The 72089-nt window shown below is 45.0% G+C and overlaps 1 protein-coding gene across 2 annotated transcripts; it reads left to right on the top strand.

The window, feature by feature from the left end:
• Nucleotides 1–3721: 3721 nt before the first annotated feature.
• Ercc4 (ERCC excision repair 4, endonuclease catalytic subunit) lies at nt 3722–38786 on the top strand. 2 transcript variants are annotated; one of them, XM_052759552.1, is made up of 12 exons: nt 5475–5588; nt 14595–14788; nt 15435–15630; nt 16486–16693; nt 18647–18827; nt 19769–19897; nt 20694–20804; nt 23173–23770; nt 25788–25880; nt 26369–26545; nt 31754–31866; nt 34792–38786. In XM_052759552.1, the coding sequence occupies exons 3-12, from the start codon at nt 15590–15592 to the stop codon at nt 35523–35525; spliced, it is 2385 nt and encodes a 794-aa protein (XP_052615512.1). In that variant the 5' UTR covers nt 5475–5588; nt 14595–14788; nt 15435–15589; the 3' UTR covers nt 35526–38786. The 2 variants fall into 2 exon arrangements, with proteins under 2 accessions (XP_052615511.1, XP_052615512.1); XM_052759551.1 differs by lacking the exons at nt 14595–14788; nt 26369–26545 and adding an exon at nt 3722–3987 and having other exon boundaries at nt 5408–5588.
• Nucleotides 38787–72089: the final 33303 nt, after the last annotated feature.

A 72089-nucleotide genomic window follows, 5' to 3' on the forward strand; every position in this document is an offset into this window, starting at 1 on the left:
CCATTTTTGCTTTACAATTTATTCTTTCTTCAGCATATATTAGATATTGGCCCCTTTCCACATTCAGATTTTAATAGCCCTCTAACAGTCTGGATGAAAATCTTTCAAGTACTCTCTTATGATTGGACAATTAAGAACCACAGTTCGGCTGTAGGAAAAGAGCCTGTCCTGATAGATCACAAAGAAGATGCCGAGGCGGCAATACTGGCCACTATGTGTGTATGCTACCCGGAGGACAGCCTAGCTCTTCAAAGAAAGATGTCGCGGAAGAGTAGAGCCAGCCTCCATAGCTACAGATTTTGTATCCAGAGATTTATCAACTATGTCATCAAGCTAGGTTTTGGAGTGTCACAGACCAAAGCCATCATGACGCTGGTCTCTGGGATTCCAATGGGCCCACCCCGGCTTCCTCTGCAGAAAGCCACCCAGGAGTTTACTGCTAACGCTGAGGCCAAGCTGAAGAGCCTGGACTTCCTTTCTTTCCCTGGTTTAAAGGGGGGAACTTAGGAGCCTTAGCTAGTGCCTGTTAAGTCGGAGTGTGTCTACTGAGACTCTCGCCCATCTTCAATCGTACCATCCTTTTCTCAGGGACTTTTTGAGCTAAGCTTTCTTTTAACAAGCGGAATCCCACACCAATAAAGAAATATTTAAAAAAAAAAAAAAAAAAAAAAAAGAACCACAGTTCACATAATGATATGATCAATAGGCTCCTTCATACACTAGTTCCCCAGAAGAATATAAGGCAGAGATTTTGCCTGCTTTGTTCCCTGATAAGACCCTACTGCTTGGTACAGGACCTGCCACATTGTATGCCCATTAACATTCTTTGGAAGAGTAAATACTAACACATTTATGCATCTATATGGCTATTGTGTGTATACATGTGTGGACTCACACATGTGTTCATGTATATGTATTGTGTGCACACGTGTGGAAGGAAACCAGAGGTTAACCTTGAGTATCAATCCTCAGTAACCATCCACCTTGGTTGTATTTTCTAATTACATGCTATAGCACACTTGTGGAGGTCCGAGAACAACTTTCAGGAGTCAGTTCTCCTTCCGGCAGTGAATCCCTGAGACCAAACTCAAGTAGTCAGGCTTAGTGACAGACGTCTTGACAACTACCTCGTGTTGGAGACAGGCTGTCTCAGTGGCCTGGATGACAAGCCCCAGGACCTGCCTGTCACTGTCTCCCAGCAATAGGATCCTCCAGTTCTTCACATTGATTTTAGGACCACACATAGGGACCCATTCTTCCACAGAAAGCACTTTTCCTACTAGCTATCCTCAGTCACTCTATAGATATGCTTGAACAATTGCTTCCTTATATATTCCTATCTATAGTTTAAAAAAAATTGTTATGTACAGTGTTCTGCCTGCATGTATCCCTGCACACCGGAAGAGGGCACCAGATTTCATTACAGATGGTTGTGAGCCACCATGTGGTTGCTGGGAATTGAACTCAGGACCTCTGGAAGAGCAGTAAGTGCTCTTAACCTCCAAGTCAACTCTCCAGCACCCTATCCATGCTGTTTGCTGGTTTATTTTGATAAACTAGGAACCTCATCTTTAAAGTTCAGTGTAGTCAAAATAAGAAACTCTTGTGTGTTCATTTCCCAGTATTGCTGTGATAGATTACAGAAGTTAAAGTAACATAAATGCAGTTTCTCCCAGCTCTAGGCACCTGATGTGCAAAATGGGTTGTGAGAGGTGGCTGTAATATTTCTTGAGGTTTCAGCGGAGAAACCATGTGTTCTCCAGCTTCTAAAGGCTGCGTTCCTTGTCCTTCACACCTCATTCTGACCTCAGTTTCCCCTTTATATCTCCTTTGAAGCTAATTCTCCTGCCTCCCCTTTGCCCTTAAACACCTTGATGGCTATATTGGGCACAGCTGGATAATTTGACATCATTTCTCCATCTCAAGAGTTTAGCTTAATCATATCTACAAAGTCCCCTTTGCCGTGAAAAATAACATAAAAGGTTCCAGGAATTCAACGCAGGCATCTTTTGGGTTGCATTATTCTGCCTGCCACAGTATGGGAGAAATTGGGTGTAAATATCGGCATTATCACCCACGCACCCATCTACCTCTGAATGTGTGTTGAATCCCTACTTACTATATTCTGAACAAAAGCTAAGAAATACATCACCTGGCTCTGTGGCCTTGCCTGGTTATATAACCTACTTGCAGAACTACAGGAATTACTGCATGGCTCACAGGAAATGCTGCATGTAAAGTGTCTGCAGGCACCCCTTCCACTTGAGAATTCGGGAATATGTGACTAAATGTAAGGAAAACACTGGAGGAAGAGAAACATCCTCTTAGAGGCTGCTGACGTGAAGGGACTGGTAGACATTTTGGAAGGCAATGTAATAAAGGTAATGAAAACTCAGATAAATGCTTCCTTTTATCCCATTAATCATCCACTTCCAGGAATGTACCTCGAGGGTCTGGTTGAACTTCTCTACAATGCAGCTAGTGAAACGCTATATATTTAATGCTTGTGGAGAGGAGTGGGAGCCCACCGAATGTTCTCAAATAATAATTAGATAAACAAACATATGCATCCACATTACAGAAAACTCCACCACATAAAGGGCTTTAAAAGATTATTACATCAGAGATTTGTGAAATATTAATTGTCACATTAATTAATGACAGATTCGGGGGTCTACCACTGAGCTATATCCCAGCACTCTATACTTTGTGTTGGAGGGTCCACATCTGTAACTCGGGCTGACTTTGAATTTGCTTCAGCATCTGGAATAGCGAGGATTACAGCCTCTGCCACCTGTATAATCCAAAACTCAGGTTTCAAATCCGGGTAATTTATTATTTCATATAGATAAAAATGTGTGTGTGTGTGTGTGTGTGTGTGTGCGTGCGCGCTTGCGCTTCATGATGTTAACCGAGGTCATTCCTGGGTAATGGAACAGTCGTATTTTGGCCTCACTTGTATTTCTTATGGACTAACAATAAAGGGGGGTGGGGGATTTTGAGAGACATCCTCCTAGATTTGCTTACCTAGCAGTTCTAGGCAGTTACAAACACGACCCAAGATGTCCCTCTAGTGGAAGGCGGAACGCGGCTGCAGCTGGCACCTGATTGTGACTTTGAGAAACAGCATATTCAAGATTTTTGCAAACAAGAAGCAGAAATGCGCACCCAGAATCAGCACCTCTTTCCCAGCGTGCGGTTTAGTCTCTACTTTTGTAATTATCTCCTTCAAAAATTTTGAATAAGCACAGTACTTTATGCATTTCTGCTTCTTGTTTGCTAACATTCTGAGCTGTCGATATTGGAGGGTTATGATAAATAGACTTCTCTGTTGGCATTTTGTTAGTTTATGTTCTGGGTCTAGAGAACCAAAACTCGAAGCCACCCGGTTACCGCCTGAACGGGACACCTTCCTGCGCACTAAGGCCTTCAAGGCTTTCAGCGCCTGTCGGCTAAGTTCGGCTGCCTCCAGCCCTCTGGCTCGGCTTCATTCGGGACACATTTGTCCCCGCCTCGATTCTTCGTCGGCTACAATTGGTTGGCTCTTCTCTTGGACTCGGCTCCCTTCGGCTACGTCCGGCCTACTCTCGTCTCAAACTGTTGCAGCGTTCTTTGTCCGGCGATCCTCCGGCCTCGGCGTTCATCCGCGGCGTTCGGCCAGCGCTCGGCTCGGCTCGGCTCGGCTCGGCTCGGCTCGGCTCGGCTCGGCTCGGCTCGGCTCGGCTCGGCTCGGCTCGGCTCTTTCCGTCCTCATCTGGCCGCGGCCCCGGAAGAGCTCCTATGGAGCGGGGCTTCCTGGCCGTACACAAGGCAATGGCGCCGCTGTTGGAGTATGAGAGGCAGCTGGTGCTGGAACTGCTCGACAGCGACGGGCTGGTGGTGTGCGCCCGCGGGCTAGGCGCCGACCGGCTCCTCTACCATTTTCTGCGGCTGCACTGTCACCCGGCCTGCCTGGTGCTGGTGCTCAACACGCAGCCGGCCGAGGAGGTGCGACTGCGAGATGGGTGGACCCGAGGGCGAGGGGACATCTGGGCCGCTACCCGCGCGGCGTGGGCGCGAAGCTGTGCGTTTGCAGGGGCCCCGAGCCAGCGCAGGTCTCAAACGGCACACGAAAGGGAATGAATGGAGGTCCCGGAGGGAGATTCAGGGCACCCACATAGTTCTAGGGCGCTGCGAAGGAGGGAAGGGAACCCCAGAAAGTCCAAGTGGCTGCCACGACTTGGGAGGGCATTGAGAGCCGGTCCTTGAAGGAGACCCAGGGCTCTGACACTGCGAGAGGACCCTGCAAAGGAGGGAACGCGTCCCCGGGAAGTCTTGGCTTTCTCGCTTGACAGGGAGGGCACTGAATAGAGCTCTTTGGGAGAGATACAGGGCCCACAGCTTGAGGACACTAAGAATGCGGCTCCCACACACTCTCTGACAGTGAAAAAGAGAGGAGACTAGGGTACACGTTGAGGTAGGGGAGTGGAATGGATTGCGCTGCAAAGGCGGGAAGCTGTCAGAATAATGCAGAATAAAGCTGTAGGAATAATGTGTGAGCTTGGAAGTAAAGTATTAAGGGTATCTCCGGGGACAGAAGAGTGGGGTCCCTAAAAGGACAATGGAAAGTAGACCTTAATGCTGCACAAAAGAAGGACTAGGGAAATAACGTTAGGAAGAGAAGAGACTGGAAGCTAAGGGTATTGGGAGACGTTAATCCAGGTTAGGGAGAATAGGTAGGTGATCCTGAGGACAGTGGAATGCGGCACACCTTGCTGGGAAATGTTAAGAGATGGGAACTTAGCCTAGCATGATAAATCTGGTGATCCTCTAGATAGAGTGGCCAAGAAGAAAGTGTCAGCTGAGAAGAGGCGCTGTTGGACTCCCTGGGTATCGCCAGTGCTTGGCATGGGACTTCATGCAATGCAAGATGCCCAGGAAAGTGGCATTGAACTGAGAGCCTATCAACCATGGGACCTGTGGAAATTCTGAAATCTCTCTAGGATGTGTCAATACTGCTGTAACTAATAATGCAGCACTAACAGTCTCAAGCATTGTCTGCAGAGAGGAATCCCCTACCTCACAGAGTATGTTGGCTGAAAAACCTGGCTTTAGTGGCAAGTAGTTTCTAGGTAGTAGAACACCTTTAACCCAAGTTTTTAAAAGGTTCTGTTTGGGGTTTGGTGTTGAATGCAAATAATGACTGAAACACAATTATTTTGTAGTGTGAACTCCAAAGCACAACTAAACTAATCTTAGTTAAAGTAACCCAATAGGCGGATGGGTATAAAGGAATAACTTAGTTTGTATATTCACTGTGATGGTCCCGAATCTGAGAATGGAGACGTCATTTGAAATCTCTGCAGCCTATTTTAAAAGTGTCCTGCCCTGTATTAAACAGCTCACTAATGAGTTTAATCTTATTTAGGAATACTTTATCAATCAGTTGAAGATAGAAGGAGTTGAACACCTCCCTCGACGCGTGACAAATGAAATCACAAGTAACAGTCGTTATGAAGTGTACACACAAGGTGGTATTATATTCGCAACAAGTCGAATACTTGTGGTTGATTTCTTGACTGACAGAATACCTTCAGATTTAATAACTGGTAAGAATTTGAAATCTTCCTTATATACAAAGTGAGCATTTCTATTTGTGTCTATCTCCTCTGCTAAATGCTAAACTGGTTCTTATTATTCAGCATTGTAGTTAAACTGTTGGCATAATACCTGACACATTGTAGATATTCAGTCAATATTTATGACATAAATAAGTATGGCTACATGTCACTTAATGGTCACAGGTTCTCAGGCTGTATGATTTAGTTATTGTATGAAGACCTTAGAGCTTACATACAAGAACCTGCATGGATGATGGCCTAGAGAGGTGGGTCAGAGGTTAAGGTTGCACACTGCTCTTGCAGAAGACAGTAGCTCAGTTCCCAGCACCCTTATCAGTGGCTCACAACTGACCCATAACTCCAGCTCCAGGGGATCTGAGAGTACTGCACTCAACATGCACACTCCCCCCTCTCCCATCATACATGCACAAACATTCATGCATAATTTTTAAATAAAAATAAATTTTTAAAATTCCTAAATGTTACAACTCAGTTAGATGTTGACCTCTCGATGCAATCAAGAGACATAGTAAACATGAGCTTTTGGGCCTGATGCTGCCATTGACACAGCACAGTGTTTTATGGCTGATTTGTTTATATAACTAGAAGGGGACCTCCAAAATAAGGAAGAAAAGCACAGTATAGTAAACTAACCAGACGATCACTTGCTATATTACTGAGTTTTATGTATACTGCACATAACTGCGCATGCTATATGCTTATGTGACTAGTGGCACAGTGGTGTGTTTGTTATAGATGTTCTTACTTATTATGTTTAGGGATGTTTTGCCTGTACCACATGCATGTCTGGTACCTGCAGAGGTCAGAAGAGATTATTAGATTCCTGGAACTGGAGTTACAGATGGTTGTGAGCCACCATGTGGGTTCTGGGAATGAAACCTGGATCCTCTGGAAGAATAAGTGCTCTTAACCACTGAGCCCTCTCCAGCCACAGTCTTTGTATCGGCATACAAACCCATAAAGAGTCATGATCTGACAGAGGTGTACCTACTGAAACGTGGGTATTTGTCAGCTCTGTTTTAACTTTTAGTTGAAGCATCACTATTCATTGTGTGACTTTGTGTAAGATGTGGCCCCTTGTTTCCGAATCTTACTTTCACTAATATTGTAGTTGACAAGCATTTGCCTTTTGGGAATAGCCAGACTTGGTGTGTTTATCAATACTCTTCATAGATCTCTAAATGAATTTGCTCTCCTTCCTTTTCTGATGATTTAAATTAAACTACATAGTTATTAATGCTTTTGAGGGGAAGGGTAGGAGATCATTTTGGCTAGGAGTGGTATAGAAGCAATAAATTTCATTATTTTGAAATTGTCTCTTCAGAAACTGCTGCTTCCCTAAAGCTAATCTCAGAGCCCCGCCACTCTGCCATTAATCTACCCCGTGCCTCTCTACCCAGAGCACTCAGACACTACATTGCACTTGCCTGTTTATGTCTGGCTCACCTGTAAGATAAACTTTACCCCAGGAAGCATTTGTTCACCTGGCTGAATAGCCAGTTCAGGTTGCTAACACACGCTGGCTGGCTGATGTTGCCTTGTGTATGCACCGTGCTCAACAATGTCGGGAGGGCAGAAAACTGAGATTCACAAGCACACTTCCTACTGTATCCACCCGATCTTCCTGAATTTAGAAGCACCCCGAGGAACTTGGGGATGAGTGAGTAAAGGGCTGGTGAGGTTCCCGGAGCTACGGAAGGAGGTTTTGTCATTCTTTTCTAGCGTTTTCACTGTCTTAGACAGTGGCTTGAGCCTTGCAGCCAGACACACCTGACTTTGAGTGCCAATACCCACTCACAAACAAGGCCCTTAATTTTCCTGAACTTCATTTTTCTCATTTCTATTTTTTTTCAGATTTTTTTTATTGAAAATAGATTCTTCTCTCATACAATACATCCCAAATCCCAACCACAGTTTCCCCTCCCTCTACTCCTTCCAGCTCCCCCCACCTCCCCTCTCCCCCCAGACCCACTCCCCCTCCATTTCCTCTTCAGAAAAGAGCAGGCCTCTAAGAGATGACAGCCAAACATGACAAAACAAGGTATGTTGTGGTAGCGCCTGCACTACCGCCACCCATTCACCATGTCCAAGTGAGGGGCTATGGATTAAAAAATGCCGAATGCCGTTTATTGAAGGAGGGAGGAAACCTTAAATACAGGCTTACAGCACAATGGAGGATCCCCCGAGGGCAGAAGTTCGCTACCCAATGTTCTACATTCTTGCATCTAAGCTGTTTACACCAAATGCAGGATACACAAACAAAAAACCTCCAGTGAGCGTTCAGGAAGAAGGAAACCAGGAAACTGGCAGGGAATCAGCATAGGGAGGACATCTGGTCAAGGTCGGCAAGCAGGCAACAGTTTATTCAATAAAGGCCAGGGCCATACAGGTCCTCCCTTTTTACTAAAACATGAGCTTCTGACTTAGGTTGCATGGGACGTCAGCAGGTCACCTTACCCATCATGGAGACACCTGCCCAGGCCACACAAGTGCTCTGTCTTAGGTTGATGACCGCCCCCCAGGCATTACCCATCTCTGAATACTTATTATCATACAGACTCAACCACGTGAGCTGTAGAGTTAACTGCTGTCAAAGATCTCAAAGTGGCGCTGGGCTTGCAATCTGTGCAACACTGAAAAGACCAACCAACAGAAGTCCTAACCCACCCATAGCCAGGAGGCTAAAGGCAACTGAGCCATTCCCTTACTTAACGAGCCTTACTGCAAATTGGAGTCCTCGTAAGATGGTATCCCAAAGGCAAGTGGAACTTGAGTTTTTAAATTTATAACTATCAAAGCCAATCGAAATGTATATAACTATTGAATTAAATTTATCATGCCCAATAGAATGAAAGATTAACTAACTGTGGTAGCTACTTTTGCTGCCAGGGTCTCCATTGTGCTAGCTGTAGTAACTAATTATGGAAATAGCAATCCCAGAAACAGTAGCAGCGGTGGCCACCACCGCTATAACGGCAACAGCGATGTCAGATCCTCTTCTGGAGTGTGTGAGCATCATCTGTGTCTAACTGCCACGGTCCACTGGCATGGACACAGCTCCAGGAACACGAACCACCAAGGCCCATTTTTCTTGATCCCAGCACGACTTAGGCTGGCAGCTCTGCAAAAGAACAACTAAGAACCATAAAGAAAAACAGACAGCAAATAAGGAGCAGAACTAATGGTCTCATAATGGCTACATTCAGGCTCACAAATTTTAAGGTATCTTCAAAGGAGGCTAGATGAATTTCAGGAGGCCAATAAAAGTTGCACAGAGCCACTCCTGAAAAGGTAGGTACTACATCAGCTTGAAGAGGATTGTGAAAATCAAAAGGCTTAGCTGGCATGCTATTGTTAACAAATGAAGGTCAGTGACCTTCAGAGTTATCCTTAATCTCCAAGGTGTCTGGGTGACACATTCTCAAACATACTTGAAAGAGCAGTTACCATACATTACCTTCTGAAGAATCCAACCGCATGGCTACAGTTCCTAGGCTTACGTTAATGCTTGCCAAGGCTGGCCGTATTGGGCTCTCAATCCCCATTGGCATCAGAAGGGGAGAGTTTTTCATGAAGAACCAATAGGTCTCTGCCATGTTGAGCTTCAGCAGTAGCCACAGGGCACACAGCACTTAGGAACCCAAAGAGGAACCTCATTGTCCTGCGAAAAGACACAAACAGATCCCTGGGCCCACACCAACACCGGATCAGGTCCCCTCCAAGTGCCAGTAGAAAGATCCTTCCATCGCACCAGAGGACGATTTGCAACAGGAGCCCTCCAGTGCTTATTTGCATCGGATACTCCAGCAGAATAAGACAATAAGACAAGGCAATAGCCCTCACATCAAGGCTGGACAAGGCAACCCAAGAGTACAAAAAGAGTCCCAAGAGCAGGCAAAAGAGTCAGAGATGCACCCACTCCCACTGTTAGGAGTTGCACAAAAACACCAAGCTATCAGCCATAACATACACACAGAGGACCTGGTGCAGACCCACGCAGGCCCGTGTTTGCAGCTTCAGTGTCTGTGAGCCCATGTGAGCCCTGCTCAGTTGATTCAGTGAGCCATGTTCTCCTGTGTCCTCCGTCCCCTCTGGCTCCTATGGTCTTTCCTCCCTCTTCTCTGTGGGATTCCCCAGTCTCTAGGAGGGGGACCCTATGGAGACCTCCAATTTAGATTCTCCCCATAATGCTGTGGTCTGCATCTGCTCCCACCTGCTGCCAGAGGAAGCCTCTCTGATGGCAACTGGACAAGGCGATCTATGAGTTTAGTAGAATATCATTAGGAATCATTTCACTGATTTTATTTATTTATTTTTTTAAAACCATTGGTGTTTGGTTCTACTGCAAGTCTCTGGACTATCCAGTCTCCAGTTTCCAGCCATCTAAGCAGGATAGGTCTCAAGTTAAACCAGACATTGATGGCCACTCCCACAAGTTCTGCACCACCATTGCCTCAGCACATCTTGCATGCAGGACAGATTTAGGTCAAGGTTTTTGGTCCTGGATTGGTGTCCAGGTTTCTCCTTCCATAGCCTGCAAAGTACCTTCTCAGGTCAAAGAGACTAGAATATAGGAGTGAAGGATCCATGCAGACACCAGCTTGACCTCTCTACGTTCAGTGGGCTGAGTGGAAGTTGTCCTCAGCAATGAGACCCTGCTGTCAGTTTTCAGAGGGTTTTCTTCTGTCCTAGCAGCCATCTGAGTAATTCTTTTGTTGTCATTTTTTTTTTTTTTGAGACAGGACTTCTCTATGTAACAGCTCTGAATGCCCTAGAACTTGCTCTGTGGACCACACTGGCCTCAAACTCACAAAGATCCACCTCCCTCCATCTTCCTGGCATTAAAGACGTGTGCCGCCACCACTTGGCTCAGTCTGGGTTGTTTAGGGATCTCCACAGGACATCTTCAGCCAATATCTCAACTGAATGTAATCCAGTCCCACCACTGGAAGCCTTGCCTGTCTACAAAAGATGGCCAGTTCAGACTCCGTATCCTCCATTCCTAGGAGTCCTCACTAGGGTCACCCTTAGACATTCCAGGAAGTTTCCATTGCACTAGGTTTCCATTTCCACCCCAAAAGCCCCCTACTCCAGCTGTGGAGCCCCCTTCACCCCACCTGTGCCTCCTCCTGACCCCTCTGCTCCCGTCCTCACCCACCCTCAGTCCACCCACAGAATCTATCTATTTCCCTTTCCCAGGGAGATCCATGCCCCACCCCCAGCCCTCCTCTTTACCTAACCTCTCTGGGTCTATGGATTGTAGCTTCATTATTTGCTTAACAGATAATATTCACTTATAAGTGAATACATACCATATTTGTCTTTCTGGGTCTGGGTTACCTAACCCAGGATAATTCTTTTTAGTTGGATCCTTGCCTGAAATTTTCATGATGTTATTTTGTTTTTTTAACTGATGAGTAATACTCCATTGTGTAAATGGAAAAAACCATTTTCTTTCCATTCTTCAGTTGAGGGACATCTCAGTTTCCAGTTTCTGGCTATTATGAATAAATCCACAATGAACATTGTTGAGTATGTGTCCTTGTGGTAGGATGGAGCATCCTTTGGGTGTATACCCAAAAGTGGTATAGCTGGGTCCTGAGATAGATCGAGTTCCAACTTTCTGAGGAACCGGCATATTGATTTCCATAGTGGCTGTGCTCCCATAGTTTGCACTCCCACCAGCATTGGAGGAGCGTCCCCCTCTCCAGATGAGCTGTCACTTGTTTTTGGATCTTAGCCATTCTAACAGGTGTAAGATGGAATCTTAAAGTAGTTTTGATTTGCATTTCCTTGATGGCTAAAAATGTTGAACATTTCTTTAAGTGTTTCTCAGTCATTTGAGATTCCTCTGTTAAGAATTCTCTGTTTAGATCTGTACCCCATTTTTAATTGGATTGGTTTTTTTTTTAAATATCTAGTTTCCTGAGTTCTTTATATATTTTGGATATTAGCCATATATCAGATGTGGAGTTGGTAAAAGTCTTTTTCCATTCTGTAGGCCATTTCTTTGATTGGCAATGTCCTTTGCCTTGCAGAAGCTTTTCAGTTTCATGAGGTCCCATTTATTAATTGTTGATCTTAGTGCTTGTGCTATTGGTGTTCTATTCTGGAAGTTGTCTCCAGTACCAGTGTGTTCAAGGCTATTCCTCACTTTCTCTTCTGTCATGTTCAGTGTAACTGGTTTTATGTTGAGGTCTATTAAAGACTTGGACTTGAGTTTTGTGCAGAGTGATAAATGTAGATCTATTGGCATTCTTCTGCATACAGCCATCCAGTTTGACGAGTACCATTTGTTGAGGGTGCTGTCTTTTTTTCTAGTGTATATTTCTGGCATCTTTATCATACAAGCAGACAAGACACCCATACACTGTGTGTGTGTGTGTGTGTGTGTGTGTGTGTGTGTGTGTGTGTATTTAATTAAAAAACAGTGCCTCTTAGAATTAAACCCTAATAAACTGCACCAATAGTCGTCCTTTGTAGCTGGAGATATCCGTACATCCAAAGCTTACTTTATGTGTGTAAATATGGATTTTAAGTTGCTAACATGAAAACATTGTCTAGAAACTACCACTAGATGTCAGTATTACACCAATGTCAGTGGCCCTCACTAGGCCTGCACAGTCTGAATCCCACCCTCTCCCAGCTCACCCTACAGGTGAGTTCTTGACTGAAACTTCCAAAGTCAAGGCCATTCTGGTCCATGCTGTCCTGTCTCCTGAGAGGCTCCCATAGCACTCTACACACACACTGTGCACTGATGATGCTGGTTTACAAGGACCCCCAGTGGCTTCACTCAGCAGGAAGCGCATGGTAGAGCCTGTCAACCCTCCTTCTGGATGACCCCTGCCCTTTTTTTAATCTTAAAATAATCCCTACATTAAATGAAAACACACAGAACCCCCTGAACACAACTGCAGGAGCAAGCCTTGATTGCACGATGAGCCTTTGGGGATACTTCATGTCCAAATCATAGCATCAGTGGCCCAGGGTGGCCCAGCCTCAGAAAGCTTACCTAAATCCTGTTCTCAAAGCCTGTGCCTGGAGTTAGGGTTAGCTTTCTCCTTTCTTCTGACTTCCAAAACAATGACAACCTCTTAGGGCACACTGTCATAATTTAAGGCTCACTTATAGTTCAGAAGACCAGTTTTATTATTTTCAATTTTATGTGCTATTTCTATTGCATGTGGTATGCACATGTATATGTGTGTAGTTGTGTCACCTGTGTACTTACATGGACCAGAGAAGGATATTGAGCATCCTGCTCTATCTGTACCTTACGCCCTTGGGGCAGGGTCTCTCACTGAACTTGGAGGCAGGTTGGCAGCAAGCAAGCCCCAGTGATCCTCCTGTCTGTCTCCTATGGCTCTGGAGCTACCGGTGTGCACAGGGTGGCCATGCCAGCTCCCTGTGTAATGTTTCAACACAGGCTAACTACATGTGGCCCGTGGAATCCTTGAGAAAACCATCTACTTAGTTTAGAATATTTTCTGAGCAGTAAATGAGTATGCCATGTGCACCAGTATGATTGGAAGTTCTTTGTCCATAACCTCGTAAATGAATTTTCACTCACTTGCGTGTTGATTAGGGAGAGTAAATTTTACTGCCAGCCACCTTATCCAGAATTTCAAAATAAAGTAATAGGATCTGCAGTGAGTTATTGAGTGACAAGAAGGGCACATGGATCACTGTATCATTTTCAGGACCCAGTGAGTGAGGAGAGCAGGCCCCCAACAAGTGCATGTATGTACATGGACGTATTAATGTATATCAAGAAAGTGCATGTGTGTACATAGACGTATTAATGTATATCAAAACAAGTGTATGTGTGTACATGGACGTATTAATGTATATCAGCTTGATTTAGGTCTAAACGACTGTGAATCATCATAGAATGGTGAGTGTGACCCAGAAATGATGCCTGGCCTCTGTTAGATCTCCTACTTCTCTCTAATGTGTCACTAAACATACAACATCAAAATGGTACCAACAGGACCAGCAAGATGGCTCAGTGGGTAAAGGTACTTTGCCTCCAAGCCTGACCTGAGTTCCTCACCAGAATCCCCGTAGTGGAAGGAGAGAACCAATCCCAGAATTTGTCCTCTGACCTCCACCTATGCCATAACACACACGCACACGCGCACACACACACACACACACACACACACACACACACACACACTAAAGAAATAAATGTAATAAGAATGGTAGTGCATTAAAGGTCTCCTGTTTTAGTATCTTATATTTAAATTAAGAAACTTTATAATTATCTTTTATCTTACATGTATGTGTGTGCGCTCACAAGTGTGTAGGTGTGCATGTGTGTGGAGGCCCAAAGTTGACATTAGGTGTCTTCCTCAATCTCTCTCTTCTTTATTTGTTAAGGCAGGGTCACTTGCTGAAGCTGGAGCTTTCCAATCCTTGCTAATTTAGCTAGCAACTTGCTCAGGGGATCCCATGCCTCTGCCTCCCTGGTGCTGGGTACAGGTGGCCCCATACTTGCCTAGCTGTTATGTGGGTTCTAGGGGCACATGGCAAATCCTTTCTTCACCGAGCCATCTCTTCAGCCCTTGTTCTCGTTTTTTAAGATTCAGGGTCGTCGTACCACACAGACCACAAAAGTCATGTATTTCCAGGCATGGTGGTGCATACCTGTAATCTCAGTACTCAGGAGGCTGAAGCAAAAGGATCATGAATTTAATTAAGGCCAGGCTAAATTTAATTAAGGCCAGGCTAAGTTAAATATCAAGTTCCTGCCTCTACAAACAAAACAAAATGTTGTATTGAGTTTGGTTGGTCAAGGTTTTTGTTTTAAATAGTGTAATTTACCTCATTGTTGACTGTATCCTCAAAACTGACTTTATCTAATGGGATGCAGATGCTATCCAGACTTGTAAAATGGAGCTGTTTTATGTGGTCCGTCTGTTCACACTGTGTCCCACTCAAGACCTCTGCTCTTTTTCTCTCACTCAGCCTGATCTCTTTGTGGTCCAGACACTCACAGTCCAACGGCTCAGGAGACTCACTCCCTCACCTCCGCTTTCCGCTTGCACACTCATCACTGAATTTAAAACATAGATCACCACCTGTGCTGGCTCGTTGTATGTCCGTGTGACACAAGCTGGAGTCATTGGAAAGGAGGGAGCCTCAACTGAGAAAATGCCTCAGTAAGATTGGGCTGTAGGCAAGCCTGTAGGGCATTTTCTTAGTGGTCCATAGAGGAGGAGCATGGGTGGTGCCCATTGTGGGTGGTGCAACTCCTGGGCTGGGGGTCCTGGGTTCTATAAGAAAACAGGCTGAGCAAGCTAGGAGGAACAAGCCAGTAAGCAGCATCCCTCCATGGCCTCTACATCAGCTCCTGCCTCCAGGTTCCTGCCCTGGCTTCAATGATGAACAGCGATGTGGAAGTGTAAGCCGAATAACCGCTTCCCTCCCCAAGTTGCTTTTTATCATGGTGTTTCATTGCAGCAGCAGAAACCCTAATTAGAACACCACCCTTGTGTACACTTCCCCCTCTGATTTGTTTTCTCCTTAGCACTTGTAACATTAAACATTTTACCCACGTTATTTCAAGTTCTGCAAAAGAAAAAGGATTTACATCTGCACCCAACCTAGAGCAGGGCCTGCCTGTTTTCAAGTAGGTGTTCCAGAAAAGGGGAATGAGCCAGAGTGAGCGTGGGAGTCACCTGTGTCCACAACCCCTGTCTTCTTTAGGGTTACTGTTGCACTCTGATAAATCCCCTTTCTGTACATAGAGGTTCATCTTCTATGTTCTGTTACTCTAGAGAAGCCTGACTAATACAACCCCCACAGGCATCCTCGTGTACAGAGCACACAGGATCATCGAGTCCTGCCAAGAAGCCTTCATCCTGCGTCTCTTCCGCCAGAAGAACAAGCGTGGCTTCATCAAAGCTTTCACAGACAACGCTGTTGCTTTCGACACTGGTTTTTGTCATGTGGAAAGAGTGATGAGGAACCTTTTTGTGAGGAAGCTCTACCTGTGGCCGAGGTAATGACATTATGGGACAGCTTTGTGAGCAGAAGAGCCTTAACTTAGCTGCACTTTAGTGCAGTTGATAGAATACACGTGAAACTTGCCATCCTGTCCATAAGGACCTTTTTTAAAAAATACATTTGTGCGTGTGTGTGTCAATTTTGTGGAGAATACTAGTTGTACAATTATTTTTTTATTTAATTGTTCCTTATTTCAGAAGTAAAACCTGTCAATAAATGACCAGATAGTGAGTATTTTGGTAGTGGAGGCACAGTTAGCTCAGCCTTGCTGTTAGAAGCACAAAAGCAGAGCCAACAAGATGGCTCAGGGGTACAGGAGCTTGCCGCCAAACTCCGAGGACCTGAGTTCAATCCTGAGAACTCACCTGGAAGGAGAGAACTGACTATGGGCTGTCCTCTGAGCTCTGAGTGCTCAGACACACCACAAGTAAATAAAAACATGTAACTTTTAAAAGAATTAGAGTACGGGTGGCAAGATGGCTCAGTGTAAGTGCTAGCTACTAACCTTGATGACTCAAGTCCAATCGCAGGACCCACATGGTTGTCCTATGGTCACCACACATGCACTGTGGCACATACACACAAAATATGTGTGATCACGTTTTTTTTTTGGTTGTTTTGTTTTGTTTTATAAGAACACAAAGCAGCCATAGATAGCAGGAACCCAGTGGCTGGGGCTGTGCCCCTCACACTGTAGGAAAGCAGGTCCTGAGTTGGGCCAACACTGGTTTTCTGAGCCTGCCTTGCTTGAGTGATGCTCTTACTCAGAAAGGCCCGGTGTGTTCTTAAGCATTGCCATTTTGTTTCCATTTGGTTTGTAGCTGTTAATTTGGAAACTCTGTCTCCTTAGGTTCCATGTAGCAGTCAACTCGTTCTTAGAACAACACAAGCCTGAAGTCGTAGAGATTCACGTGTCCATGACTCCTGCCATGCTTTCCATTCAAACAGCCATACTAGACATCTTAAATGCGTGTCTGAAGGAACTGAAATGCCACAACCCATCACTAGAAGTGGAAGATTTGTCGTTAGAAAACGCTCTTGGGAAGCCATTTGACAAGGTCTGCTTCCTTTTTTTCTTCCTTCTGCAGCACAGCTGGTTAGGTTGTCATTTTAAAGAATGCAAGGCATTTTACTAGGCACCATGTCCTTTGTAGGGATTAAGCTGTCGGTGATTTAAAGTGGGGCTGCTTTACCTACGAGGAACTAGTAATTTGCGTGGTATCTGTGTTTGCCAAAGCTGACTCTTTGAGCTACATGGTGAGTAAATGTCTTGTTGTGAGAGTAATCGATGTTGTCTTGGTTCCAAAACGATGTCAGTGTCTTGGTGTCTGTAGACACAGAGTCTATACATGAATGCTTCGTAATTATACATCCCTAAACTTACCATCTTTTTTAAATAGAAAGTTGGATTTTTGGTGGAGGGTAATTTTGTTTTTGTTTTGAGATAGGGTTTCTCTGTGTAGCCCTGGCTGGCCTAGAACTCACTGTGTAGACCAGGCTGGCCTAGAACTCACTGTATAGACCAGGCTGGCCTAGAACTCACAGAGATCTGCCTGCCTCTGCCTCCCGAGTGCCGGGATTAAAGCAGTTCATTACTGAGACCTCTGTTCTGTCTCAAAATTACATTCTGAACTGAGAAAATGCTAAGTCTTCAATTCAAGGAATTTTTCTTGTTTTTTCACCATAGCTTAATATTAGATATGCAAGTATTCAGTCCTATAGTGAATTGTAGAACTCCAAAATACTACCTTTAAAAAATTCCAGGTCACATTTTTATAGAACATGCCACTGTCTTTTAAACTCTGAATCAGTCTTGGTGTTACTAGGAACAGTGTGGTGACCATGCAGAAGGAGAGGCCCACTGCTGTGAGATAATCATAGGCAGGATGGATCCTGTGTGTTGTGTCCTGTCCTGTCTTCCTTTGTCTTAGAGTGTGTTGAGCTTAGAGCGTGGGGATGACAAATCTTCATATTGTTCTAATAGAGTAGATATGTCCTAGAAAAGCAGAATGCATTATTCAACATTGACTTCTGTCTGATGTCGCTGACTGGTAAGAGTCAAGGGCTGTTTTGGGCACTCTTGCATTAATCACATCTACGTATAGACAGAGCTTGCGTCATAAAAACTTGAGGTTCCATGTGTCTTTTAACAAAAGGGGTCTGCTATTGTAGAATGTTTCCTTGTCACACGCATCCTAGTCTGGAGCATGAATTATAAGGTCACCCAGGTGCTACCCAGTGCTCAGTGTGCACTTGTCAGGTGAGAGACCCAGGAGGCTACTATTTCTGTTCATAAGAACAAGTTGGTGGCTTTCTGATACACAGCAGGCCTTTTCTGTCTATAGTGTAGAGTTGCATGCATGTTTGTGCATGTCTGCACACATGTGCATGCACAATTGTGTGGTGTGTGTGTGTGTGTGTGTGTGTTGTGTGCATGTGTGTGTGGATGTTGTACATGCTCCTGAATGTGTAGAGGCCAGAGGAGGACATGGAGTGACCTCTCTATCACTTCTTTGCCTCGTTTCCTTGAGAAAAGGGTCTTTCACTGAACCTAGAGCTAAGCTGACAGCTAGAATGCCCCAGAGATCTTTCTGTCTTTGCCCCTCATAGCTCTGGGGTTATAGGCACATGCCTGTGTTTTTATGTAGGTGCTAGGGATTTGAACTCAGGTCCTCCTGCTTGCACAGTGGACACTCTTACCCACCGAGCCATCTGACAGTCAGTTAATAAAAATCAAGGGAGATTAACTCCATCCCGTCATAAAAATTGTAGTAATAAGATATTACGCTTTTCAAACATTATTAGGATTTGGTGACCTGAAACTTTTTAGCCACTTTCTTGGAAAGAAATATTTAGGGAATCTTATTGTAGTAAAATATAAATAACAAAGCATTTAGCATTTTAAATATGTTTTTACATATCCAGTGAATAACCCTTATTGAAAGTATGGCTGTGTTAAGAAAAGCTATAATGAACATTTTTTAGCAGTAGTAAATTGTGTTCTCTTTCAGACAATCCGCCATTACTTGGACCCTTTATGGCACCAGCTTGGAGCCAAGACTAAATCCTTGGTGCAGGATCTGAAGATGCTGAGAACCTTGCTACAGTATCTCTCTCAGTATGACTGTGTCACATTCCTGAATCTTCTGGACTCTCTGAGAGCAACAGAGAAGGTGTTTGGTCAGAATTCAGGTGTGAGATAAAAATACTAATATTATTCTAGGAGCTGGTTGGAATCAAGTGTCAATGGGAGGAGTGCTCTATTCAACTGCGTGTTATAAATTGCATCTCATGTTCACTGCACAAGGATGTAAAGCTTTATTGAAAGCTAATGTTCCCGCCTACTTAACTTCTGTTCTGTGTAATAAATATTCATATCCATTCCTGGCAGTTTTATTTCCAGAAAAGACTTTGTAGTACAGACAGTCTCCAACTTGGAAATAGGTTATGTTCTGGAAGTTTAGTTGTTAGGAACTTAAAATTAATTTTACTCAAAGCGACCCCAAGGGATGGGTTCACCTGCTAGTGTCAGAGACTTGAGAGGTTTGTTTGGAGGTGTGTGCGTGGACAGCGACTGTCGTGCTAACCACTCAAGACCCTTGAGTCCTGGAGTCAAGTTATATGCAATTAATCATTTTTACTGCTTCTTTGGGACATTCTTAAATAACAAAATACAGAAGTGGGGATAGAGCTCCATGCTAGAGCACATATCTAGCACATGTACTATTCCCCAGCATTGTATACATACAAAAGTAATGAACTACAAAGGTACATGAGAAAAGGATTCATTCGTTGGTGGCACTTGGTACCACTGCCTTGGGTTATTCAGAGTTACCAGTAGAGTTTCTCACTACCATCCTTGGAAATGTCAGCACAATTGTCTTAGAGTTATTATAAGGAAAGTTTTGATATCTCATACCCCATGAAAACCTCTTGGGGAGTCCTAAAGGAGTTCCTGGGCCACACTTTGAAAACCACTGGTCTAGTCAAGTAGAGGCCACAGCAGTAAGAGAAACTGAGGCACAGTTGCTGTGAAAGCAAGATGGCAGCCAGTGGTCTATGTGGTCTTTGTGCCCATTAGAGTGTTTAAAATTACCACTAATTGAAGCCCTTTTTTTTAACCATTGTATTAGGTTGGCTTTTCCTGGATGCTAGCACCTCCATGTTTGTGAATGCTCGTGCACGAGTTTATCGAGTTCCAGATGCCAGACTGAACAAAAAGGCCAAAATGTCTGAAAAGGTGTCGAGTGCAGAAGGGCAAGGTGGGGTCTTAAAACACTTCTCTGTTTACACTGGTATGGAAGCAGGTGTCAGCTTAAAGCAAATTTAAAATCTTCTGTTCTGCATATAAATGCATGTAGTGTGTGGGAGGAGTATACAGTGAAACCAGGATGTGATCCATCGCCAGAGAACACCAATGTCAAAGGCCAGACATCAGTCAAGAGTGTTCTTATTGCTACATAAGAAACATTTCAACCATTACTATTTGGGGCATGTAAAGTCTTAATGAAACATTTTAGCATTCTTTGCAACTTTTAAAGATTATAAATACACTAGAGAGAAGTAACTGTAGGTTTTATTCTAGTTTCTACCTAGGAAGAGTCTGAGGCTTGGAATGGGATAGTTAATGCTTGTTTGTGCCTCGTCTAAAGATCTATTCAAAACAGTGTTTTCATAATCTGTTTGAATACTTGAAGAAAAAGTTACCTGTTTTTAGCCATGTTCGGGATTGTAGAAAGCACGGGCATATTAGAAATAATAAATACTGATGGCACCTATTCCTTGCTTTGCGTAGCTGCTTATGTACAGTGTCCCAAGTGGCAACAGAGCACCGGTTCTGTCGGCCATGCACACAGCCCATCCATGCATCCCATCACCTCTGCACACCCCAGCAGACCTGTCAGCAGGCTTTTCCAGGGCGGCAGCTCCTGTGTAGCATGGTAGAGGCCCAAGGACATGTCCTTTCCTAGCGGTGCTAGTTTTTTGTTGTGGGAAAGCCTTTGGCATGGTTTTGACTAAACATCACACAGGATGCGGTTATATTTTATTTCTATACAGAAACAAAAAAGGAACTGGTCCTAGAAAGCAACCCAAAGTGGGAGGCATTAAGTGAAGTCCTAAAAGAAATCGAAGCAGAGAATAAGGAGAGTGAAGCCCTTGGTGGCCCAGGTAAGAGCAAAGGGGAGATGGTGACATTGGCTGAATCTCTGTTTTTGTTTCTGAGACAAGATCTTATTGACCCAGAGTGGCTTTGAGCTTGCTGTCCCTCTGAGGCTGGCCTTGACATTCTGATTTTCCAGGCAGGTGCCACCAGACCCCACACAGCACCCCGACATTAGATATCCATCAGCTGGCTCCCAAGGCTACTCACCAAGCACAGCCTTCACTGCTTGGCTTCTCGGGACCTCTCTTTAGGATTCAGCTAATTCCCATGTGTATACTCGCCAGGTTTTAAATCTAGAATCTCCAAGGAATCGGCTGGTGGCTTTTCTGTTTTATATCCCCAGCCAAGTATCTTTCCAAAGAAGCTTAAATGCCTCTATTAACTGAGCCCTAGAAAACCAAAAAAAAAAAAAAAAAAAAATTCCAAGTTCTAAGCCTTCTACCTTCAAACAGGAACATGCTAACAGATGAGCACAGTAGACTAAGCCAGAACTGTCAATTCAAAATAAAACTAGAGAAAGAGTAGATCTACATGTTTGAAAACTAACTGAATCTTTGAACTGCCAAGTAATAAAGGCAAGCGGGGTGACATGGAGCGCACGGGAAAGGAGGACAAAGTGTCATGACACTATGGAGTGCCACAGTGAAACCGGCTAGTTTGTGCACTAACCTAAGTGCTTAGTGTGTCTAAAGTTGCTGAAGAGGCTGGAGAGATGGCTCAGCAGTTACAAGCACTCACTGCTCTTGGAGAGGCTGAAGGTTCAGTCCCAGCATCCACGTCAGGCAGCTCACGGCCACTTGTAACTCCAGCTCCAGGGATCTAGTGCCTTCTGGCCTCCAAAGTGTCTGTATGTTCACACTCGAATTTGGGCACATGCACAAATAAAAAAGTAAATCTTTTTGAAAAGGCATTCCTTATATTAGTAAATCCTGGTGATAATTACCCAGAACCTACAGCACTGTGGTCTGAGACCCAGGGTCACGTGCTCTCTGATAAAGTGAAGACTGATGCAGTGAGGGTGGGGCAAGATTCCCAACCCCAGATGATGCAATGCTGACGTCAGTATGTTTCCTTCCGGTTTCTTTCACATTTTCTATTTTACATTGTTAAAGTCATTTGGATGTGCCCAGCCCTTGGCCTGCAGCCAAGGCCAGCTAGGCATATGGCCCCCCAAAGCTTACACTCAAAGCGTTAGGAGGGGGCCTTTGCTGCTAAACTGGACAACCTAAGTTCGTTCCCTGGAAACTACATGATGGAGGGAGAGAACAGGGTTTCTGACCTAGACACACACACTAAATAAATAAAATGAATGTAATCAAAGCTTTAAAAAAACCTGAGGGGTGTTTGTGATTACACAGCTCTCAAGAGGCTAACTGGAAACCTGTCTTGTAATTGAACTTGGAACGGTCCTTCTGCTGCTACCTCCTAAGTGCAGGGATTATAGGCTTGTTACGCACTGGTTTTTTTTTGTTTTTTTTTTTTTTTTTTTTTTTTTAAAGATTTATTTATTATGTACACAGCATGTATGACTGCAGGCCAGAAGAGGGCACCAGTTCTCATTACAGATGGTTGTGAGCCACCATGTGGTTGCTGGGAATTGAACTCAGGACCTCTGGAAGAGCAGTCAGTGCTCTTAACCTCTGAGCCATCTCTCCAGCCCACGCACTGGTTTTTATATAGTCCATTTTCATTATACTTAGCTAACTAACTGGAAATTCTCCATATTTTTGTATGTCTGTATACATGCTTTACACATACACCGCAACTTTATTAATTTGAGAAGACATCATAAATTTTGTTCTGAATAAGCCCCTGCTCTCAGCTGTCTCTAAACTACAGCAGTTTCTCTGCTCCTTCTTAGTTAGGATAGTGATATTGATCCGCTGATTGTGTCTCCAGACTTTCTAATGCTGTTTTTGTTGCTCTAAAAATCAACCTTTAGATGCAATCTTCTCTGAGAACTATTTTTCTACTTTTAAGACTAGAAAATCACCTCCATCTTGGGGGTGAAGACAGGCCATCCTTTCTTATGATTTAAGATTTGACATTTGAATATATAATCCACTTGGAATGTATTTTGGCATCTAGGAGCCTCTAGAAAATTAGTCCTTAGAAGCTTCGTCAAAGCCTCCATTGTACCTTGGCTCTGCTTCTGTTAGACTAAACAATTCTGGCTTCGGCGGCGTCATTCCATGAATCAGTCCAGAGGTGACAGTGTGGGATTAGGGCCCAAGCCCCCTTTTGAACAATTTGTAAATTGGGTTCTTTAACAAGAGCAAGATGCCTTCCCATAGAAGGGGACAGGGGACCCAGGGCGACCCAAATGAGCCGAGAACGGGAGTAAACAAGCAAGCATGCGTTCTCTGATTGCAGGCCAGGTGCTGATCTGTGCGAGCGATGAGCGCACATGCTGCCAGCTGAGGGACTGCCTGACCATGGGACCAGAGGCCTTCCTGCTGCGGCTGTACAGGAAAACCTTTGAGAAGGACAGCAAAGCCGAAGAAGTGTGGGTGAATTTTAGGAAGGGGGACGGCCCAAAGAGAACTATGAAATCTGACAAGAGACCCAAAGACACTCAAAACAAAGAACGCGCCTCCACCAAAAAAGGGCCCCCCAAAAGGAAGAAGCGAGAGCTGACTCTGACGCAAGTGATGGGGACTGCTGAGGAGCCACCAGAGGACGGGGCTGCGGAGGAAGGCCCGTACAGACACGCCGCCAGTAGCCCAGGAGGCTGCGGGCAAGAGATTGAGCATGAAGCTTTTGATTTAAATTTGTCATCTGATGCAGCCTATGGCGTCCTGAAAGAGCCCCTGACCATCATCCATCCGCTTCTGGGGTGCAGCGACCCCTATGCCCTGACGCGGGTACTGCACGAGGTGGAGCCCAGATACGTGGTTCTGTACGACGCGGAGCTCACCTTTGTCAGGCAGCTGGAGATCTACAGGGCCAGCAGGCCAGGGAAACCGCTGAGGCAAGTCCTGCTCGGCGGTTCTGCGGGCTTTAGGACAAGAGGTGTTTGGCCTGCGTGGTGGTTTCTTACCGTCAGGCCCCTGGAGGTTGGTTTGACGCTGCTTTGTGATGAATGGGAGGAAGCGCTCCCTCCGTGAGGAAGTCCGGCCACCCCTGCTAAATTGCAAGATTCCAGAACCCCTGGCGTTTTTCCTGCCCTGCTCATATTCTTTCTTTATGTCTGAGTGTGTTGCTTACAGGGTACGATATCTGTAAAGTCTGGGAAATTTATAACGTCCTGTGTAATATCAAAGGTAATATGCTAATGACTTAGCCAAATGTTATTAATCTTCTAAAACACTGTAAAGTTTTAAACTTTCTTCATTATGTGTGTGGCTGTGTGCACACCATGACAACTTGCAGGAGTTAGTTAATGCCTTCCCTCCTTTTGTGGGCGCCAGGGATCGCACCCAGACAGGAAGCCCCTGCCTGCTGAGCCACCTCGCCATCTCACAGCTTACAGATGTTAGGAAGTGACTCTAGATTTCATTCTTATAAAACGAAAGTCAGGAATTCCTGTACCAAGTTTTCTTGGGTTTCTAGAAATATCTCTTAAAAATCTACCAATCTTTCAGATGAGAAAGTGATGCCTCCCAAAGAACACAGTGTTCTCACTCTCCAGCTAGCTACGGGGAAATAAACGTCAAAATTCATATCCTGAACTCAGTCTGAACCAGAAACAGAGCCAAGAGAAACCTTTGTAGCAGGGTAACTAAGGCAGCTTTGCAGAGCAGAGGCATGCCTCAGACGGAGCCCGGGGATGAAGGCATTGCTGCTTGGTCCTGCTCAGCCTGCTAGCCATCAGCTCCCGGGTAGTGTTCGTGCACCAAACTTCTTGCCCAAGAACAGAACACTGTCCTGTTTGAAATCAAATGTCATGAGCAGAAGAGACCTGGGAATTCAGCTGTTTGCTCTGTCAGTGAGAAACTGAGGCCCAGAAATGGAAGTTGATTTGGCTTCATCCACATGACACATTCAATGGGGCAGCTGAAATCTCCTAACTCACGGCCCCCCCTCCCCTGTGACCTTTCCCCTCTGTATGCTTCGAAGTCAGGTAGTCTGGGAAGGTTTGTGCTAAAAGTAAAGCAGGCTTAAAGGGAATATCTGTAATGGAGTAAAGTAGAGGTAGCATGAAGTGCTTAACTCAGCCTTAGCCACAAATGAGAAAAAGCAAGCTCTCTGGTTTTTTTAAACACTATTTTAAATGATGTATGTGTATGTATGCACCAGTCACCAAAGATAGAGGGTTGGGGGTGGGGAAGGCTGGAGTTACAGGCAGCTATAAACTACCCAGTGTGGGTGCTGAGAACTGAACTCTGGTCCTCTGCAAGAGCAGGAAGCACTCTTAACCAACAAGCCATCTCTCTAGCCCCAGAGCAAAGCCCTTTAGAGACAAAATACATCCAAAAAAAAAAGAGATTCCTGATACTACCCATGTATTTATATAAAACATTTCTGACTCCACTCTGTTGTGACATGAGAAAAGGGAACTGAGGAAGTACTGTGAGGGGAAAGGTCTTAAATGTTTGATGTGTTTACTTGTTGCTAGCATTGAATTTCCCTAAGCTGGTTCTAATGATGATTGTCCAACTTTTAAGGTATGGTTTGGCAGAAGTACAAAGAAAAAAGCTGAAAAAAGAAGCCTCGAAGAGATTTGTGGGTCTCTTTTCTGTATGTTTATAGTTAGGAGGAAAGAGTGCTTCTGTCCTCTAGTTAGATTTCAGTGTTTACCTGAACGGTGCTCCTCCACGTGATGAAAAGGAAAAGCAGCTCACTGGGTAGCAGCCCTACAACCCTTAGCAGGTGGGTTTCGTGTAGCTCCATCTGAGCCTTGTGTGCTGAGCGGGGCCTCACTCTCCCTTGGGTTGCTGTTACTTGAGCGTCCAGGGCTACTGTTCTCAGACAAGTCACTGTGCAGTCCTTCCAAGGATTAAGAATTACAGTTTTGCAACCTAAAAAAGCTCTGTCTTCACCCACAGGGTTTACTTTCTTATATATGGAGGCTCCACGGAAGAACAGCGCTACCTGACGGCTCTGCGCAAAGAAAAGGAGGCATTTGAAAAGCTCATTAGGTGAGGTGGGTGGCCCACCGGAGCCTTGCTTAGCTTAGCCCTTCCCAGGGCCAGTGGAGGGCCAGTGGAGGGCCAGTGGCTTCTCCGGCGGAAATATGGGACATCCCCCCAGGAAGAGAGGGCAGGAAAAAGGGGAGGGGAGAAGACTGGTGAGCTGGGGATGGCTGATACCTGGGGTCTGCCTCACACACACTGTCCTCCCTCTCCCTTACCCCTGCAGTTGCTTAATGCGAGTTTAGTGAGTAGACTCTAAGTTGTATCCCTTACCTGAAATCCTTGGAACTAGAAGGATTTCAAATTCTGTAATATTTCCATGTATGTGATAAGATGTGTTAGTGAGGGGATCCAGTCCTGAACAGGTGGTAGGTAGAAGGCGACAAGTTGGGCGTGTGTGTAGGTTCCTTCAGCACGGGCTGGACATGAGCTTCCCCTGTGCTATTGCGTTGACCAGCCAAACACTCTGCACTTCATAATGTTTTCAATTTCAGATTTTTCATACCAGAAATGTGTGAGGGAAACTGCTTTTTACTCATAATGTGCAGCACCAGACGCATCATAGAACACTGGTCTAGAAGGGAAGCTCTCCAACCCTGTACCCTCTGCTCAAGAGGCCTTCTTTTTGAATTACAGGTTTTCCCTCCTTATAAAATCTTGCTTGTCTGCAGGTGGGTAGTTGGGAAGTATTTTATGTCTCACCCCCACCCCCACCCCCAGTTCTGACCACTATAACTAAAATCACTCTAAGGTGGTATTTTTTTTAAGGGTGTGCTGTTTTTCTCAATGTGTGTATGGTTTTGAGAGTGGGTGTCATATTGCCAATCCTGGTAGAAAATGCTTTTCAGTTTAACAGGAGCTGGTTATGGAACAGTCACAAACTGGCTGTCGACCTCTCACCCCTAAGTACCTGGGGAGATCAGGTGACCTACCAGGAGTCATATCAATAGACTGCAGTGAACTGATGACCCAAGGGACTAAGAAGCCAGTTAGACTGGGCATCATAGTACTGAGCCAGAGAAAGCCTAGGCCAGACAAAGAAAGATGGCCTACATCTTTGCGTGCCTTGGACATTGGCAGTGTACAGTGTCAGTAAGCCTGACACTGAGCTAGACAGAATCTCAGAGTGGACAGTGTCCTCCAAGGCTGGCTGTGGGTGCTCAGCATCTGTGTACCCAGGGTAGCCCGGCACAGGCATGTCTAGAAATGGGTTTTTATAGGCTGGTGCCTCTGGTCCCACTGAAGGGCTTTAGCATGGTGTGTAGATAACACCCTTCCCTTTGTTATCTTCTCGAATAGTGGCGTTTCCTTGAAGCTGCTAGCCATACAGTTTTGTTACTCCATCCTCTTAGCCTATGGAAATGCACTATGGGATTGTTTCTGTTATGTATTGTGAGGTGTGTGTATGTGTATGTGTTGAAAAGCTATTTCAGATGTAGTATTACAACAACAGTTATTATACAGACAACCTCTTCTTAGTCACAGTTCACAGAGCCTCCTTTCTGTTCTCTAGACCTTCAGCTACTGAGTCTCCAACAGTGAAGTTACGTATTGAGCATCTCGTCCACGCAAATGCAGTGAGAAAGGGATCACGTTGAGCAGGTGTGTGGGAGAGCCCAGAGGTTCAAAAGGCCTGGAGCCTTAGGACTCTGTGGCAGTACTACACATTCTAGGTAGTATGAGGCTCATGCATTTGTAGAGATGTCTACGAAAAACAACTGGGGAATGCAGTTGTCTGCTGGGAGAAGGTGGCAGCAAAGATAGGTTAATGAAGAGGAGGGCCAAATGTGAGAGATGTTTAGGAGACGGGTCAGAGATGTGGCACCATCAGGTCTGGGCCAGCACCTCCCTAGGGTTCTTTTATTGTTATAAAAATATCCTTTATCTTATTTTTCTCTGATCAAAATAATTGTCACCAAACCACAAATGAACACCTAGAACTGAAGTATCCTTATTAGATCATTGGTTTTCCTGTGTCAAGGTCCCCAAGGTCACTCTCCAGTCAGTGATCTGCTTAGAAGGACTCACAATTAAGTTTGTCACAGAGAAAGGACACAGGTGAGACTCAGCAGGGAAAAGTGAAGTTAAGGAAACATGCAGGAAGGTGTCGCCTGGAATCGTGGAGGTGCACTCATCTCTACCACCGTGTGTCTCAGCACATGCAGACATGGCAGCAGGGACACTCATCCAGCCTTGACATCCACAGTTTTCGTTGCAGCTCAGTCCCATAGACACAGCACCCATGTGACTGACATTCATCTCTCCAACTGCAGCCTGCCAGAGCAGCATCAGGCATTCACCACCAGTCACAGTTAGCACTTGTACCTGTGACCCAAGGCCTTGGGCACAGCAACTCTCGCCAAGTACTGTTCCACAGGCTCAGTGCTCATCTCCAGGACCTAGCCACGGCCCAGCTTTGAGCATGCAGACCTTTCTTGGAACTTTGCCAAGCTTTAGCAACTGTACCCTGCTCAGTTAATGCTTCTCCCACACCTTGTTGTCTCCAAGGAGCTGATAGGCTATGAGACTAGAGTCCCCTAGGGGATGGGCTTTGTGCTCCAGACTTGGATCTTGCAGCTGCTGCCTCTTGCCTGGTTCATCAAGGAGCCTAATTGATAAAAGGGTTCTTGGAGTCAATAGTAGCAATGTGTTGTGCACCGCCATGCCTTTCCTGGCTTGTACAAATGATTCTGTTCATCAGGGATGGGGGCATCATCAGGGTAGAGGATCTGTGTAGCATGTTTGTGTCCTGAGTTAATTCCCAGCCCACAAGAAAATACACATCCATCTTAATGGCATTTCACCTAAAACTTAGCATCACTTTTTTCTAAACTCAGTATAAATCGTCTTCTACTTTGCACAGCAGTTAAGTGGTTACACTCTTCAGCATCTTAGGACTCTTACTTTCCAAGAAGATTGAGGAATTTGAGTGGTGTTTGTTTTTTAAAAATGCAAAGCAGCATTTGGGGTACATTGCCAGCAGGGCATTTGCACTTTGCCTGAATCAGGAGAAAATTTACTGTGACAGGAGGAGAACAGACTCTTGCCAAGACCTCCATGGGGGATGTAAGAAAAAAAGCTGGGCTGCTGTTTAAAATGACCAGGGAGGAATGAATCAGGCGGACTGGCAGCGAACAAGGACTGCTTAGCTGGCGGAGAGTTAAGTAGATTCAATTGCTGGAGAGTAAGGGCAAGATGTTGGACGGGTCAGCGGTTCACAGTGAAGGGTCAAGATCACTTGACTTTGCCGAAGAGGGCTTGCCTAGACACCGTCCAGAGACTCCTCGACTCTTCCTTTCCACATTACATCTTTATTAGAGCTATTCACATATCACTGAAAATCCCAGCACTCCGGGCCAACCTAGGCTACATAGTAAGAAAAATGTCGTTGAAAATATTAAAGCAACAATAGAAGACGTCAGTACCTGAGGGAAAAGTGGAAAGAGGTCTAGGATTTTAACTCTCTGTCACAGGGCTGCTAGAGTAGTTGTGTTGAGTGATGCCGGTAAGAGACAGGTGCTTGTGATTGTAGTAAATGTCTGTTAAACGAATTTGCACCTGCTCAGCAAGACTTGCTTTCTTTATGGTTACCAGTTCCTTTCTGGGGTGTAAATTTTCTCAGAAGTGGAAACAGTGCCAACTTCCTTTGAAAGCAGACCTTTAGCTTCTTAGTGTGACCCTGGATAACCGGGAACTACTCCTACTACATTCCATGCATCCTGTAGTCAGCCTTTTCAAGTAGACTATTGGCATTATTTCCATTTTACAGATTAAAAAAAAAAAGATTGAGGCAAGGAGCCACTGAGTTATTCCAGGTCACACTGCCAATAGATCTCTGTCTACCTACATATAGCAGATTCATCAGGAAGCTGGGGTGCGCCCACTCCCCCACCGTATGACCTCCATGTGAAAGTGGTAGAAATAAAAAGGATCTGCTGGTGTTCTTGGCCGTCCTCTCAGGTCCATTGGGTGTGGCCAGGAGATGCTGCTGGGCAAAGGTTTATGTCACAGAGCCCTTGACCTGGCCTACAGGACAGTGAGGAGACCAGCCAAGGCCTTGTCCGTCCCCACATGCTGGACTAGCAACAGCTCTGTACTCGTGGGTTGTTCCACACCATGTAGGGTTCCAAATTATACTTTGTGGCACACATGTGCCCGCATAGATCACACACACTCTGTTCTTCGCAGTGTTTAAGTGGAGTCCTGCTCTATTTCATCTCTGGGAAGTGAGTGTTGTTCTGACCCTGGTGCAGACACATTCATCTTAGCAGCTCCATCTGTCTTCTCCAGCCCCAGTCTCTGCTGAAGTTGTCAGTTCTGTGGGTTTGTTCATGGTTGCTTTACTTCCTCAGCTCTGCTGCAAGCCTCGAGAGAAAAGGTCCAGGTATGCATGTTCTGTCACATCAGGCATATATCAGACAGTGAGTACATACAGTCTCATGAGTTGACTGTCACACATGTCCAGTGGTTTCAAAGATAGAGGAGCTCTAACTCAGTATGGTGAGTTGGGGACTTACTTGACATAATGATGTCTGGTCAAGTCTTGGCAGGTGACACAGGTCTCCTTACCCATGTGTGTGTGAGATACTGGGTTAATCTGAAGACTGGAAGGGTTATATGGTCATCTTTAATTACATTTGTTTATTTGTTTTCATGCATGCCTGTGCCTCTATTCATACATGTGTGCATGTGCACTATGTGGAGGTCAGAGGACAACTTGCAGGAGTCAGTTCTCTTCCACCAAAGTGGGTTCTGGAGCTTGAACTTGGATAGTCAGGCCTAGTGGCCAGCACCTTTACCCACTGAGCCATCTTGACAGCCCTGTGATCATTTTTATATCCTGAGCTCCTAACACAGAACAGGGAGCACTCCATAATGCTTCCAAGCAAACCCACGAGACGTGGCTGCTGTTCCCGTCTCTTTCCCCAGATGTTGGTTATCTGCTCTGGTCCCTGACAGAAATTTTATTCTTATATTGACATTGATTCTCCTTTGAAACTGATGGTGTTGATGGGGCCTCCCACCTGGAGGTTTCCAGTCAGAGTCCTATCGTGTCTGTTTTCATTTTCTTAATCATTGACTGAACCCTCCCTACTTATGACCCTGAAAAATATCTGACCTTAAATGATTTGTTTCTCAATATTGATAATGCCTTAGCCTTGCAGCAGGCTCAGGCAAAACTCAGTCACAAGATAGAAACCAAAAGAGCTTCTTACTTGAATTCCGGAGGGTGAGGAAGGGAAGCCCAGCTAAGTGACTTCCTGCTCAATTCTTCCCATTTGCTTATTCATTTCTAATGTATTTCTTGCATTCACTTTTATGATTACAGTCAGTGCCATAGACAATCCTCCTACCTCGGCCTTCTGAGTGCTAGGATTACAGGTGTGCACCCCTGGTCTGCGTGTAGATCACCTTAGAGATTAGACTTTTCAAAAGATTCATCTATAGCTGAAGTTTTCCTGTGTCCTGCCCGGTCCTGTAGCCCCTTAGACCCAAGTAAACATACAGAGGCTTATATCAATTATGAATTGCATGGCCATGGCCTATGGCTCAATTTTCTTGCTAGGTATCTCTTATAACTAAACTCAGCCCATTTCTATTAATCTATATGTCGCCACGTGTTCCATGGCTTTACCTGTGTGCCATTACATGCTGTTCCTTGAACGACAGGATGGCGTCTCCTCTGGCTCTCCTTTCTTCTTCCTGTCTCTCTCCTGGATTTCTTGCCTGGCTATATCCTGACTTGCCATAGATCAGAGCAGCTCCTTTATTAACCAATCATAGCAGCACATATTCATAGCATACAGAAAGACATCCCACAGCATTCATTGAGAATGTTGAGATTAGTCAAGTGATGCTTATGATATTTGTTCCCCCAGGGAAAAGGCTAGCATGGTTGTCCCTGAAGAACGAGAAGGCAGAGATGAAACCAACCTGGACTTAGCAAGAGGCACAGTGTCCACAGATGCTCCCACTGACACTCGAAAAGCTGGTAAGTCCTGCCCTGGCCTAGCGCCACTTTTGCCCTTAGAGGAAGCTGTGAAGCCCCAGAGCTGCATAGCTGAGTTTTTCTAGATAAACTCTTAAAAACACAGGCTAGGGAGATTGCTTACCTGTGAGGAGTGCTTGACTGTTCTTGCGGAGAACTTGAGTTCAGTTCCCAGCACCCATATCAGGCAGCTCACAACTGCCTGTAACTTCAGCTCCATCCTGTGGCCTCTCTGTGGTGTATAGAAACTCATGCAGGCACACTCAAATAATAAATATAAAGAAAAGGAAATGATTGAGGAAGATTCCAGATGAATTCTACCAGTCAAGCCTTGGGAGAGATGGGTAAGTTCTATAACGCAGGGAAGCCAGAAGACTCACACAGAAGCTGAAGGGAGCTTTCCCTAACTTCCTCTGCCTGTCCTCTCAGGGCCACACATTGCTAGGACTTCTTGGGGCACACATGTGCCCTCCCTGCTCTGAAGTATTTTCTGCTTCTTACTATCTCTCTGGTCCCAGATGTTTGACATGCTACCAAGGCCTGCTGGATTCCAAGTGTACCTTTATTCACAAGAACTTCCATTTCCCATAGCAGCTGCTGTCAGCCAAGCGACATGAGAGGGTTAAAGCTGATCTAGCCTCTGAGGCGGTCAGATGCATTCAGAGTCCAGTGGACTTCAGGTGAATAGCTTTCATGCCTGAGCCTTCCCTGTGACACTCTGCCTGCCACAGGCTCAGAAACAATGGAGCCAGCTGCCTGTGGACAGAAACCCTGAGCCAAAGTAAATTCTTCCTCCCTTACATTGCTCTGTCAGGTGTTTGTCAGGGGCCGGGAGAGAGGGCTCAGAGGTAAGTTAGACGTTCTTGCATAATGACCTGACCTGTCCCACTAGGTAACAGGAAAGAAGAAGCCCCTATTGAGAATTGTCCTCTGATCTCCACACATGTGCTGTGCACTTGTGGCCTGCTGACTTCAAACATAAAAACTCTGCTTCTGTGGGTGGGAGCGTCTGATGGAGAAGGACCTTGGACTGCACACCCCGGGAAGTACTGCTTCAGAACATCTGTGCCTTTTTTTTTTTTTTTTGGCAGATTCTTAACTCTGCCTACCTTGGTGACCTTTTGGGAAGAACTGCATCCCATAAGACAGGGTGAAGGAGGGAGGTCAAGCCATAGGTACCTACCACACATAAAGCGCTTCCTAGAGGTCTGCCATTTGGAAGCCTCCATCTGAGTTTCCTATTGCTACTGTAAAACATTACACAAATATGGTGTCTTGAAACACACATTGCCCTCCTTACAGGTCTGCAGGCTAGACAGAATTCCAGCTGGATGTCATTGAGCTAGCATCAGGGTGTTCACAGGGCTGTTTTCTTCCTAGCGGTCCACAGAAGAGCCCTTTCCTTGTGTGTCCCAGTGCCTTAGAGATGACCTGCATTCTTGGCTCATGGCCCCTCCCTTGTTCTCATGGCCTTCAAAACCACACTGCTGTCTTCTCTGACCCTAGCGCCTCCCCTTCCTCTCCTGTGTGCCTCTGGGTCTACCCAGGTTCTTGATGAAGCAGCTTAAGGGGAGGATTGACTGGGCTCCTGCTCTCCAGAGGTGTCCGTCCACACTCAGCCATCTTCGTTGTTCCCAGGCCTGTGGTGAGGCAGGCCACCATGGTGGAAGGGTGTGTGACTGGAAGCTTTTCATCTGTGGCAGCAAACACAGAAAAACCAGAGGGTACGTGCAAGACACCCCTCAGTGGCATGCCCCGGTGGTCTGCTTCCTCTGATTAGGCCCTCTTTCCTAGCAGTCCATTCGACTGTGACTTCGTCTGTGCACTAGTCCTCGATGAAGTCAGAGCCCTCTGAGCAAGACTGCAGGAGCAAGCCTTGATTACACACTGAGCCTCTAGGGACACTTCTAATCCAAATCATAACATCAAGTGGCCCAGGGTGATCCAGCCTCAGAAAACTAACCTGAATCCCATTCACAAAGCCCTCTAACCATGCTAGGTAGCCCTGTGAGCAGTGACTAGGGTGCAGGCACTTGGGGGGCATAATTCTGCCTATAAAAGCCTTTAACACTTAGAAGTGCCCTTAAAGTGGAGGAGATGCTTCAGTGGGTAGGAATGCTTGCTGTTCAAGTATAAAGACCTGAGTTCAAATTCCCAGCACTGATGTTAAAAGCTAAGTATGGCCAGATGGACTGCACGCCGCTGCTGTGTTATGCAAGGGCAGGAAGATCCCTGGGGGCTTGCTGACTACTGGCCTAGCTCCAGGTTCAGTGACAGACCCTGCCTGCAGAGAATACGATGGAAGAAAAGGACAGATTGGACGCTCATCACCTTCCTCTGACCTCCACAAAGGGATTCAACATAGCTACACACACGCACATATACCACACATACCCACATAAAGTTGTCCGTAAAGCAACAGCGTTATCACCTCTGGAGGCTGTTGGAAATGAAGTTTTGGAGTCTTTAATCTCCCACCTGTTGAATTCAGAATCTAGCCACGGCCCCAGGTACGCACCTCAGTGTGTAAGAAACTCTTCCAAGCCTCTTGCCTTTGCCCGTCTCTAGACCCAAAGGTGATGACCGCAGCTCAGAAGGCCACTTAGCCCTTACTGTGCATAAGACCTGGAGACAGAAGACCAGTACAAATGTGGTCAGTGTTCCCGTGAGGGACCAGAGAGGAACCAGAACAGAGGTGTTTGTGTGCCACTGTAAATCATGAACTGCCAGCCCAGTCTAGCTTTCCTATTGGTTGCATTTAATTTGGGGAAAACTACCTCTGTTTTCTCTATAAATGCTATTTTTTGGAATATTAGAAAGTGTTACAGCCATCCATGCGAGTTTAACAACAGAAACGGATTTAAATCTATCAGAGTTCATCTCTGGGCACTCTTCCCTGTGACATGACCTAAATAACCCTTTTCATAGGTGGCCAGGAGCGTAATGGCACACAGCCCAGTATTGTGGTGGACATGCGTGAGTTTCGGAGTGAGCTGCCGTCCCTGATCCATCGGAGGGGCATCGACATCGAGCCAGTGACGCTGGAGGTGGGTGATTACATCCTGACACCCGAGCTGTGCGTGGAACGCAAAAGCGTGAGCGACCTCATTGGCTCGCTGCACAGCGGCCGCCTGTACAGCCAGTGCCTAGCCATGTCACGCTACTACCGGCGGCCAGTGCTGCTCATCGAGTTTGATGCGGGCAAGCCCTTCTCCCTGGTGCCGCGCGGTGCCTTCTTCCAGGATATGAGCAGCAGCGATGTGAGCTCTAAGCTCACACTCCTCACCCTGCACTTTCCGCGCCTGCGGCTGCTCTGGTGCCCCTCGCCTCATGCCACGGCCGAGCTGTTCGAGGAGCTGAAGCAGAACAAGCCTCAGCCCGATGCGGCCATGGCCATGGCCATCACTGCAGACTCGGAAACGCTGCCCGAGTCAGACAAGTATAACCCCGGGCCCCAAGACTTCGTGCTAAAGATGCCTGGGATCAACGCCAAGAACTGTCGCTCCCTGATGAATCAAGTGAAGAACATCGCAGAGTTGGTCTCCCTGTCCCAGGAGCGGCTCACAAGCATCCTGGGGCATGCCGGAAACGCCAAGCAGCTGCACGACTTCCTCCACACTGCCTATGCAGACGTGGTGTCTGGAGGCAGAGTGAGAAAGTGACCGCGTTCAGATTGCTGTTCATTAATCACTGCATAGCAGTTCATTCTTCCCCAGGGCTTTTGGGATGGGCACTCTATCCCCCACGATTTCCCCCAGAGCTCTGGGCTGAGATGTGTCCTTACCTCCCCCTGCTGGTTCTCGCCCCTCTGTGCCCTGCCTATGCTAGGCTTGCAGTGTTCCATTTTAAATAAAGTGTGGCGGGATTACGCCACGTGAAGCAAGCGGAGCCGATGTTTGCTGCTCAAGCCAGTAAAAAATACTCCATCGTGTTCCTAGCACTGTCTACACACGGTATGGTAGAACTGAGACAGGGCTGCTGTTCCTAACATTCTCTCCAGCCATATTCAGCTTCTTCACCTCCCACTCACAGGGACAAGCCAGCTCACTGGTCTCCTGGTCATCACATATATGTACATGTACTGTGACTTGGTTGTTTAAACCAGTGCTTTGGCAAAAATTGTTTGTTGACAAGATTTAATGAGGTCATGAAGAACTCCCCAGAATTCTTGATTTTCTCAATGTTTGACCTTCAAATTCCTACTCTAAGCCCAAATCACATCAGAGAGTCTTCAGACCTCCTCCTACCCCACATGTCACTGACGTCGTCCACACGTCAGTGACGCCAGCGTCATACCAGAAGCGCACCATCTCTGCCATGCCCACACTCCTGCCTGAATGAGGACCAGACGAGCTCAGAGGAGGTCCAGGTGCTTTCTAGATGTGGGTTTCCCCGTCACATTAAACGATTGTAGATCAATGGAAGATCAGTGCAGAGAATCCTAAGAATTCAAAAGAAATGCATAGATGCTTAAGACCCACAAACCAGTCTCAATGGTTGATTTAGACTGGCCTTTCTGTCACCACATCTTCATGCCGTCTGCAGACCGTGATACTCGAGTACTAGCTGTTTGGGTGTTCAGTGACAAGCAGTAAGTTTTCTACCTCAAGAGCTGATGCCAACATGAATTCTAGCCTTGCCACGTGACTTTCCTCAGTGTCAGCCGTCAAACTGATTAAAAAGTGGACCTTGTAGCAAAAATACTGTCTTCTCTGACTTTAACAAAAGCACTTTGAACTGAGCTTTCTTGTTGACATCGTGATTTATTGGTACTTAAGAGTACAGTTGCCTGTCCCTCAGTGTCCATGGGCGATTGCTTTCAGGGTCCTCTGATGGTGCAAAGTCTGGGTGCTGCTGTCCTTCTTATAACCTCTGCCTCCTGTGAACTTCAGACCACCTCTAGGTGGCTTACAGCAACTGATGCAGGACAGGTGGTGTGTAAGGGGCTCTCCCCCTCTGCTGTCCTAGGGGTAACCATAGAGTCTGCATGTTTGGTAGAGATGCATTGGTTTCCTGTATTTCTGATCCTTGGTTGGTTAAATTGGAGGATGTAGAGGACAGCTCAGGAGGATCTGTCGTCCTGTCCAGGGCCCTGAATGAACTGAGCGCTTCAAGACCCAGTCGATTATTGGAGGCTTCTGTTAGGTGGTATGGAAAATAGGGAGGAGAGTAGAAAGTAAGCTTAAGGTCGAAAAGGAATCTGAGCTGCTTGCTTCGTCCCAGGGATAACATGTATTTGCCTTCTGGACGAGGACAGAACTGCCTGGTGATGCACTCACCCGAGCGTTCACTGTGACTCCCACCTCCTTGACATGGGTGGGTCACTTCTACTTCCGGTGCACAGTCTCTTCTCTGTGTAATTCCACCCCCTTTTCTGTTGTTCCATAAAACAAAAATCATAACATAGCACATGCTGTGATGGGTGTTTCATTCAGAATTAAATTTTCAAAGCCACCATTTTAAACCTAGTGAAACAGTCTTTAACACACTGACTTCCAGTTCCCTCAGCTCCCCATGTCAGCTATTCACTGTGGCTCATGTGGGAATAAGCAGCCACACAGCCTGCAGCGGGCTTGAACGTGGCTGAGGGTTTCTACTGTCCTGGGTGAAGACTCACCACCTTTCCTGATTGTCTCACCTGTCTCCAGGTGTGGAACCCTTCCGGTCCATCCATCGGTTGTTTGGTTTTCTCGGGTTTTTTGGTTTTTTTGTTTGTTTGTTTGTTTGTTTTTACACATTTTTTAGAATCTTTGCTAAAGGAACAGGAAGCTGCAAAGAGAAAGTTCGTTGTTTCCCAGCAGCTTTTTGCTGCCTTTGACTTTCTTGTTGTTCAAAATCGTAGATACCCAGTTTACTGATGAGCTCCTGGGTAGCTCTTAAAAGACCTTCAAAAGCTAGGTCAGCATCATAGTTACAAGCTGTTTATATAAAGCCTTGCACCTAAAAATTACAAGGAATTACCCTTGGGTTTACTTGCTTAAATCCTAGCACCTTTCTTGGTGTTTTCTTAAAATAATATGAGCAGATATCCTACTTAATAGTAGCCATCAAGCAAATCGTGGTGGCACACAGCCCTAATCCCAGCTCTGGGGAAGCAGAGGCAGGTGGATCTCAAAAAACAAAAAGTGGCAACCATCAATACTGTCCTCAAGTAGTGACTGTCCCTTTGGTGGACGATCACCAGACCGTAGGCCTGCAGATGTCTGAGTGCTTTATGGTGCAATCCTAGTTCACAAGGAACTGGAAACGATCTCATCCAGCCCCATCAGGTCTGAGAAGTGTTGAGATGCAGGGACCAGGAGGAAGGAGGCTCAACTCTGGCCTTTCCTTTTGTTTTTCCAGCAGAATTTGATTTCATGTTGCCTTGGAGAACATCTCAAGAGAGGTGTGTGTGTGTGTGTGTGTGTGTGTGTGTGTGTGTGTGTGTGTGTGTGTGTGTTTATTCAGCATCTTCCTCAGCTTTGTGGGCAAAAAAAGCTTTTCATTATATAGAATCGATGGTTAAAGTGGGTTTGCTCTGAATTGCTGCTTCTGTCTGGCGCCCAGTAATCCACATTCTAAGTCATCAACACACTATCCTCGGTTGTTCCGTCTTTACATGCTGCGACATCTTATGAAAGGAGGTGGAGAAGAAAAGCTCTTGTCCTTTGGAAATACCAATTTGTTGAAAACAACAAGTGTGTGGCATCTGGGGCATCCAAACAAAGAGTCATCTCCTGTATTTTTATTCCTTTTAACTCAAAAGTTGGAAGTGGGATTTATGATTTCTTAAACAAGTTTAATTATAGATTGAATTGGGTCACCAGTGTGGTGTCCCGGTCGCTGCCTCTGCTTTGACTGTCCGTGCACAGCCCTTTCTAATGTATGAAGACTGGCTCTCTTTTGATGCTTTACCCTTTGAATAAAGACGGCAAACTGCTGAACCTTTTCTTCCCAAGACTGTGGATGGCCCCTGTGGATCGGCCATTCCTGCCTTACCCCATTTAACCCCAGCACAAAGCCGTGAAGTGCCAGTGTGTAAGCCTCCCTTGTGGTGAGGAAGCTGAGACCAGGGAGCTTGAGCAGTCTGCCCAGTGTCCTCCAGTAGGTATTCATAAAGCCATGATTTGAAGCCCAGACGGTCTGGCTTCAGAGCTATAACAGAGCATGGGCATGGGAAGGCACCTGGGAAAGGGGCTGTTTGGGGGGATGAGTGTGTGTGTCCAATTTCATGTCTGTAGCTCCACATACACTAAAGGAAAAGCAAACAGGCTTCATTCCTAGTCAAGATCAAGCACAGTTCTGGGTAGAGGGCCAAAGAATGCTCAGAGCCCTTGTGCACAGCTGCCTGTCGACTCTGACTCTGTAGGCCTGGGCACCTTCTGCTGGCTGATTAGGAAGGCTATTTGCAGCTCTGTTTAAAAAAAAAAATAGAGATTGTTGGGCTGGAAAGATGGGTTAGTAGTAGTTAAGAGCAGTGGCTGCTCTTCCAAAGGACCTAGGTTCAATTCCCAGCACCCACATGGCAGCTCACAACTGTCTGTAACTCTAGTTCCAGAGGATCCAATATCCTCTTATAGACATTAACAGACACCAATATAGACATAATACCAATGCACATAAAATAAAAATAAATAATTTTTTTAAACTAGAAATTTTTGTAGATGTGGTGATGCTTGCCTGTAATTCCAACACCAGCACCCTGGGGACTGAGGCAGGAGGATGGTGGAATTCAAGGCCAGCCTAGGTTGCATGGCCCATGATGTCTGGGTGTGGGTCTCTGCATCTGTTCCCACCTGCTGCTTCTCTAATGATGACTGTGCAAGGCAATGATCTAGGAGTATAGCAGAATATCATTAGGAATCATTTCATTGATTTTATTTATGTATTTATTCACCAGTCATGTTTGGTTCTACCCTAGGTCTCTGGGCTATCCAGGTCTGGAAAGATAGCTTCAGTGAGTGAGAGCATTTGCTGCCCCAGTAAGAGGACCTGAGTTCAAATCCCCAGCTCTCAATTAGCAGCTGGGCATAGCTCCATGTGCCTGTAACCTCAGTGCTGGTGGGTGAAAACAGCCTATCTGAAACCGAGTTTCAGGTCCAGTGAGACCTTGTCTCAAAAATAATGTAGAGCACAGCAGGGTAGGACACCCATTGTGTCCTCCCCCAGCTTCTACATGCATGGACACGGACATGTGTACATACATTCAAAACTATTTCATGAAAAAGGTCTTTACCTTATTTGTTTTTTCTTCTATGGATTGTGGTTTTAATTTTTGAAGACTACTTTTTGATAGTATTACAGCATTAGCTCCCATGACTCCCAGGGATAAAGCCTGTTTCCGGCATCATACATCCAGCAGTTACACCTCATTAAAAAAAGAGAGGATGTGGGCTGGAGAGATGGCTCAGCAGTTCTTCCAGAGGACCTGCTGCTCTTTCAGAGGACCTGGGTTCAGTTCCCAGCACTAACATGTTGGCTCACAGCCATCTGTAACTCCTGTTCCAGAGGATCTGGCGCCCTATTCCACACCAGGCACACATGTAGTGCACAGACGTACATGCAGGCAAATCACCCAGACACATAAAATTTAACAAAAAAAAAAATGCACTTTTTAAAAAGAGGATGCATGTACATATGCTGAGTACATATATATACAAACTGAATTTTTAATAAATATATAATTACATTTTATATTTATGTAGATGTTTACATAATACATAATGTAAATAAAATTTTACATACATAAGTTTACTTATATATAATATGTAAAATGCATGTATAATAATATAAATAAAATAAGTATATAAATATTTATATAATAAAATATATACAAAATATACATAGTTTTAGAACAAATATACAAAATAAAAAACATTGTAATGTTTTAGTTAGCATACAGAATGTCATTACAGCACTGCTATACATATATATCATGGTACTTTGTTCATATTTGTACCACACCTGTCTTTCCTCCCTCCGGGTCTTCTTCCCTCCCCCAGATAACCCCCTTCTGTTTTCAGGGTGTGACCATCAGTATTCTAGAAGTATAATTTGGTACTAAGATGTTAATATATTTAAAACTACAAGTTAATGCTTATTTTTAAAGATTTATTTGTGTGTGTATGTGTGTGTGTGTGTGTGTGTGTGTGTGTACACATGAGTGTAGTGCACAAGGTCAGAAAATGGCCTCAGATCCCCCAGAACACTTGTCAGATCCCCCAGGACACAAGTTCTGGACACTTGTCAGCTGCCTGATGTGGAACTGGAAACCAGACTCAGGTTGGAAAAACAATGCCTGCTGTCAATCGCTGTCCCTCTCTGCAGCCCCAGTGATGCCAGTTTTAAGAACTGTAGTTTGTTTTAAAATGCCAGTGCAGTAAGCAGGGGGTGGGGGGAGTCTCTGTCTCACTCTGTTTGCAAGAACTCAGCTTTGACAGCGGTCCTTTTCTGTGAAGCCATGTTAAAGAGACAGACTCATGGGTGACAAGGATCTAGTTCTACTGGAGAACACAGCTCACTGAGGACTGGAGGCTAAAAAAGCCCATTCTTGCTCTTAGACAAAAGATGTTTCCTGGGATTCCAGACAATGGCAATAAGAGCCAGCAGGCAGAGGTGTTTGCCACCAAGCCTGATGACCGGAGTCCTCAGGACTCACATGGCAGGAGAGAACCAATGCCTGGAAGCTGTCTTCTGACCTCCATACACAAAATAAATAAATATAATTCTTCAGAATATTTCAAAATAGTTAACAACGAGGGCTAATGAAATGTTGGCCCAGCTTGTCTGATGTGAACTTGGGATCCTTCTCCTATCATTTTGAGGTCCAGAATCTATCAGCAAGAGAGCACCTCTTGTCTAGTCAGGGATTTGTCTCCCTGTGCAGCTTTATTTCTGGGCAGAGCTACACCCAGTAGCAGCTGAGGAGAGAGCTGTGGGAAGCATGACTGGCCAAGTCTTCCTTCTACATCAGGCACTTATCACAGAGGGCACAGAGCCCCCTCTGTTTCTGCTGTCACTGTCCAGGTCATCAAGGTTCACTCAGCCCTGCAGCAGAGACAATTCAAAGTAAGAAAAGGCCACAGGAGGGATGAAAGGGCTCCACGGATCAGTGGCCAGCCATGGCATCAAAGCAGACGTAGAACTTAAGCTGAGTGGGCAAATGGCTAGGGTTTGGCAGACAGATTTGGAGGGTGCACTTGGCCCATTCAACCAGATTATCAGAGGAGTGGATGGTAATTGAGCTGTGCTGTTTGAAGAGTTATAGTCAGCAAAGTAGGAGCAGCATGGCTGGGTTGCCAGAAGGGCTAGCAGGAGGAGCTGCTTCTTACTCAGTAGAAGAGTGTGCCATTGAGAGCTGTTTGCCAGGTTTGGTGGTTCCCACTGGTGGTTCATTCAGAAGGCTGGAGGCACACAGGAGACTGAAGTAGACACAACACAGGTTCCAGGCCAGTCTGCCTAATGGTAAGCAAGTTTGAAGCCAGCCTGAGCTTCATAGGGAGATCCTGACTTAAAGAGTAGGAGCAGGGGCTGGGAAAATGTTTCAGTAGTTAAGAGCACTGGCTGTTCTCCCAGAGGACCTGAGTTCACTTCCCAGCATGGTGATTCACAATCTGTTGTGGAATAAAATAATTGTTTAACTATGTAAAGATGTGGTGTATTTGTTTATGCTGCATTTGTTTAACTATGTAAAGATGTGTTGCTGTTTCAACTTGCCTGCCTAAGGCACCTAATTGGTCTAATAAAAAGCTGAACGGTCAATAGCTAGGCAGAGGAGGGCTGAGCGGGGCTGGTGGACAGAGAGAAAAGGGAAACCAGCCAGCCAGTCGGAAGCTAGATAGCCAGACACAGAGGAAGCAGGAAAGCAAGATGGACAATATGTAGATGAGGTAAGTGAGCCTTGGGGCAGCACATAGATTAATAGAAATGGGGTAATTTAAGTTAAAAAAAAAAGTTAACTGGTAACAAGCCTAAGCTAAGGACAAGCATTCATAATTAATAATGCCTCCTTGTCATGATTTAGGGGCTGGCAGTCCAAGGAAGCCTGCTACAATCATTTGTAGTTCCAGGGGGTCCATCACCCTCTTCTGGCCTCTCTGGCACCAGGCATGCATGTGGTGTACATATATACATGAGGACAAAACACCCCTACACTTTTTTTTTAATTGAAGTTGGGCATGGTGGCTCACACTGTAATCCTAGTACCTGGGAGGTAGAAGCAGGAAGATCAGGAGTTCAAGATCATCCTCAGGTACTAGTGAGTTCTAAACCACCCTGGGCACTGTCTCAAAACAAAATCAAATGAAGCTGAGTTTGAAATGGAAAGGAACCAACATTAAATACTTGGTGTGCTGGGTATCTGATTGTGGTAGTTTAAATGGAAATGGCCCCATAGGGAGTGGCACTATTAGGAGGTGTGGCCTTGCTGGAGGTGTGTCACTGTGGGGGTGGGCTTTGAGGTCTCAGAAGCTCAAGCCTGGCCAGTGTGACACTGTCACTTCCTGCTGCTTGTAGATCCTAATGTAGAACTCTCAGCTACCTCTCTGGCCTCATGTCTGCCTGCATGCCATCATACTTCCCACCATGAAGATAATAGACTAAGCAGCTGAACTGTAAGCCAGCCCCAACTGAATGTTTTCCTTTATAAGAATTGCCATGGTCATGGTGTCTCTCCACAGCAATAAAATCCTAACTAAGACATTGATAGTCATCTTAAATCTCTAAGAGATTTTTTTTTAATCAATGTGGGCCATGGACGCCCACATAAAAAACCCACTGCAAAGCTCGTCTCTCTTCCATCCTTTTCCAGCTGCACTAGGGGAGGTGGGCGGTGAGACTACTTCCAGAGTCACCATACAGTCTCAACAACAGGAAATGAGGGTAATATATGTGGCCTCAGAAATGGAGAGGAAGATATAAACTGAAGAAGCATTATGGGCTGGGGAGGAGACTCAGTGAGTAAGAGCCCTTGCTGTACAAGCAACATGGACTCCTAAGAGTTCAAATCCCTAGTACCCATGTAAGAAGCTAAGCGTGGCTGCATGCCTGAAACACAGCACAGGGGTGGAGCTCAGCCTTCTGTTTCAGGAGAGACCTTGCTTCAAGGCAGTAAAGCTAAGAACAGTAGACACTTGACATTCTGCTGTGGCCTCCACACGTGCATTACACACACACACACACACACACACACACACACACACACACACACACACACACACACTCACACGCCAGTCTGTGCAGCAAACTGTCTAAGGAAACCTAAATGGTGTCCAGTGTTAAGGCTGGACTCGAGAGATGATAAGGATACCTAACAAAAATAAAGCAAGTCTGGAGAGGGTCTGGTTTTGTTGAGGGAAGCACAGTTCCATATTGATTATTTAATTGTAAGTCGGAGACGAGACAGTGTCGTATGGAGATGTAGCAGATGCTAGCATTGAAACAGGGCTGTAGACCTCTGATAAATATAAAGAAGCAGAAGAGAACCAACTTTAGAAAGTCGCTACATCGGGGGCGGGGGAAGGGGGGAAAGCGGGGGAAACTGAATCAGCAAGCACCTACAATGCCAGAGGGTCTCTCGGGGAGTGCCGGGCAACCAGAAACAGGCAGGGGTGAGTGACCGTGTGGGTGACAGGGGGAGAACCTGGGGCACCACTGCTTGGGAGACTGAGAACCCTGGGAAGGGAGAGGGCCAGAAGAAGGGATGCAGTAGACGTCAGTACAAAGGCGGTCTTGCTGGCTGGTGGCCAAGATGAAGGAGCAGAGCTGACTAAAAGAAAGAAGATGCTGGACCACCAAGATGGCTCATCAGGTAAGGGTGGCTGAGAACAAGTCTGGCGACCTGAGTTCACTCACCACACAGTAGAAGCAAAGAACCAGCTCCTGCAAGTTGTCTCCAAACTCCACATGCGCACCATGGCTTGAATACAGTGGTGCAACTCTCTGTCTGTCTGTCTGTCTGTCTGTCTGTCTCTCTCTCTCTCTCTCTCTCTCTCTCTGTGTGTGTGTGTGTGTGTGTGTGTGTGTGTGTGAGTCAATGTGTTGAGAATGGGCTGGGGTAGAGAAAAAATAAAAATGGGTTTTGTTTTCTAACGTGTCACAGCTACAGAAAACGTATTTGAGTTGCCTCTTCTAAAGAGCAGCATTTGTATTCCTATGTGTGCCCCCACCTGCGATGGAACTGACCAGCCCGGAGCTCCTTTCTTATGTCTGCTGTTTGCACAGCATTGCTGTTTGGCTGTTGAGTCTGTGGGTGTTTGAAGGTGACTGAGGAACAGCCCTAGAACCCCTTCACATACATAACCCAGCATTATGGGTTTATTATTATTACTTAAAACCTCCTTCTGCAAACTTATAAAATTCAAATATGTGCTGGCTAATGTCACCTGGAAACTGAAAATCGATGTTCAGCAGCTTGGTGAGGATTTTTATTTTGGTGGTGCTGGAAGTAACTGGGGCAGCTGGGTTGCTATGGTGACTGGTTCTCCAAACAGAGCCCTCTGCTTCCACACATCACACAGCAGATAAATCCCAGGTTGATATGGTCGTGACATCCTACTTGAAGCATCCCTCAGGCTCCCATCAGGACTTCTGGAAGGGGAATTGGGGATCAGAGCCAAAAAAGCATTAGCTAAAAAATTGCAACTTGAGTGTTTTTGACCTGGCCCTTCTCAGTCCTCACACCCCTGAAAACCACTGGCTCACAGCCTGGAGCTCCTCTTTGGGGGTGGCTTGTAGCTTGGGGAAGGTTCATCCCCAAAACAACTGTGTGATTAATTGCTCCAGTGTGTACATAGGCCTCACTCCCATCACTAACAGATGGAGTGGGGGGGGGGGGGGGTGAGTGTAGGACTATACTGAGGACCAGGCTGCTGCTGCTGGGGCCTCTTGCAAATCTATGACTTACTAAGCCCTGTCTGGAGCAGCACCCGGTAGGTCCCTGCACAAACACGTTCACTGCACTTTTGGCAAGACCCATCTTCTGCCATCAGCCCATCAGTGCATCAGGAGAATGTGATGTTTATTCTACCACCAAGAAGAGTCCTGTCAGCTCAGGGAGATGGGTGGAACTAGAGAGAATTGTGTTTAAAAAAAAAAAAAAAAAAAAAGCTGGATTGAGAAAAGTATCACTTTTCTATCATGTGAGGAATCAAGACTTAAGCCAAAAAAAAAATTAATTAGAATATAAATATATGTGACACGACAGTAGACAAGGAAGGAAACCTCCCAAGAAAAGGAGGGACAAGAGAAGGCAGCCTAGCATTTTCGCTGACTACAACAAAACTAACAGAAATTAGGCCAGGGCGCTCGCAGAGAGGGTAGCCTTTGAAGCTGTCCAAGCAGACCTCCGCGCCCACGCAGTCCTCCCGGGTCTCACCGGTAGGGGTCCCCATTGAGTCACGCGTGGTACACTGCTCTGGGTTACTGGCCCCTAAGGATTGGCGGCACTTTGAAGAGGGCGTATCTGCCTCTGCTTTTTGCCTAAGCATGACATGGGAAAGGGAAAAGAAGAAAAAAAAAAAAAAAAAAGATTCCTGACTTGCAGAATGACTCATTATGAACAAACGGAGGGCAGACTCGCTGCCTCTTATCAGAGCTCCAGTGCGCCCCGGGGCAAGTCTGAGTCAGACCAGAAGTCCTGAGTCTCCCTAGCCAGAAGGCTTGTTCCCGTTAAGGGAGAAATGTATTTAGGCGAAGTGCTACGGATTTCTTAATATTGTCTGCGACCCCATGTTAAACCCTGGGCTTCTAGGTGAAGTCACATCCCTCAGAAACAAGACTTGCAGATTGAAGATAAAAATTGGCCACCTCCGCAAAGAAACCAAGAATAGGCAGAAAGGTTTGTGATCTTAGTACAATGCTTCTATGACACACATACCCCAAACCATAAGCCTCTCCTGACTGTGTGCACCTTACTGCATTTAAATTGGACCAGTGATTTTTGTTTTGTTTGTATTTATTTTATTTTTGAGACAAAGTCTCAAAATGTAGCCCAAACTAGCCTCAAATGCAAAATCCTCCTACACCAGCCTCCTGAGTGCTAAGATTATAGACATGGACCACCACACTAAACTTCAATGGTTTTTTGTCAGTCTGTCTGTCTTAAAAGAAGAAATACAGTTAGCCAGGCATGGTAGCACAGACCTGTAATCCCAGCTACTAAGGAAAAATAAAAAGTAACTGAGATGTAGACTGAGTTTAAGGCCAACCTGGGCAACCTGGTGAAACCCTGTCTCAAAATGAAAAGTAAAAAGAGGGCTGTGGATATATAACTTAGCAGTGGAGTGTTTTCCTGGCATGCACATCCCCTGGCATGTTCAATCCCCAGGGCTTCAGATAAATAGACAGATCAATAGATAGATAATTGAGTGGAGGAAAAAACAGCTGCCCAACATACTATATTCATTGTGAACTCCCAAAGTCTCCTTGCTTGCCCATCTATAGGGATTTGTTGCTTATATTTAGTGCAGATACATAAAATGACCAGTGTAAAGGGACCACGGCTCCAAAGCATCAAGGGCCAATCCTAGCCCTCCAGAGTGTGTGTTGGTGGGTGTCCTACTCATTTTTTTTCAGCTCCCTGTTCACTGGCCTGGAGGGAATGGAAGTCCTGGGAATCAATGGAGGGAAGGTTGGCAACAGCTCTGGAGTCAGCATGGGTAGAAATGTTAGGTAGCAATGGAAAACAGAGGTTCCTTCAGTGACCCCGCCCCCATCCACCCCAGGCAGCCACGGGACAGACAGGACAGACACTTGAGAGTCGCTGCCACCTGTGCTTGCAAAACACACACGTGAAATTACTAAATACTTGGAGGGCTATACACCAGCAAGACAATTAAATTAGAGGGAAATGAACACACGCACTTAAAACGGCCAAAAAAAAAAAAATCTTGGCGGGTGAAGGCAATCGAAGAGCACGTAGCCTCGGGGGCGGGCTGGTCTGGATTTTTTTAAGTATCTCCAATTGGAAAAATATGAGTATGTGTCTACACATGGGCTTGCTTATGAGACTCTAAAAAATATGTAGGTTTTTTTCTACTTTTTGGTAAAACACCCTCAATGGATAGGTACAGAGATATTTTCTTTTTTTTCTAAATAGGTATTTTCTTGGGGACACCTGCTTCTGACGGCTAACCTTACAAGAAAGAACATTACTGCTCTCAGTTTGATGGCTAAACTTACCCCAAAGACTTAATTATTTCTTTCATTTTCCCCCTCACAGTTTCTGATGTGGCCTTTGTTCCTGGGCTATCTTTTAACACATTCAGCATATATGTGCACATGTTTTAAAGATTTACTTTATTTTTAATTATCTGTATGTGTGTCTATGTCAGGATAAATGCATATGAATATAGATGCCTAAGGAGGCCAGAGAGGGCATCAGACCCTTGAAACTGGAGTTATAGGAGGTTGTGAACCCCTGGAAGTGGGTGCTGGGATCCCAAATTTGAGTCCTTTGAAAGAACAGTGTACACTCCTAACCACAAAACCATCTCCAGCCCCAAGGAGGTTGTTTGTGTAAGTGGGTTGTCTTTGTCTTCAAATCTCTGTCACTTTTGCTCCGTATGTGTGTGTGTGTGTGCGTGCGCGTGCGTGTGTGGAGGGCATAGGTTGACGTCAAGTGTCATTTCTTAGATATTGCTCACTGATTAGGCCTGGATTTCTGGCCAGCAAGCCCCAGGGATCTGCCTGTCCCCTCAGAGTCCCCCACCCCGTGGTGAGCTAACAAGTGGTACCACTATGCCAGTTTGTTTTGTTTTTTTCTAATGGGTTCTGGGATCAAACTCAGGTCCTTATTTACAAAGCACACATTTTACCCACTGAGTCATCTCCCCAGTACTCAACAAGTGTTTTCTCTTTAAACCCAGGATCTTCACAACTATTATTTGGAAAACTGTGCCAATTATTCAATAAACCCTGATGTGCCTACCATGTGCCTGAATGGTAGAATACAACATGCTGGGGATAACTTGTAATCGTTATTTTCCAGGCCTTGAAGAGGTCAAGCTGTAAGGACAGGCTCACACTAGCATGTCCCTGACACCTTTAACAGACAAACCCTGGTTGCCTGCAGAGTGTTCTGATGTGCTGCACAGCGTTCTGGGATGCTGGGAGAACAGGCTACAGAAGTTGTAAACAGATCCGTCTCTGTGGCAAACCGCCAGGCAAGGCCTCGTTTCACATGTAATACTATGTGAATAGTATTACGTGTAATACTATGTGAAATGGTACTACGTGTAATACTATGTGAAATAGTACTATGTGTAATACTATGTGAAATAGTACTATGTGTAATACTATGTGAAATAGTACTATGTGTAATACTATGTGAATAGTATTACATGTGAAATAGTAATACTGTGTGGTAGGATAAAATACTACAAGCCGTATCTTCTGGCCAGTGGGAGAGTGACGCAGCTCTCTGGGGTATCAGTGCTAGTCGCTGGCTGCCTGATAGAAGAGAATTTTCATAAAAGAAAAGAAGATTCCCAGGTAGGCCTGTGGCATTTGTTCCTCAGAGCTGCTCTGGAGATCACTTTTATAATTTTGTTGGTAGTGGGCTCCAGACCTGTCTCTTTGAACTGAATGTTCAGCATCTGGTCTACAGGCAAGCTTTGTGAGGCTCCCCTAGTTGTTAACTACATTCCATATGCTATCTAACTTTATTTTTTAACTTGGCCACCAGTGCATAGAATTACAGTAATCGCGCCGGGCGGTGGTGGCGCACGCCTTTAATCCCAGCACTCGGGAGGCAGAGCCAGGCGGATCTCTGTGAGTTCGAGGCCAGCCTGGGCTACCAAGTGAGTTCCAGGAAAGGCGCAAAGCTACACAGAGAAACCCTGTCTCGAAAAACCAAAAAAAAAAAAAGAATTACAGTAATCGCATTCTTGGATTCAGTGAAGCACATCATTAATCCAAGCATGACCTACTTTAATTTAGTTAGTTGCTTTTTAATAACACAGAAAATACCTATGACACTACCTCTCCCCTGTTGACAAGATTATAACCTACATCCAGTCCTGTATGCATATCCATAGTCCATCCTTTCTCCCTCCTCCGGCCAAACCGTCGCTAATCTGCATCCTGACGAAACAGTTAAGTTCTGTTCTCTCTCTTTCCCATGTGATCTTACTCTTTTTTCTTTTTATGTTTATTTATTATCTTGTGCATATGCACATGGGTACACACATACCTGCCATGGCATACATGTAGAGGCCAAAAGACAGCTAGTGAAAGTCAGTTCTCTCCACTATGTGAGTCCCAGGGACTGAGCTCAGGTCATCAAGCTGGGTGGCACAGCCTTTCACCGACTAAGCCCTCCCACTGGCCCGCCTCTCTTCTCTACTCGCCCAACTCTGTGCCTTTTTAAATCCTCCCTCAAGGCTAGTTTGTGCTGCCCTCATAGTCTTGGGCGGGGGGCCTTCCGCTGGAGCGTGGAAGACTTAGCACAGAGCGCACTCTTAGAGACAGCCGACTCTCCTCTCCATCATCTAGTAGCTGTCACCAGCTCCTTGGCGAGGGATGGGATTCTGTACCCAATTCCTCTCTACCTGCTGAATTTGGTCTGTCCTGAGCGTTCACAGCTCTTATACTTATTGTCATGTCTGCACCGAGTCCACGTGCCGCGGCCCTGCTGTGCCCAGAAGACTCCATTTTCCTTGTAGTCACTCTGGCTCTAATGCTCTTTCTGCCCCTTCAGGAATGAGCTGTGAACCTTGGGAGGAGGAGGTGTGACATAGGTGTTCTGTTTATGAGCAAGCATTTGGCGTTCTCTTATTCTCTGCACCTTGGCCAGTTGTGGGTCTGTATGTGAATCACTATCTTCTGCAAATAGAAGCGTCTCTGATGGGACTGAGAATTGCATTGATCTATGGGGGTCACCAATGGCTCTAGAGGCAGTGGGACCTGGAAAATTGGAGCCAATAAATGAGGTTGGCTAAAGTCTCATGCAATAGCTAACTTTATTCAGAGCATCAGACAATTTATATTCTGAGTGTTAAGAGAAGTCACATGAGTAAAGTGTACAATTACAAGGACAAGCCACACATAGTAGCAAGCTACACATGATAGAAACATGTTTTCCATGGAGGCGTATAAGCAAATAACAATAGCCAGTTATATGAATAATCTGAAGTAAACTCACTACACCTGGGACAGGCAGGAAAGCAAACTCTAAGAACAATGCTGTGTTTTGAAGAAACTGAGGTCACAAGACTCTTGTTTTATTGGTGTTTTCTCACAAGCACTCAGAAACCTCCTCACACGACTTTATTCTTGGACCATGTCCCAACATCTCCTCCTTTTTTATTTTTTAATAGCAGGATATCCAGAGTGGTTTTGATTTTAAAAATTCCACATTAATATAATTGTAATTTGAGGCTTGAGTATCCTATAAGCAAGCAAATTAGAAACATAATGAATAATAGAGAACATTGTGTGTAATACTGTGCCATCAAGAACAGGGATCCAAACTATGTCTAGTGCTACTGTTTACATGATTATATTGATCAGAAAAATCTAGAGAATAGCTTGAAAAGAGATTCATATGATTAGTAGTTCTGGTCTCTTGTATAACATAATCCCATATTTGGCTTTAATAGGAATACAGATGTTATGATGTCCTATACAAATAGGAAGTGATTTAAATCCCAAGGAAAAATTAAATACAGTCCCTTCTCCTGATGGATGAATGTGTCTTTATGGTCCCAAGGTCTATTCATAAACACAGAGCCACTAGTAGAATATCTTCTCCCTTGGTGCACAGGGCCTGAACTTGGCCCCAGGTAGACAGGTTTGACTTCTGGTGATATGACCTGGGTCCAGAGGAGCCCAAGAGGAATCCACAGTGTCTCAGTGGATCCATCTGCAATGACTTCTGGAGAATTAAAATGGGACAGGTAAATGCATCAGCTTGCTTATTTCCTTCTGCAATAAAACAAGGTTAGAGTGTGTGGGGGTATAAGTAATAAACAAGAATGTGTGTGTGCAGATTGTCATCTGATGTTGTAGTTATGGAAACATAACAGAATGTGAAGACAAAATTAAAAATCCTTCAACATAAGCAGAATCTGAAATGATATTTAAGGGTTTATGAATAGACTGTAATAGAGGAATCAAAACAGTCAGTTCCACCTGTTGGGGCTGAGGAAAAAGAATATTAATAGATTGATGACTATCTGGACCATGAATCCCTCCTGTGCCATTAGATGAGCTGTCAATAAAATAAGTACCTGCCTGTGGGATGGGAGAAGGTTGGGCAATTTTTGTGATCACAAATTCAGTTCGTATGAGAAACTCCCATAGCTTACCAGCTAGCCAGTTGTAATGAATAATCTGAAGTAAACTCACTCCTATCACTACACCTGGGAGGGGGCAGGAAAACATAATCCAGTAACAGTGCTCTGCTTTGAAGAAATTGAGGTCACAAGACCCTTGTCTTGTTTTCTTGGTGTTTTCTCACAAACACTCAGAATTCTCCTCATATGACTCCATTCTTGGACTATGTTCCAACATATGGGTATAATTTAAATCATTAGGAGTTGGTTTGATATTGTGTCCATTTAGCAAAATAATAGTAGTAGGTTCTCCTCTGTGGCCTATGACCAGCCTGGCCATAGGTTCTTGGCCTAGTAATGGTGCTGGGTATGGGTTTCACCTTCTGGGGTGAGTAGGCTTTAAATCCAACCCAATCAGAAAGTCTTTGGTTGCTCCCATGCTGTTTGTGCCACTACTGCATGGGCATGTGGGCATGTCTTGCCAAGCCAGATAATACTGTAGCATGTGGGGTTCACAGCTTAGGTAGATGGGTAGTCACTTTTCTCCTCTAGTAGCATGCAGAGCACCTCCAGCACTATGAAAGCAGGCCAGTGGGGCTGAAACTTCCAGATTGGTTTTTAATTTTTATTTATTATTAGTGTTTGTATATGTATAGTAAGCGTGTAAATATGGACATATGCATGCCATGGTGCTTACGTCTAAGTTAGAGAACAACACTTAGAAGTTGATTCTCTCCTTCCACTTTTACATGGGTTCCAGGATCAAGGTCGGGTCATTAGGCTTGAGTGGCAAGTGTTTTATCCACATAACCATCTCACCTGCCCTCAAACTGGCTTTTGAAGTGGCTGTCCCAGTTATCAACAGTAAATCAAAATATTATGAGAGTCAGGGTCTGTAAGAATCTTCTGCAACACAGCACTTGGTATTGTCAGGCTTAGTTTATGCTGAGCCATTGTGAGTTAATGAGTATCACATGATTAGTGCTAGAATTTTCACAGTGATTCCAAACATCTTTTGTAGGTGATTTTGAGGTGAAGGGGTAATGGTGTAAACAGATGTTTCCTGTCCTGACTGCCCACTCCCTGTCCCGGTAGCTGCTTACAAATTATCACACAGAGGCTTAATATTATTTGTAAATGCTTGGTCAATAGCTCAGGCTTGTTACTAGCTAACTCATACTTTTTTTTTTTTTTGGTTTTATGAGAAGGTTTCTCTGTGTAACTTTGCGCCTTTCCTGGAACTCACTTGGTAGCCCAGGCTGGCCTAGAACTCACAGAGATCCACCTAGCTCTGCCTCCCGAGTGCTGGGATTAAAGGCGTGCGCCACCACCGCCCAGCTAACTCATACATTTAAATTAACCCATATTTCTATTTATGTTTTGCCTCGTGGTGGTACCTTTATTAGCATGACACATTCATCTCCCGCTCCCTTTGTATCTGGCTAGCAATCTCTGACTCTGCCCTTCTCCTTCCCATCATCCTTAGTTTGGTCACCCTGCCTATACTTCCTGCCTGGCTACTGGCCAATCAGCATTTTATTAAACCAATTTGAGTGACAAATCTTTACAGTGTGCAAGAGGATTATTCTACAACATAATGGCCTTGTCCCCCAGGGACTCCCAGGACCTTAGCAAGGCAGATACCCACAGTAGTGGGTTGATAGTTTTCAAAGTACTACCAATGCAGAGATTGAGAACTCAGGGACACAGAGGATTGGTATGTAGTCTGCAGGTCAGGGGAGACCTCATAGAGGAAGAGACACCTGATCTCATGCAGATAGCTTGATGGAAGCATCATCCAAAACTCAGTTAGTGGGGAGCTGGAGTTCTAGTTCTAGGGTCAAGTTCACAGTTTGAGCACTAGGCTCACACAGCCCCACCTACAGAAGCACCCATTGCTTTCATTTATAAAAGGGTAGTAATAATACAGAAAGCATAAGTTTATTAGAAAAATTAAATGATACACTGGATATATAGCTCTTAGTCAATTCATTTTATGACCAACTCACAGAAAATCAATTTAAGAAACCCAATTTGCCAAATGACCAATATACTGAAATCTGTGAGGTACCAAGTGATTTTAATTAGAATATTCAAGTTTGGTCTGTAATTGAGAGATGTGGTTTCTGGCTATTGGTTCCGTTTAGGCTGACAGTCAAGAGGGAATGCAGCAAGTACATGAGTAGCATCTACTTTGTTATTTTTAATTTTTGTTGTTGTTAATTGTTTGAGATTGGGTCTCTCTGTGTAGCCCTGACCAGCCTGGAACTTACTATGTGGCCAAGACTAGCCTCATACCTCTGGGATCCTCTTGTCGTATGCTCTTCAGCTCAGTCATTAGAGGCACAAGCGCTCTGCCTGACTACATTTTACTTGTCTGTGTTCTCCCAATCCTAAAGGTGCTAAAGGTGGAACCCAGGGCTTTACACACACCAGGCAACTGTTCTGCCACTGTATGCCCAGGTGTTGCAAGATCCTAATTAGTCTTAATCAATAAAAACCCGGAGTAAGGTATTAGGGTGGAAAGCCGAAAGATCAGGGAAGCAGAGCAGCAGCCACTAAAAACTTTTTATCTCTACAAATCCTGAGACCAAATGGGGGGGGGGCTCAAGATTAAATGAAGGGATAACCAATTTAACTGGGACTGACATAATGTTAATTATCATTTTGATAACACTTATTATTGGTTTGATAATTCTTGGTTTAACCCTAAAAAAGTTGGTTGAGAGACATCAAAAGATAGTTTTGGGTTAGTAATGCAAATTAGGATAGAAAGCGAATTAGGTACAACACTTTGGACTTGCCAAGATAGGATAGATAATGGAATTTTTTTTAAAGATTTAATTTTTTTATTTTGTATACAGCATATGACATCAGGCCCGAAGAGGGCACCAGATCTCATTACAGATGGTTGTGAGCCACCATGTGGTTGCTGGGAATTGAACTCAGGACCTCTGGAAGAGCAGTCAGTGCTCTTAACCTCTGAGCCATCTCCTCCAGCCCGTTAATGGAATATTTTCTCTGAATTTATCAAATCAAATGGACTAGACATTGTTAATGCAATTCTTGCCTGTATATATTTGTATACAGTTATTGTACTTATTGTATATAATTGTTCTATGTTAGTCAAAAGCTTCGATTTTTGTTTGGACAAAAAGGGGGAAATGCTGTGTGATATTTTGTTTGCGTTCTGACAAATAAAGCTCTCCTAGAGATCAGAGGGCAGAGATAGCCACTAGTTAGCCATAGAGGCCAGGCTGTGATAGCACACACCTTTAATCCCGGCACTTGGGAGGAGGAAGCAGGAAGATCAGGGGTTCAAGGCCACCCTGGGCTACATGAGATTGAACCAGTCTAAAAGAGAAACAGAGCCAGGCAGTGGTGGTGCGTGCCTTTAATCCCAGCACTAGGGAGGTGGAGACAGGAATATAAGTTGGGTGGAGACAGGATCTCGGTCCCTCATTCAGTCTGAGGATTCGTAGAGGTAAAAAGTGTCTAATGGCTGCTGCTCTGCTACTCTGATCTTTCAGCTTTCACCCTAATATCTGACTCCAGGTTTTTATTAATTAGACTAATTAGGATTGTGCTTCACCTGGCCCTTTAAACACTGCTCCAAATGTGAGGCCAATGGGGTGGTAAAAGTGCTTTCCACATCTGGTAACCTGAACTGGATCACAGGAACCCACAAAAATGTGGAAGAAGAGAACAAACTCCACTAAGTTGTCCTCTGACTTCTACACGAGTGTTGTGGTACACATACATCATGGGCACAAACACAATTAATAAATAATAAACTAATTAATAAAATTTTAAAGGACGTTTCTTAAAAAAGTAGCTTGTGTGGAGCCCTCAGTTAAATCTTAGACACAGGAAAAATGGCGAAGTGACAATAAGTAATTTTTACAATGAAGTGCTGTTTATCTACTAAATTTTGAATTTTTATTTTTAATTTTTTATTATATGTCTATTTTATTTCTAAGTGTGAGTTTATGTGTGTACACAATCCACTGTGCATGTGTGGAGGTCAGAGGACCACTTAGTGGAGTTTGGACTAAACTCAGTGGACAACTTGTGGGAGTCAGTTCTCACCTTCCACCATGTGGGCCCTGGAATTGAACTCAGGTCACCAGGCTTGGTAGCAAGCACCTTTACCCACTGAGCCATCTTGCTGGACCCTACATACTAAAATTAAAGCATCACATGTCATTAACTTCCATTTCTTCTATGATACTTTTGAGTGTCTTCTATTTTTCAAAGTGTAAGCATTTACAATGCTCTCTTCTCTGTTCCTTTCATGATATATCAGACTTAAATGAATTAAACTTAAAATTGAATTTATTTCAAATTAAATTTCAAATATATTAAGTTTCTATACACATCATAGCAAGGAAATCTGAGATCTTAAGGAAACATGAAAACACACAAAAGAAGACTTGGCTCACTGGGACTGTGCTTTCCTGGAAATTGTTGAAATTTTGGTTTTCTCAGAGATCCTTTGGGATAAATGAGTGAGCAGCAGTTCACATTCAAGACTGACATGAAACATATTAAGAAATTTAAAGGAGGGAAAGTTAATTTCCCCACAATGAACTGTTACAATGGATCATATTATCAAGACATCAAGATATCGATACGTAGGAAATTGTAAAGGATTCATCTACAAAATCAACCCAGTTAACAGCCCTGGGCTGGGAAGATGGCTCACTCTCACGCATGAGGACGTGAGTCTGGATGCCCAGCACCCATGTAAAAAGTCTGGCAATGAGACACCTGCCTGTAACCCCAGCACTGGGGTGGGAAGGAGATGGGGATCCCAGGAGCTTGCTCACCAGCATCTCCAGGTTCAGCATAGAGACCTGGGAGAGGCAGGCCTCCAAGACTGCTTTGACCTTAATGGTGAATAATGGAATTGAACAAAGGTTATACTGAGACATTGACCCCAGGCTGCGATGCAGCTCAGTGGTACAGTACTTGCTGTTTATGAGCAAGGCCCTGGACTCCATCTCTAGCACTGAAAAAAATTATTTTAAAAATATCATCATAGATCCAGCAAGATAGCTTTATGAGTAAATGTACTCGATGCCAAACCTAACAGCTTTGAGCTCAATCCCTAGGCCCCACATGATGGAAGGAGAGAACCAAGAGTCCTTTGATCACCACACAATGACGTGGCCTGCCAGCTCCGGCCCCCTCCATAAAATAATATATCACTGTTAAACCACTTCACAATCAGATAAGTGAAGTATAGTTATTTAGTGTGATCAGTGTGCCTGCTGGACATACATGTATTTGGGGAGGGGTGCTGGACATCACACTTAGGACCACACACATACTAGATAGATAGGCATTTATGACTGAGCGACATCCAGCTGGGAAGAGTCTTATCACATGTTTAAGAAATCTGAATATGAACAATTCAGGTAAAGCAAAATATCCTACAAGAAGCACCAGAAGAGGCTGGAGCAATGGCTCAGCAGCTAAGAGGACTGGCTACTTCTCCAGAGGTCCCAGGTTTGATTCCCAGCACCCACGTGGCAGCTCACAACTCCCTGTAAGTCCAGTCCCAAGGAATCTGATGCCCTTTTGTGGCCTCTGTGGACACTACACACACACACACACACACACACACACATGGTACACAGACATACATGCAGGTGAACATTCATGCATGTAAAATAAAAATAAACAAGATCTTAATAAACTAAAAACCACTGAAGGTCCATCCATGTCAAGACCCCAAACTCAGCATTCCCTCTACAGCTACTGAAACAAGGCAGATTGCATATTTCCCAAAACAGAAAGTTTCAGTAGCTGTTTGATATGTAAAATACATTCAGATTTTTCTGGAATTCTTACTCATGTACACATGTATGTATGTATGTCTGTGAGTATTCCATTAAAAACATATCAGTGTGTCCTGTGAGGCATAGACCTTTTTCAGGACGGTGAGCTAGCTCCATTTGTTCTAAGCATTTCCTTTACTAACTGAACTGTTTTGTGGTGCTGGGATTGAACCCAGGGCTTTTTGAATGCTCAACAAGTGCCAGACCACTGAGCTACAGCCCCAGGCCAGCCTGCTGATCTCACCTTTGTCATACTTCACTGACATCTGCAGCTGGGTGTCTCTGGCTTCCATTCTGTCCCTCTGTTTCGCACCCTGCGTTTAATGAGCTTCCTTTGTTCTGGTTTCTTTTCTGTCACTGTGACAGAAACAAAACAGGTGAGAAAGAGTTTATTTCAGACGACAGTTCTCAGAGTCCATCACTGCAAGGAAGCACTTGCAGGAGCTTGAAGCAGTTGTCAACACATCCTCAGCCAAGAATGGAGGAGCATGATGTCCACATGCTCGCTTGCTTGTGCTCAGCTACATTCCTTCACTTTTTAAAAATTCTGTTTTGAACTTTATGTGTATTTTGTCTGCATGTGTGTCTATGCACCACTTGTGTGCCTGGGACCCAAGGGCTGTCAGATCTCCTGGAACTAGAGTTACAGATGGCTGTTAGCAGCCATGTGGGTGCTGGGAATCAAACCTGGGTCCTCTGGAAGAGCAGCCAGTGCTCTTAACCATTGAGCCATCTCTCCAGCCCCAGTTTCTTCACTCATACACAGTTCAGGATGCCCCTACCTGGGGAATGGTGCCACCTGCTGCAGGCTGGGCTAAGACATGCTCACAGGCCGATGTAGACAATCCCTCCCTGAGACTGTCTTCCCAGAAGACTCTAGTTCATGCCAAGTTGGCAAAGCTAAGCATCTGCAATACATGTGAATCATTGGCTGAATAGAGGCCACTCTATCATAATAGCCTTGAAGTTTTTATTAGTTAACTGGCCCTCCTTAAGCATTTATTCTTTGAGATGCTGAACATTTAATGTTACTTTTTTAAAAATTTTTTTATTGTTTTTTAGACAGGGTCTCACTATGTATTCCTGGTTGACTTGAAACTCACCCTGTAGACCTGGCTGCCTCCAACCTCATAGAGATCCACCTGCTCTGCCTCCTGAGTGCTGTTTTTGATAATTTCCCTTTGTTGTTGTTGCTGTTGCTTGAGACAGAGTCTCATCTACAACCCAGGATGGCCTAGAATTCACTGTGTAACCCAGCCACTGTGTAACCCCTCAAACTCACAGCAACTCTGCCTCAGCTTCCTGAGTGTTGGAACGAATGACAGGTGTGAACTACTATGTCTGGAAAGATTTTGTTATTGCATTTATGTATTTATTTATATACCACTTGATTCTTTTAAAGATGTGCTAAACATCAGCATTTTTTAAGGCATAAAGGTATTTTCAATGTTGAAAATAAACAGAACCGTTTTAAACACCAAGCAAGATTCAAGCCACGTTCACAGCATCCCCTCCTTTGGCTGGAACCTCTAAAATCTAAGAATGTATTGAGTCAGAATACCAGGCTTTTAGGCCGGCAGCATGGCTCAGTGGGTAAAGTTGCCACCAAGCCTCACAACTCAAGGTTGATCTCTGAGGCCTACATGGTGGAAGGAGAGAATCAACACCCACAAGTTGTTCTCTGATTTGCACACACACACACACACACACACACACACACACACACACACACACACATCACATCACATCACATCACATGAACACAAATAACTAATCAAATAAAATGCAATTTAAAAAATAATACCAGGCTTTCTTGCCTGGCCTGCCCTTCCCTCATCAGGTGAAGGAGCTCACCTATGAACTAGAAAACTCCTTGCCATCTTGCATCTCCAGGATGCAAACACGATACCCATTAGGTTGCTTGATGACAGCAGAAATCATGCTGTCACTGTTCCAGACACAAAAGCGTGAGGCTGAGGAGGAGGCTCGATGGGGGACCCTGCCTTGCCCCCGGACATGGTTCTGGTGTCTCCTCGCCATCTGTGGATTCCCTGATAGCTGCCTCACTCCGGCCTCTGCTGCCATTCCACGTGCTCTCTCTTCATATGAGGTCACCAGATGTTGGGCACTTAGTCCTGTGGGATCCCTCCTCATAGTTACATTTGCAAAGACCCTATTTCCAAATGCAGGCACAGCCTGAGGGTCTGGTGGACCTGGACTTTGTGGGGACACTCCTCAACCAACTACTTTAGCCTTGAGTAAGTGCAACTTGTGTTCATGTTTTCCTTCCTCTGTTCCATGGTGTTTGGTTATCAGGGTAGAGTTCCTTTTATAAAGTTAATTGGGATACTTTTATTTTCTTTATACTCTGGAACCAATTAAACCCTTGAGAAAATGCTTACTCCCTTGATGTGAGGGGTTTGCCCACCCACTCCCCTCTCTGAGTTTTTGTATTTTGAGTCAGGGTCTCAAATATAGTCCAAGCTGAACTTGAACTACTACCTCCATTGCCAGGGTTATAGTATGCCCTATCATACCAGCTGTGTTGTGTGTGTGCACGTGTGTGCACGTATGGGTGTGTGTGTGTGTGTGTGTGTGTGTGTGTGTGTGTGTGTGTGTGTGTACGTGAAGGCCAGTGGTCAATTTCTAGTGTCTTCCTTCATGTCTCCACTTTATTTTTTAAGGCAAGGTCTCACTGAGCCTGGAGCTCGCCAGCTCAGCTCCCGATGCCCTCCTGTCTCTGATCCCATCACTGGGGGTACGGACTTGTGCGGTTTTGCCTGACTTTTTACATGATGGCGCCTCATGCTTGCATAGCAGCACCTGGCCGAACAAGTGAGCACACCCCAGCCCCGTGTTCTTTCTCTCTTTTTAAGATCAGTTCCTCTATAAGGGTCTCTCTCCTCAGACCTCGCCTTCCGACGCAGGTTTGACTGCTTTATTTTAGTCACCATTTCGGTGAAATAAATTTAAAGAAGTATGCTTTCAATTTGCACCTCACACATCTGTTTGGAAGCCCTTTTGAACTCTAGCGTTATTTATTCCTTTTTTCACATGTGACCTTGCTAAAGGGTTGTCTCTTTTATTGGTCTTTAGAAGCACTTGCTACTCTTTGATTTACCTTATCAATTCAGTGACTTTCTGGTTTCTAGCTTACTCAGCTCTCTTTATCTTTCACTTTTTTATTTCTACCATCTGCTAGTGTCTGTCTCCATTTTCTAAACATAGTTTTTATTATTTATTCTTTGGGGATTTCACATCATGCCCCCAATCCCACTCATTTTCCAGCCCCCTCCCATATCTGCCCTTCACCATTGCAGTGCCCCCCAAAAGAAAATTTAAAAAAATAAAAATATTAATAAAAAAGAAAAAAACCCCTCACTCCGCTCTCCATCTTTTCCACCTCTCCATCACCTCTTCATTCATCTTCGTGGCATTGGGAGCTGCAGTGTGTCGCACAGTCCACCCTTTTGTCCAAATAGCTTTACTTGCAAATATTCATTGTAATGAGTTGATCTGGTTCAAGGCTTCTGGCTTCTGGTACACTATCAATACTGGACCCTCACCAAAACTCCACTCAGATATCCTGCTGTTGCCTGAGTCGTGGAGATCCTTTGGCTATAGTTCCACAGAATCAGCCCCTTCACATGCTCTAGCAGGTCATAGATAGGGAAGATGTTGGGGTGGGTCAACTCAAAGCACTGACTGTGGGCCTCGCTGGTAACTAAGTTGGTCAGTCCCAGCCTCCACTTCAGGCGAGGAGTGGAGCCAGGTCTCCTGCTCCCACACCCTGGAGGTCAGCTCTCCCACGCCTGTGGTGAGAGGTGGGGCCAGCTCTCCCATGAGAGGCACCAGATCTCCCAAGGGCCAGCAAAGTGGATGCCAGTTTTTTTAATTGTACAGGATTGTTTAGCTATCCTGGGTTTTTTGTTTTTCTATATGAAGTTGAGTATTGTTCTTTCAAGGTCTTTAAAAATTGTGTTGAATTTTGATTGGAATTTTATTCATTCTGTGGATTGCTTTTGGTAAGATGGCCATTTTTACTATGTTAATCCTTCTAATCCATGAGCATGGGGGATCTTTCCACCTTCTGTTATCTTCTCCAATTTCTTTCTCAAAGACTTGAAGTTCTTGCCATAAAGGTCTTTCACTTGCTTGGTTAGTGTTACCCCAAGATGTTTTATAATATTTGTGGCTATTGTGAAGGATGTTGTTTCCCTCATTTCTTTCTCAGCCCATTTATCGTTTGTATATAGGAGGGCTACTGATTTTCTCTTCTTTTTAGTTTAGTCTGTATCCAGCCACTTTGCTGAAGGTGATTATCAGCTGTAGGAGTTTACTGGTAGAATTTTTGGGGTCCCTTATGTATAATATAATATAATCTGCAAATAAAGATACTTTGATTTCTTCCTTTCTAATTTATGTCCCCTTGATCTCCTTCAGTTTTCTTATTGCTCCAGCTAAAACTTCAAGTACTAATTGAACAGATATGGGGAGAGTGGACAGCCTTGTCTTGTTCCTGATTTTAGTGGAATTGCTTTAAGTTTCTCTCAATTTAATTTGATGTTGGCTATTGGCTTGTTATATATTGCCTTTATTATGTTTATGTGTGCTCCTTGCATAAATGATCTCTCCAAGACCTTTATCATGAAAAGGTATTGGATTTTTGTCAAAGGCTTTTTCAGCATCTAATGAGATGATCATGTGGTGTTTTTCTTTCAGTTTGTTTATATAGTGAATTGCATTAAGTTTTTTCATACGTTGAACCTGCATCTCTGGGATAAAGCCTACTTGGTCATGGTGGATGATCTTTTTGATGAAATCTTGGATTCTATTTGCCAGTATTTTATTGAGTATTTTTGCATCTATGTTCATGAGTGAAATTGGTCTATAATTCTCCTTCTTAGTTGAGTCTTTATGTGGTTTGGGTATTAGGGTGACTGTGACCTCATAGAAATAATCTGGCCATGTTCCTTCAGTTTCTATTTTATGGAATAATTTAAAGAGTATTGGTATTAGCTCTTATTTGAAAGTCTGGTAGAATTCTGCACTAAAGCCATTTGACCCTGAGCTTTTATTTTTTGGTTGAGAGAATTTAATGACTGCTTTTATTTCCTTAGGAGTTATTGATCTATTTAAATTATGGATTTGATTTTGATTTAACTTAGGGAAGTGGTATCTATCAAGAAATTTGTCAATTTCTGCTGTGGAATAATGTTTTTGTACACTGGTTTAATAAAACACTGATTGGCCAGTAGTCAGGCAGGAAGTATAGGTGGGATAAGCAGACAAGGAGAATTCTGGAAAGAGGAAGGCTGAGTCAGGAGACACCAGCCCGCTGTCCAGGGAGCAGCACTTAATGGCACACAGGTAAAGCCATGGAACATGTGGTAACATACACATTAACAGAAATGGGCTGAGTTTAAGTGTAAGAGGTAGTCAGTGGTAGGCCTGAGCTAATGGCGGAGCAGTTTTAATTAATATAAGCCTCTGTGTGTTTAATCGGGTCTGAGTGGCTGTGGACCAGGAAGGACACAGGAAAACTCCAGCTACAAATTTCTTTTAGATTTTCCAATTTTGTGGGGTACAGTTTTTTTAAGTATGACCTAATGATTCTTCAGATTACCTCAGTGTCATTGTTATATCCCCCCTTTCCTTTCTGATTTTGATAATTTTGATATTCTCTGCCTTTTAGCTAGTTTGGATGAGGGTTTGTCTATCTTGATGATTTTCTTAAAGAACCAACTCTTTATTTCATTGATTTTTGTATTGTTTGCTTTGTTTCTATTTTATTGATTCCAACCCTCATTTGATTATTTCCTGCCATCTACTCCTCTTGGGTGTGTTTGCTTCTTTTTGTTCTAAAGCTTTCAGGTGTGCTGTTAGGTCACTAGTGTGAGATCTTTCCAGTTTCTTTGTGTAGCCACTTAGTGTTATGAACTTTCCTCTTAGCACAGCTTTCATTGTGTCTCATAAGTCTGGGTTTGTTGTGCATTCATTTCCATTGAATTCTAGTACAGCGTGGCCTCTAGTACAACAGATGTTTTCTGCTGAGGTTGTGGGCTGGGATTTGGAGCTCAGGGAAGGGGATGCAGTGAGGGGCTGTTGGGACAGCTTTAGGGAGTGTTAGTTGGCAGTGGACAGAGTCTTACCTCGGGTCCCTAGAACCAGCCTGGCCGTGGGTAAAGTGAGTAAAGCAGAGGTCATCTGCTGAAGTTGTGAACAGGAATATGGAGCCCAGGGGAGGGGTTCAGTCTGTCATTGTTGGGTAGGCTTTCGGGAGATGCCTTATCTGGGGTCCTTAGGACAAGCCTGGCCTCCAGAGCTGTGGGTAGGATAGGCCATGCTATACTGTGGTAACAAACAGCCTCCAAACCTCAAGGCTTCGAACACAAAGTTTATTTCCCATTCTTACTGCACATGTAGTGACAGTGAGAACTGGGCAGGAACTCATCAAAGACTCAAGGAGGGACCATCTGTTGGGAGGGGTGTCAGTGTGTGTATGTGTGTAGGTCAGAGGACAACCTCAGGCACAAAATGGCAGGCTGCTATGGTTTGAATGTCCCTCCAAAATCTCATGGTGACATTTATCAGTGTAGGAGGTACAACACTTAAGAGATGTTAGGAAGTCGTTACCTGGCGATGACTCCAGGCTTTGTCATGTGACTGGGTTTGTATTTTCTAAAGTGGCTCCTGACAAGAGGATGACCTCAGCTGGATGTTTCTGTACTCCGTGGGAAGTGACTCTTCCAGCACGTGACACAGTACAAAGACCCTCACTGGATACTGACATTCTGCCTCCAGCCTGGGGTCTTCTGTCATAGCGTCTACTAGTAACAAGAAATGTCTTTCATTTTTATTCCATGGGGGAGATCATACAGTCAAGGTTAACTTCTAAGTGGGTGAAATACAGAATAGTCATTTTTCAGATACCAAGTGAGGAAGGCAAATTAGAGTATTTGTGAATAGTGATGGCTTGCAAATGCTAAGAGGGAGGAGGGTGGGGTGACATCAGTGTGTGGGTGAGTGTGTGTGTGAGAGAGTGTGAGTGAGTGTGTGTAAGCCAGAGGTAAGCCTTAGGTGTTATTCACCTTTAAATCCTTTTCTTTTTTTTCCCAACATAATATTTTTATCAATTATTTGGGAATTTTACACAATGCACCCTGTCACACTCACTTCCCATTTCTCCCAAGTCCACCCTCTCACCCTGTGCCCTCTCCCCAAAAGAAAAAAAAATACAACAAGTCCAATTTTGTTGCCCATACACTCACTGGAGCATGGTCAAACTCCCCATGGCCAGCCCTTAAAGAACACTGAGTCCTTCCCCATCCCCACCAGAAGCCATCAACTGTGAAGAGCTACACTTCAGGAGCCCTATCACAGTTTTTAAGAATTCTCTTTGATGGCTTCCTGTCTAGACTGTTTCTTTTTCTTTTCTTTTCTTTCTTTCTTTCTTTTTTTTTTTTTTTTTTGATGGGGCAGAAAGGAGAGGTTGTCACAGATGCCTTCTATGTCTCTCATTCTCAACTGGGAGTCTGCGGGCATCAATACCACCGCAAAAGAAACTGCCTTGCCCTTGACAGTCTATGGCAGCATGGATCATGGACTTCCACATGGATTCCAGTGGCAGCATGCACCACAGACATCCACACTGCCTCTGGCCCTCAACATGGTCTGTGGTGGCAGCATGGACTACGGACCTCAACATGGGTCCTGGCCACAGCACAGACCTGGATACCAACATGGCCCTTGGCAGCAGCACAGGCCACCCACATCAACATGGCCTCAAGTGGTTACATGGACCATGGACACCAACATGTCCTCTGGCTGTAAAACAGACCACAAACATCAGCACGGTCAACCATGGACACCAACATGGCCTCTAATGGCAACACGGACACACAGACATCAACATGGTCCCTGGCAGCAGCATGAACCATGGACATCAACATGGCCTCTGGCATCAGCACAGATACCAACACAGCCTCTGTTGGCAGCACCGATCAGATTGCCAGCACGGCTCCTGGTTGTAGCACCCACCATGAACATCAAGATGGCCTCTGGTGGCAGCACGGACCCTGGAGGTCTTTCAAGGAGGCCCAATCCAGAAAATGAACCACTGTCCATCTCAGTCCTGCTGATGCTCAGAGCCAGGGCGACCGTGCCCCCAGGCAGCACATTAGAAGGCAGAGCCTTCAGGAGCTTCAGGCTGCTACACACAACCCTGTCAGTTCCTGACATGTTCTGTGCTCCCACGTCCACCGCAGTGGTGCTCCCACACCTGTCGCTATGCCCGTCGTCTGCTGCACACATTCTCTTTGCCACCATGTCTCTAGTTTTGCCACTCTCTGCTGAGGCTCTGTGACGCCATCTTTCCTTCCAAGTTCATGAGACCACTTTTTAAAATCAAATTCCCATAAGACCTGCCTTTTCTTTAGTTGTTCCAGAGATACTGTGGGCTCAGCCACCGTGTCTCCCCTGCAGAGCCTCCATGGGTCTCTCAGGCCCCTCAGAGCTGCTGGTGCCAGCCGGTGCCAGCAGCTACCACCATCTTGAATCCCTCCTAAAAATATTTTTGAGAGAGGAATCTCTTACTGGGCTGGAACTCGCCAAATAGAACAGTCTGACTGGCCAAGGAGCTTCAGGGATCTGCTTCTTTCAGCCTCTACAATGCTGGGATTACAACTCCTGTCTTTGGGGTGTTAATATTTAAGACATGCTTTCACTTTGTAGCCCAGGCTGTCCTTGAACCCAGGATCTTACTGCCTCAGCTAAATTTATAGGCATGTGCCACCATGCCCAGCTCACTATCATCTTTGTACAGATTAAGAAACTGAATTTCAGGCCAGGCGGTGGTGGCACACGCCTTTGATCCCAGCACTTGAAAGGCAGAGGCAGACAGATCTCTGTGAAGTCAGCCTGGTCTACAGAGTGAGTTCCAGGACAGCCAGGGCTACACAGAGAAACTCTGTCTGGGAACCCACGCCCCAAGAAGAGGGAGGAGGCGGAGGAGGAGGCAGAGGAGGAGGAGGAGGAGGAAGAGGAAATAGAAGAGGAGGAAGAGAGGAGAAAGGGAGGGAGGAAGGGAGGGAGAAGAAAAGAAGGAGAAACAAAGAAACTGAGTTTCGAACCCTAACCTGCAATATTTACTAATATGCTGAACCCAGGCCTTCTGATTCATTTCTCACTAGTGTAAAGTTTCCATCAAGACAGAGTTTTGAGACATCCTCACTGCGGGGGGGGGGGGGGGGGCATGGAAACTGGCACAGGCTCTCCTTGTACCGACCTTGGGATAGTCTCACATCTAGAGAAGTCTATGTCTTGGCTTCTAAGACCCAGTGAGACAGGCTCTGATTTAGACTTCACAACCTTGTGTAAGGGACTCCTCCCAGCCTCAGTGTCCTCCTTTGTAAAGGACAATCACAGGAGGGCCCACCAGAAGGGACGCTGTGACCGAACCAGAAAATACCTTACAGCATTTGGCCCTTGGCGAGTAGTCAGTCGGTGCTTGTGTTGATAATGTGAACAGCACTGTAGTCAGGTAGCTAGAAATGAGCAAGTCTTCAGACCTGGTGCTTGAGGATTTGTCCTTGAACCATAGTCTCTGTTTGTTTCCCAGGTAGCCTAGGCTGGCATTGAACCCGCAATCCTCCTACTTCACCCTCCTGAGTCCTGAGACTACAGGATTGTACCACCATGCCAAACCTTGATTGAGTTGTTCTTGGATAACAGTCTTTACCTCAGAAGGCCTGCTTCAGTCAGTGGCAGGCCAGAGCCTTTTGTGACACACTGAGGAAAAAGGAAGAAAATTCAAGATGGCTTCTCAAAAACAGGATCCGACTCTTCTGGCCAGAATGATCCACAGTCATTTCCTTAGGGATTGATTCAGAGTTGCACTGTTGTTAAGAATCCAGCTCTGCCCCTCTTACCATCTCTCAGCCCTGAGTAGGTCACTTTACCTGTCTGTACTTCTGTCCAGGAGAACACAAGGGTAAAATCATCAAAGTAACTGATTTTGTCCTTGTTTCCTTGTTCTTCCAGTGGGACAAGGAAGGCATCCTCCTAGCACTGGATAAAAACTTCAGGCCAGCACCAGAACATGCCTTTTCACTCGTGTAGTGTGTGTAGGTGTGTGTGCATATATGTATCCTGTGCACACACGAGGTTAGACAAGGTCATTGTATGTCCTGCTTTACCATTCTACAACATACTCCCTTTCAACGAGGTCTCTCACTGTCTTAGGGTTTCTATTGCTTTGAAGACATACCATGACCATGGGAACCCTTACCAAGGAAAAGGTTTGTTTGTTTGTTTGTTTTTGTTTTTTTCAAGACAAGGTTTCTCCATGTAGCCCTATCTGTCCTGGAACTCACCTTGTAGACCAGACTGGTCTCAAACTCAGAGATTTGCCTGCCTTTGCCTCCCGTGTGCTGGGATTAAAGGCATTGGCCACCACTGCCTGGCCTAAAGGAAAATATTTAACTGGGGATGGCTTACAGTTCAGAGATTTAGTCCATTTTCATCATGACCGGAAAGAAAGAAGTGAATATCATCTTCCCCCACATACATACTCAAGGGGATGGGAGGGGGAAAGGAAACATAAGTGAACAGAAAGGGCTTACCTGACTGACTGAGCCCAAAGACAGTTAGCACCCTCTCCCTGGGGGTGTGCTCATGCACTCTGTGAGGTAGAGTGGCCACTTGCAGAGACTCCACAATTGAAGCTGGTGAGGCTCAGGGCAGCTTCAGGACCCTCCCCATACCCAGCACTCCAGAGACCCTTCAGTCTATGTCTGCTGAGGGCTCAGGGCTCTTCCAAACTACCCCTGTGAGCTAAGTCGATGCCTTGCTCAGGATAAGGAGAAGTACTTGTCCTCTGTCAGAAGAGGCTTGGCATGCTGAGCCCTGTGGGCTCCTTTGTTAGTCAGCTCTCTTTGCTATAACAACGCCTGGAGTAATCAACTTCCTACGAGGAAGAGCTCACCCTCGGCTCACTTTGTTTAAAAACTCTTTCACTGGAGCCGGGCGGTGGTGGCGCACGCCTTTAATCCCAGCACTCGGGAGGCAGAGCCAGGCGGATCTCTGTGAGTTCGAGGCCAGCCTGGGCTACCAAGTGAGTTCCAGGAGAGGCGTAAAGCTACACAGAGAAACCCTGTCTCGAAAAACCAAAAAAAAAAAAAAAAACCACAAAACTCTTTCACTGGCCTATTGCTTTGAGACTCCTGGTAAGAAAAAACATCATGGAAGGAGCTCATGTTGGAAGAATCCCATTAACCTCAGAGACTTGAATGAAAGAGAGAAGCAGAAAACGGTGGGTCTCATAATCTCCTTTGAGGATAGATACTCAATGATCTATTATTCTATAAGTAATATTGGTTGTCAACTTGACAGAATTTAGAGTCACTTAGGATATAAACCCTCTGGACATGCAAGTGAGAGGGTTTCTACATTGGGTTAATTGAGGTGGGAAGACTCATCCTAAATGTGGGCGGCATGATTCCATGGGTCGGGGTCCTGAACTCATAACAAGGAGACAGCCAGACAAGCACTATCTCTCTTCCTCCTGGCTGTGGATGTGCAGCGTAACCAAATCAACGCTGCATGTCTGTACTAAGCTTATCCAGGACCCAACCCCAGGGGATGGTACCACCCAGGGTGGGTTGGGTGTTTGCACATTCATTAACACAATCAAAACAATCCACCACAGACATGCCCACAGGCCAACTGATCTAGACAGGCCCTCATTGACACTCTCTCCTAGGTGTTTCTAGATGGTGTCATGTTGACAATTAAAACTAACTGTCACAAAACCTAAGACCTATCAACAGGCTCTACCTTTCAAAGGTTCCATTATCTCCCAATAGCAATATAATGAGGGCCAAACATTAAGCACATGAACATTTATTGAACATTGCAGACATAAATCATAGCAGTTTCCTTACAACTATCTCTCACCCTCTGAATGCTCAAAGGTAAATCACACATATCCCTGCACCTTCAGGGAATTCAGATCAAACTCTCTGTAGCCTCTTGAAGAAGTTGCTGCCCCCAAACAGGAGGGGCAGGAAGAAATAAAAAAAAACACACCAATGGTTGATAAGAAACAAAGGACAGCTTAGTATTTGGAAAAAAAACAAAACAAAACAACAACAACAAAAAACCCTCCTGTCAAGATTCTCTAATACTAATTGATTCTTTCATATCCTGTTTGTGGACTAGGGATCTACAAGGCCAGAAGGATTCAAATGACAAGACAAATTCTCCAGTACTGGCTGTGAAAACCGACACCCTAGGTCTTAGCTGCTTTTCTACTACTGTGGTAGAATACCCCAACAAAAGCAACTCAAGGAAGAAAGAGTTTATGTTATTTCACAATTCAAGAATGCACTCCATCATGGCAGTGAAGACAGGCAGCAGGAGCTTGAAGCAGCTGGTCTCCTGCATCCACGACCAGGAAACAGGAGAGAAATGCATGCTGCCACTCAGCTCCCTTTCTGCAGTCCAGGTTACAGCCAGGGAATGGTGCCACCCACAGTGGGTGGTTCTTCCCACCACAGTGCAGTCAAGATAGTATCCCACAGGCATTTCCAAAGGCCTAGGTTCTGTCAAACTGACAGTTAACTCACATCACAACTGGAAAGTCCCTTTGCAATTTTTATGGCTTTTAAATCTCCTAATTTATTCTCTCTGCTGTGTAAAGCGGGGATATTGTTTATGTTTACTCCGTGGGGTTTTTTAAGTGATGAAGTCATACAACTGATGAACACAAAACACTAAGTAGAGCAGCTGACAGAGCAAAATCTCAGATACAGTGGACATTAGTCATCTAGGTCCTCTGTACCCAGCAGAGGATGCGACACATAGGAAGCGCTGGATAAATGCTTTCAAATGATTGTGGATAATGCATCTCCAGGCAGAATAAAGTGTGCATTGTGTACAAGTCCTGTATCATGTCAACCAAAAGAAGCCATTATATTGACAGGTGTCTAGGTCAGAAGGTGGTGGCTGCAATTTGTATGTGAAGTGTCTGCTACAGACTCATGTTGGGTCCCCAGCTGGTGGCAGTGTTTGGGAAGGTTATAGACCCTTTTAGGAAGTGAGCCTTGCTGGAGAAAGTGGGTCACACGAACAGGGCTTCAGGCGTTATAGCCTGTCTGCACTTCCTGCTGGCTCTCTGCTCTCTGCCTGCTAATACAATGTGATCACCTGGCTTCCTGCTTCATGCCATCGCCACCATATGGACTGTATCTCCTTGAACTATAAGCCACAAGTCCCTCTTCCCTTAAACTGCTTTTGGTTAGACATTTTGTTAGAGTAACAAGAAAAGTAAACAATACTATAGTTTCTGTGTAGGCAGGAGATCAGTGTGTGGTTCTGGAAGAGCCTAGCTGTTCTGGGAGGGAATGAGATTGAGCCTCCTGGACAGGCAGAGAAGGGTTGTTTGTTGGGCCATGCCATCTTTAATGATGGGCCAAGACCACGTAGGTATATAATATTCTACTGTGGGTTAGTAAAGCCATCACCCTGAGCAGCCCTAAATGGTAAAGGCAAGTGTAGCATTGAAGCAGAGCAGCTTCAGCACATGAGGCCACCAGGATCAGTTGCCTTCCTCATTACCCTGATTTCATTCTCAGTCAGGCAGGTTCAAACCTGGGGTAGCAGGGTAAATGAGATATTTCCTTCCAGTTCAGATCCAGAGGTACACTCAGTCTTTCCAGATAACACCCCAAAATCCATCATGATCATTCGGCCTTGTGTTGTACAGGGCTATCCTCCAAGCCAAACTGCCACCATCTTTGTGAGTTAAATTCTGCCCTCTTGCAAAAGATCTTCACAATTGGGCTTGTTGAATATTGATGTTCTCTCTAAAGGAGGGGTAGGGAGGGTCATAGGACCATCACTCAAGTATCCAGCCATTCCTTCCAACCAGTTGTTTAGATGGACATTTCTGTCCCACTAACCTGCTCCCAAATAACCATATAGAGACTTATTATCAATTATAAATGCTGGGCCCATAGCTTAGGCTTGTTACTAACTAGCGCTTTCAACTTAAATTAACCCATATTTCTTATTTACACCCTACCACATAGCAGTACCTTTTTCAGTGTGGCATATTTATCTCCTGCTTCGT

The sequence above is a fragment of the Peromyscus californicus genome, unplaced genomic scaffold (assembly GCF_007827085.1).
Source record: "Peromyscus californicus insignis strain IS unplaced genomic scaffold, ASM782708v3 Scaffold_3__1_contigs__length_106647218, whole genome shotgun sequence".
NCBI classification, from domain to species: Eukaryota; Metazoa; Chordata; class Mammalia; order Rodentia; family Cricetidae; genus Peromyscus; species Peromyscus californicus.

Bases quoted from the DNA above. Each gene is read 5' to 3' on its own strand.
- Ercc4 (XM_052759551.1), top strand. From the start codon at position 3,781: ATGGAGCGGGGCTTCCTGGCCGTACACAAGGCAATGGCGCCGCTGTTG. The intron at 16,694-18,646 runs GTCTGCTTCCTT...GTTCTCTTTCAG, and splicing joins TTGGGAAGCCATTTGACAAG to ACAATCCGCCATTACTTGGA. The intron at 25,881-31,753 runs GTGAGGTGGGTG...TTGTTCCCCCAG, and splicing joins GCATTTGAAAAGCTCATTAG to GGAAAAGGCTAGCATGGTTG.